Raw genomic sequence first — 68185 nt, 5'->3', positions numbered from 1 at the left:
CTTGTAACTTGCCAAATATCTACAGACCCTTGCACGGGGAGAGGATACAGAAACTGTGAGGATTAAAAGAAGCTTGTAGGATGATCAGACTCTCTGGAATCAGTCAACATTGGCCAGGCAAAACACTTCAGCTTCTCTTGGAGGGATTCCTCTATGTTAGAGTGTTGCAGTTGAAGTCATTATTACTGAATTAAGAAACTGGCCCTAAGAATGTATCCCTCTACTGCAAAGAGACAGTGGCATAATATAGAACCTGAGGCGTGGAGAAAATAATATATATGTGTATATAAAAATTAGATAAGGAAACCATGGGTGGTGGTGAACCCACATCTGTGGCAGGCAAACCCCCAGCTCCACCCTTTCCACCCGAGGCCCTACCCCTTCCATGGAGCCAAGCCAGCCCTCCACCGCAGCAACAGGCCATGCCCCAGACTAGTGCCCCCAGCCCCGAAGAACCCCAACCTCCCCAGCCCCCCCCCCCCCCCAGTGTGCGGCACAGCCCCAGCCTTTCCAGCCCTGGTGCGCGGGGGCTGGGCAGCCACATGGACCCAGCCGCCAGCCCCAGCACCAGACCAAGAGCACCCTGCCTTCCCTTGCCTTCTTACTCTCCGCCCATGAAGGAGACACATTAACAAATAGCTTCAATGCAGGACAGATAAATACAATGACTGTTTTCACTGTGCACTTGCCATGTGTTTACACACATGTCATGGTACAATGGGCCACTCTCCAAAATGGAGGGCCAGAAAGGGTGTCAGTGGAAAGGTCACACCTGTAAAATCACACAGTGCTCAAGTAGGTTGTGGAACTCCCAACCACAAGATATTGTTAGGCAAAAATATTCCCCCCCCACCCCCCCAAGAATCAGGCAAGCACAGACAATACTGAAAGGAGTTTATTCATGGTACTGGGAAGACTCAAAAGCAGCTTCGAAAATATGGTGTCATAGGGGCCAGTTATATACATTTTCTTATTAATTCATTTGCATTTATTTGTACATACCGAGACAGACATTGTTACTAATCAAGAGAGAACCCTGAAGAGAGATAAAAATAGGAACAGTATGTCCATAAAGAGGTTATCCTAATTGCATCAAAAGTTTATGACTACCTTGTGGAAGAAGGAGGCGGGCTGGGGGTGTAGGGATGAGTGCTTACAGATATCCGATGGGCTGTGAAGGGAGGGTTTGTTCTGTTCCAAGAGCTGAGTTATTAAGCGGGCATTGACCATATAAGCTTATCAATTGTTTACAATTGTCAGTGTCCTTGCTACTAAATGCTTCTAAAGCATTTCTGCTTGTTCTGAGTTTTCTATTTTAGCTGTGAGCTACATTTTAACTTTTGCCTAGCAATATCAATGGGCCCAAGAGCTTAACAGGTTTCAAACAGGGACTGGATATTTATATGGGTAAGAGGAAAATCCAGTTAGAGTAGTAAGGACTAAACAAAAAAGCTCTTAGACGGGATCTAAACCTTCCTAATTTATGCTACAATATATGTCTAATGAGTGGGTCTTGGGGAGCAACTTTCCTTGGGAGCAGGTTATCTCAAAGTTGCCTATTTCAGAGCTTCTTTCACCTTCTTCTGAACCATCTGGTACTAGGTATTAGATACAAGGCAAGATGGACTACAGTTCTGACCTAGTCTGGCACTGCCTATGTTCCTATCGATGGTATAAATCCAAGACCATGCTTTAGCTTATCTTCCTTGAGCTCCCGGGAATCTCTAGACTTGCACTGAGATCAGAAAGATGTCTCGTTAAATATCATCTAGTCTCATTTGTTTTTCTTTCTTTCAGGAAGGATATTTCAAAACTCCTTAGACCTGTTCAGTACATTATGTCAGCTGTCAATGACACCGAATTCAGCTCTGCAGTGTTCCTTCTCACCGGGATACCTGGGCAGGAAGACGTCCATCTCTGGATCTCTATCCCCTTCTGCTTAGTGTATATTATTTCAATAGTAGGAAATTCAGTCATTCTGTTCATTATAAAAACAGACTTGAGCCTCCATGAGCCCATGTACATTTTCCTTTCCATGTTGGCCGTCACAGACCTTGCCTTATCAATAACCACCATGCCTACAACACTGGGTATATTCTTGTTTAACTCTAGAGAGATCAGTCTGGATGCTTGTTTTGCCCAGCTCTTCTTCATTCACTCACTTTCATTCATTGAATCATCGGTACTCCTGTTGATGGCCTTTGATCGATTCGTTGCTATCTGTAACCCACTGAGATATGCTTCTATCTTAACCCTGCCGAGAATTGGAAAGATGGGACTGGTGTTTTTGCTAAGAGGGGTGTCTTTAATATTCCCACTCCCCTTTCTTCTGAAACGGTACCAATATTGTCGAGCCAATGTCCTCTCCCATTGCTACTGCCTGCACCAGGACGTTATTAAGACGGCTTGTTCAGACATCACAGTCAACTACATCTATGGCTTCTTTCTTACAGTCACTGTGGTGGGGGTGGATTCACTGTTCATCTTCCTCTCCTATGTGATGATCCTCAAAACAGTGCTGAAAGTTGCATCCCACGGGGAGTGCCTGAGGGCCCTGAACACCTGTGTCTCCCACCTCTGTGCTGTCCTGTTCTTCTACACGCCACGGATTGGCTTGGGTGTGATACACAGATTTGTGAAGGACTCTCCTCCGTTGCTCAACCTTCTCCTGGGCTACATCTCTCTGTTTGTCCCGCCACTTGTGAACCCAATTGTGTACAGTGTAAAAAGCAAACACCTTCGAGCGAGGATAATCAGGGTGTTCTTCAAGTGAAGGGTCAGTTCATCACTTGGCTGCAGCCCCAGTGACATGGGAGATGAAAAACACGGGCCACAACCATCCATTCTATTCAGGACCTTACATCCGAGATGACATGATCTACTGAACTCCACTCTGTAAAGAGAGGTTCAGACCGGGTATAAGGCCTGGAAGAATGGGAGAGGGGCTGGTGAGGGAGGCTAGAACACTCGGGGAAGGAGACCAAGGCAGGTAGCAGCTTTTACAATGTGTTTGTGTTCCTGGAGAGCCAGGGGACCAATGTGATGTTTGCTTATAAAGAGCTGTATCCTTGCCTGCTCCGACCTCAGAATTCCTCTTGAAGGAGTCAATAAGGAGAAAGGAGGTGGACGTTGTTTCCTATTACACCTGGCCTGTCCCTGTTCTGTCTCTGGTTAAACCTCCATGAGCCAGGGGAAAAGCTGAGAGCTGTTCTTCAGTTCCGGTCCTCGCCCTTCCTGAGCGCTCTGGGTACTGCGTGATCCGTGAGCGCTGCAACAGCTGTGCTCAGCATCTATTTCAGTGAGACAGTCACCCCCCTTTCCCTCTGCCTTCAGCCAGGTGCATGTGTCTGAGTCGTGTCAGAGACATGATCAAAGCAGGAGTCCCAGGTGCTGTCACTTAGGCAGCTCCTCCCTCATTGATGACTGCGCACTGCGTACCTGATGAGTCCACCCGTATCTGACTGTAATGTCACCGAGGCAGAGGAGTGCTGCGTGTGTTATTAGGAAATGGGGAAACCTTTGTGAATTAGGGATCCTATACAGAAAGGATGGGCTCCACCTAAGCCAAAATGGAACCAGATTGCTGGCGCTTAACATTAAGAAGGTTTTAGAGGAGTTTTTAAACTAAGGGCTAGGGGAAATGTGACAGGAGTACAGGAGCAGGTAGTTTGGACAGCGACATCCATTAGGGAGGATAGACTAATGGAGATTCTCTATGTCTCAGTAAGGAGAAGAGGATGGAAGATGATAAAATACAGCTAGGCTCTTTTAAGAAACAATCAAATACATCATGTAATTCAGAAAGCTAAATAATAAGATGTGTGTACTAGAGTGCCTCGTATTAATTGAGGATATTGATATAATAGCCATTACAGACACTTGGTGGAATGAGGATAATCAATGGGACACCATGATACCAGGGTACAAAATATATTGAAAGAGCAGAATAGGTCATGCTGGTGACATAGTGTCAAATGAAGTAAAAGTCGTAAAGGAACCAAAATGAATCTCTGTGGGTGGAAATTCCATGCTCTAATAATAAGAATATAGCGGTAGGGATATATTGCCGACCACCTACCCAGGATGGTGATAGTGATTGTGAAATATTTAGGGAGATTAGAGAGGCTATTAAAATAAAAAAAATCAATAATAATAATGGGGGATTTCAACTGTCCCCATAGTGACTGGGTACATGTCACCTCAGGACGGGATGCAGAGATAAAGTTTCTTGACACCTTAAATGACTGTTTCTTGGAGCCACTATTCCTGGAACCCACAAGACGTTGCGAAGACCAAGTGTATAACAGGGTCCAAAAAGAACTAGATACATTCATGGAGGATAGGTCCCTCAATGGCTATTAGCCAGGATGGGCAGGGATGGTGTCCCTAGGTTCTGTTTGCCAGAAGCTGGTGACAGGGGATGGATCACTTGATTATTACATGTTCTGTTCATTCCCTCTGGGGCACCTGGCACTGGCCACTGTCTGAAGACAGGATAATGAGCTAGATGGACCTTTGGTCTGACCCAGTATGGCCTCTGTAGAGGTGGATAATGGCCCTGTCCTGCCTCACAGAGGTGGTGAGAGGATAAATACATTCAAAAAGTTATGTGTGAGTGAGGGTCTGACACACAAGAGTCCTAGCAAGAGACTCAGACCCAGAATCCTTCCCTGTCCCTTCTGTTTCTGCTGCCCTAGCAATGCAAAGGGGTGGAAATGGGACTCATCTCCCACACAGAAGCACAGCTAGCTGCTATCCCAGCCCAACCCGTTTACTGTAAGGTGACCACCTTTTCAAAAGGAAAAAGCGGGACACATGCAGAAGCCCCATCCCCTCTGTGACCCCCAACTATGCCCCTCTTCTTCTCATTTGAAGCCCCTCTCTCTGCCCCATCCCTTCCCTCAATACCCCACTCCCGCTCTTTCTCTTTGCCTGAGACTCCACACTCTCTTCAGGAGAGAAGCTAGAGCCGGGCCATGGTAAGGGCTGCTCAGGGATCCAGAGCCACTGTGAGGAGCCCCAGACCCTCCATCTGTCCTGAGCATTAGCTGGAAGGGCCCCAAATGTGTCCCCAGCCTGTGTCCGCAGCCCCCAGTATGCACCCCTTAGGGAAGGTGGAGAGTCCGGGCTCCCGATAGCAGTCTGGGCTCCCAGAGCACCTCTTACCATGGCCTGGCTCCTGCCTAGCCAGGCGTAGGAGTCTTGGTGGAAGTGGCGGAGTAGGGGGAAGGGCCTGGTGTGAAAAGATGAGGCAGGAGGTGGGGCCTCACAGCTCTAGCAAGAGGATAAATACATTCAAGGTGCTCAGATACTCCGAGACCCTAAGCTCAGGGCTATGTCAGGGTTTCACAGAGCAACACCTCTGACATTGGTCTATAAAAGTCTTCTTATCACAGCCTCCTGTGACAGCCAGCTTCTGGGAAGCCCCAGGAGTCCAGCCCCTTGGTGTCTGTGGCTAATGTGGGGGTACTCAACAGTGGCATTCTTATTGGAACAATGCCCCAAACTGTCTATTACTACAAAGAGCTACCCTTTGATTTTTTTTCAAATTCAGCTTGGGCATATAATTCACTTACAAAATATTTTTACTAGTATGGGATGCTTATGGATTTACATCCTCAGATGGAGCTCCACTTAAATACGGATCACTTTTGCAGAATATTGACAAACTGCCTGTGAAGTATCCACTACAGAGCAGCGACTCATCATTCAGAAGGTGCAAGATCATAGTAAAATAGGGCCCTATGCTCAGGAAAATCATCCTGCTGATTTATTAACCAAAAAAAAAAATAAAAATAAAAAGAGAATCCTGTAGTAGGATTCTATGGAAGAAACCCAGGCAAATAGATCCCCTGGCAAATTCAATCATGACCCCAATAGGAGCAGCACAAGAGCAATTCAGCAGAGGGGTACCTGATCTAAAAACTTTGCAGGCAAAGGATCAGGAAATAGTGAAAATAACCAGACCGTTGTCAAAAGCAGAAAAGGAACAAAAAGCTTGAAGTTCGTTATCACAAAATTCACCGTTTCAAACGTACAAATCCAAGTTGTATAAACACGAGGGGATATTGCTGTACCGTGGAGAACATTTTCCAGTGTGAGCAGTCCCCTCCCAGTTATGCAAGACAATGATCTCCCTGGTACACAGCACACTGTTAGGAGAACATCAAGGGGTAAATAAAACCATGCAGTGCCTGACCTCCGTGGGTTGGTGGCCGTGCATGAAAGCAAATGTGCAAAAGTATTGTAACAATTGTAAGCTTCCTCAGCCACACTGGAACCTACCTGGCACATCATTATAAGCAGGGCCGGCTCTGGCTTTTTGGCCACCTCAAGGGGAAAAAAACGGGGCGGCCAGAACTGCAAAGCAAAAAAACAACAACCTGCGACGCGGCCGGACCGCGGGTGCAGGGGGACCGGCTGGGGTGGTGGGAGGGGGAGAGAGCGGGCGGGAGAGAGAGAGAAGGGGGCAGCCAGGGCTACAGCAGGGGCACTGCCACGTGGCCCCTCCCGCTGCACCGCCTCCTGCTGCCTGCCGCGAGGGCTCCGCTCCGGTCGGTGGGGAGGGAAGGAAGAGGATTGCCCTGCAGGGCACTCTGGTTCTCCGCGCAGCCGCCCCCTACAGGGCGGCCGAAGCGGAACAAGAACAAAAAAACCCAAAACAAATTTAAGAAAAAAGCCTCCGTGCTGCGCTAGGATTGGGCGGAATGCCGCCTCCAACAATCTGCCGCCCCAAGCACCAGCTTGCTCGGCTGGTGCCTGGAGCCGGCCCTGATTATAAGCAAACCTGTTTCCCTGTGCAAACTGCGCGACTGGCATCCGGAGGCTGCAGCTGCACCAGGGGAGGCTTAGCCTGTCCTGGCATTTTATATTCACCACCTCTGGTTCCCAATATTCAGTTAGCTTTTCTTTTGGCTGACTCTGTACATTGAGTGGATGTTTTCAGTGAACTCGCCACAATGACTTCAAGATCTCTTTCTTGAGTGGTAACCGCTAATTTGGAACCATCATTTTGTATGTAAAGTTGGAATTATATTTTTCCAATATGCATCACTTTGCATTTGTCAACAACAAAAATGTGTTCCCCAGTCACCAAGTTTTTTGAGATCCTTTTGTAACTCATCACAGTCTACCTTGGAGTTAATTATATTGAATAATTTTGTCTCATCTGAAAATGTTGCCACCTCATTGTTTACCCCTTTTTCCAGATAATTTATGAATACATGGAACCGCAGTGGTCCCAGTACAGATCCCTGTGGGACATCATTAGCTACTTCTCTTCATTCTGAAAACTGACCATTTATTCCTACTCTTTGTTTCCTATCTTTTAACCAGTTACTGAGCCAGGAGAGAACCTTCCTTCTTACCCTATGATTGCTGATCTTTCTTAACAGCCTTTGTTGTGGGGCCTTGTCAACTGCTTTCTGAAAGTCCAAGTACACTATATGCCCTGGATCATAGAATCATAGAATATCAGGGTTCGAAGGGACCTCAGGAGGTCATCTAGTCCACCCCCCTGCTCAAAGCAGGACCAATTCCCAATTAAATAATCCCACCCAGGGCTTTGTCAAGCCTGACGTTAAAAACCTCTAAGGAAGGAGATTCCACCACCTCCCTAGGTAACCCATTCCAGTGCTTCACCACCCTCCTAGTGAAAAAGTTTTTTCCTAATATCCAACCTAAACCTCCCCAACTGCAATTTGAGACCATTACTCCTTCTTCTGTCATCAGGTACCACTGAGAAGAGTCTAGATCCACCCTCTTTGGAATCCCCTTTCAGGTAGTTGAAAGCAGCTATCAAATCCCCCCTCATTCTTCTCTTCTGCCGACTAAACAATCCCAGTTCCCTCAGCCTCTCCTCATAAGTCATGTGCTCCAGCTCCCTAATCATTTTTGTTACCCTCCACTGGAATCTTTCCAATTTTTCCACATCCTTCTTGAAGTGGGGGACCCAAAATTGGACACAGTACTACAGATGAGGCCTCACCAATGTCGAATAGATGGGAATGATCACGTCCCTCAATCTGCTGGCAATGCCCCTACTTATACAGCCCAAAATGCCGTTAGCCTTCTTAACAACAAGGGCACACTGTTGACTCATATCCAGCTTATCGTCCACTGTAATCCCTAGGTCCTTTTCTGCAGAACTGCTTCCTAGCCATTCGGTCCCTAGTCTGTAACAGTGCATGAGATTCTTCCATCCTAAGTGAAGGACTCTGCACTTGTCCTTGTTGAACCTCATCAGGTTTCTTTTGGCCCAATCCTCTAATTTGACTAGGTCCCTCTGTATCCTAACCCTACCCTCCAGCATTTCTACCATTGCTCCCAGTTTAGTGTCATCTGCAAATTTGCTGAGAATGCAGTCCACGCCATCCTCTGGATCATTAATGAAGATATTGAACAAAACCGGCCCCAGGACTGACCCCTGGGGCACTCCACTTGAAACCGGCTGCCAACTAGATATGGAGCCGTTGATCACTACCCGTTGCGCCCACCTATCAAGCCAGCTTTCTATCCACCTTACAGTCCATTCATCCAGCCCATACTTCTTTAACTTGCTGGCAAGAATACTGTGGGAGACTGTATAAAAACTTTGCTAAAGTCAAGGAATAACACATCCACTGCTTTCCCCTCATTCACAGAGTCAATTATCTCCTCATAGAAGGCAATTAGGTTAGTCAGGCATGACTTGCCCTTGGTGAATCCATGCTGACTGTTCCTGATCACTTTCCTCTCCTCTAAGTGCTTCAGAATTGATTCCTTGAGGACCTGCCCATGATATTTCCAGGGACTGAGGTGAGGCTGACTGGCCTGTAGTTCCCCGGATCCTCCTTCACTTTTTTAAAGATGGGCACTACATTAGCCTTTTTCCAGTTATCCGGGACCTCCCCCGATTGCCATGAGTTTTCAAAGATAATGGCCAATGGCCTTGCAATCACATCCGCCAACCCCTTTAGCACCCGCGGATGCAGTGCATCCGGCCCCATGGACTTGTGCTCATCCAGTTTTTTTAAATAGTCCCAAACTACTTCTTTCTCCACAGAGGGTTGGTCACCTTCTCCCCATACTGTGCTGCCCTGTGCAGTAGTCTGGGAGCTGACCTTGTTTGTGAAGATAGAGGCAAAAAATCATTGAGTACATTAGCTTTTTTCACATCCTCTGTTACTAGGTTGCCTCCCTCATTCAGTAAGGGGCCCACACTTTCCTTGACTTTCTTCTTGTTGCTAACATACCTGAAGAAACCCTTATTGTTACTCTTAACATCTCTTGCTAGCTGCAACTCCAAGTGTGATTTGGCCTGCCTGATTTCACTCCTGCATGCTTGAGAAATATTTTTATACTCCTCCTCTTGTAAACTTCTTTTTTGCGTTTAAAGTCAGCAAGGATTTCACTGTTAAGCCAAGCTGGTCGCCTGCCATATTACCTGTTCTTTCTACACATTAGGATGTTTTTTTCCTGCAACCTCAATAAGGATTCTTTAAAATACAGCCAGCTCTCCTGGACTCCTTTCCCCCTCATGTTATTCTCCCAGGGGATCCTGCCCATCAGTTCCCTGAGGGAGTCAAAGTCTGCTTTTCTGAAGTCCAGTGTCCATATTCTGCTGCTCTCCTTTCGTCCTTGTGTCAGGATCCTGAACTCGACCATTTCATGGTCACTGCCTCCCAGGTTCCCATCCACTTTTGCTTCCCCTACTAATTCTTCCCAGTTTATGAGCAGCAGGTCTAGAAGAGCTCTGCCCCTAGTTGGTTCCTCCAGCACTTGCACCAGGAAATTGTCCCCTACACTTTCCAAAAGCTTCCTAGATTGTCTGTGCACCGTTGTATTGCTCTCCCAACAGATATCAGGGTGATTAAAGTCTCCCATGAGAACCAAGGTCTGCGATCTAGTAACTTGTGCTAGTTGCCGGAAGAAAGCCTCGTCCACCTCATCCCCCTGGTCTGGTGGTCTATAGCAGACTCCCACCACAACATCACCCTTGTTGCTCACAATTCTAAACTTAATCCAGAGACTCTCATTTTTTTCTGCAGTTTCATACCGGAGCTCTGAGCAGTCCTACTCCTCTCTTACATACAATGCAACTCCCCCATCTTTTCTGCCCTGCCTGTCCTTCCTGAACAGTTTATATCCATCCATGACAGTACTCCAGGCATGTATCGGGGGTAGCCGTGTTAGTCTGTATCTACAAAAACAACAAGGAGTTTGGTGGCACCTTAAAGACTTACAGATTTATTTGAGCATAAGCTTTCGTGGGTAAAAACCTCACTTCTTCGGATGCATAGAGTGAAATTTACAGATGCAGGCATTATATACTGACACATGGAGAGCAGGGAGTTACTTTGCAAGTGGAGAACCAGTGTTGACAGGGCCAATTCAATCAGGGTGGATGTAGTCCACTCCCAATAATAGATGAGGAGGTGTCAATTCCAGGAGAGGAAAAGCTGCTTCTGTAATGAGCCAGCCACTCCCAGTCCCTATTCAAGCCCAGATTAATGGTGTTGAATTTGCAAATGAATTTTAGTTCTGCTGTTTCTCTTTGAAGTCTGTTTCTGAAGTTTTTTTTTCCCCAATGATAGTAACTTTTAAATCTGTAATAGAATGACCAGGGAGATTGAAGTGTTCACTTACTGGCTTATGAATGTTACCATTCCTGATGTCCGATTTGTGTCCATTTATTCTTTTGCGGAGGGCCTGTCCAGTTTGGCCAATGTACATGGCAGAGGGGCATTGCTGGCACATATAACATTAGTGGATGTGCAGGTGAATGAGCCCTTGATGGTGTGGCTGATGTGGTTGGGTCCTCTGATGGTGTCGCCAGAGTAGATATGGAGACAGAGTAGGCAACGAGGTTTGCTACAGGGATTGGTTCCTGGGTTGGTGTTTCTGTGGAGTGGTGTGTAGTTGCTGGTGAGTATTTGCTTCAGGTTGGGGGGTTGTCTGTAAGCGAGGACTGGCCTGCCTCTCCATGTGTCAGTACATAATGCCTGCATTTGTAACTTTCACTCTATGCATCCGAAGAAGTGAGGTTTTTGCCCACGAAAGCTTATGCCCAAATAAATCTGTTAGTCTTTAAGGTGCCACCAGACTCCTTGTTGTTTTTACTCCAGTCATGTGATTTATCCCACCAAGTCTCTATTATTCCAATGACATCAGTTCCTTGACTGTGCCAGGACTTCCAGTTCTCCCTGCTTTTTTCCCAGGCTTCTTGCATTTGTGTATAGGCACTTAAGATAAGTCACTGATTCTCCGCTTTCTCAGTCTGAGATAGGAATCCTCCCCTCTTGCACTCTCCTGCTCGTGCACCCTTGGGCACCTTTGTTGACCTGCTCAAAGAATTCTAATAGACTGATGAGGAATAATTTCCATTTGCAAAATCCGTGCTGATTCTTCCAAAACAAATCTTGTTCATCCATGTGTCTGATAATTCTGTTCTTTACTATAGTTTCAATCAGTTTGCCTTGTACTGAAGCTAGGATAAGAGGCCTGTAATTGCTGGGAGCACCTCTGGAGCCTTTTTTAAAAATCAGTATCACATTGGCTATTTGACAGTCATCTGGTACAGAGGCTGATTTAATGATAGGTTCCACACCACAGTTAGTTGTTCTGTAATTTGATATTTGAGTTCTTGCAGAACTCTTGGGTGAATATCAACTAAGTTAACTGAGTGTTTTATTCCTAAGTCACTCAAGGACAAACAGGAGACAACAGCCAATTTCCCAGTTTCCGAGCCTTGAATCCTGGGTGGAGAATGTACCCAGATTTATATCATCTTGCACTGCACATAGATCTATACCATGCAAACTCATTAATATAGGTCACTTTCCACTCAACATGGGTTAGATGGGCAATGGCCTTTGTTTACAGAGCTCAGATTTTCGATCCTCAAGAGAAATTGGAGGCTTTTCATCTGCCTCTCCATCATAACGTAATGAAGGTTTCACTGGCGGGGTCTGTGGCTGCACTCTGGGTATAGAAAGGTCAGTACCTCCTGACCAGTTTATGGCTGGGGTATTGTGCCCATCAGCTACTTTAACCAGACTTCCCATCTCTGTGCAGCCCCCTCCTCCCTGTACAACGCCCCTTCAGCAGATCCTGCGGGCAGTGGCTACTGTGACAGGTCCTGGTAGCACATCACTGATGAACCTGTGCTACTGGGAGCTGGAGCGGGTCCTAGAGCAATTGTGGAGGCAGAGGGATTGTGAGGGGGGGACTAGCTACCAGTGGTCACTGAGATCTGTGTATAACTTCGGGTCCCCCTGGATCCTGGGGCAACCTGTTATGCCTCAGGGAGAATTGCAGGACTGGAAGGGACTTCAAGAGGTCATCAAGTCCAGGCTCCTGTGATCATGGAAGATCTAACTATTATCTAGACCATTCCTGACAGGTGTCTGTTTAACCTGCTCTTAAAAATTACAATGATGGGAGTTTCTATAACCTCCGTGGGCAATTTATTCCAGCACTTAACCACCCTAGCAGAGAAGAAGTTTATATCCTACTGGAATGATCCAAGGAAATTTCCAAGTATGCAACCTTGTAGAATCTCCCTTTCCTAGCTTGCACTCTGGGTGTGTAATGCAGGACAGGGGGCTGTCTGGGAGAAATCTGATCCTCTATTATTGATTATTATTATTATTACTATTATTTATTTCAGCAAGATTACAGCCGTGACAGCATCATCGTTATCGCTCAGCTGCCCTGTGACTAATCAGAACAATACAAAGAGTGATGAGAAGCCCGGATTCCAGGAATAGAGTCTGCAGCAGGGCTGACGCTGCAGTCCAATTCTGTACTATCACCACACATCCCCTGTGATTTGGCCTTCTGCAGTTTGCCATTGGCCGTGACAAGGTTAAAGCTGGTGCACACGAAGCCGAGCAGCTGAGGTTCCCTCATGGCCAAGTGGCCCCCAAGGGAATGTGCAGACATGCTTCATAAAGACACTTGCCTCCATATCTGAACAGATACTGCCTGCTGCCCATGCAAACTCTTCAATGACACCTTGTCCTTCAGGTTGAAGACCTCTGGTGTCAGTGGCTCCCCTTCTAGCAGGAATTTGGTACGTTGGCAAGTTTCACTAGCTTTACAATGCACAGTGAAGGGGAAAGGCTGCAGGCTGTTTCCATTTGCAGTTGTTCTGTGCAGCGGCAGAGGACTCAGCTGGGCTGTCGGGGTGACTCAGTGAAGGGCTGGTGGGCTGGTAGCACTGGGGACCTTGGGAACCCCTCCACTGCACCTGCCCATGGTCCTCAGGGAAGCTGCACACAAATCTGACATTCCAAGAGAGCTTGGAGTGTTAAAAAACTGCAATTTCCTGAATGAGGCTCTCTCAGTGGGTCCCATTTCTGGAAGTGTCGTGTGCACTGGGCCCGATCCTGCCAGGGGCTGAGTGACAGGAGACCCTATGGAATACCAGTTAATAGTTCAAAAATTGGCACAGGTTTATTTGCTGCTGGAAATTTAATCAGCAAATGCATTTTCAAAGGTTTCATTATTTGGGTCGATTTTGAAGGCAGGTATTCAGAGCTGCATTGCTCTGTGGTAACAGGTCAGATAGGGGATATTTCTGTTTCCTGAATGGCTGAGGGCTGTAGCATCTTTGCTCTGTAGATACCATTAAGAGTTACAGGGCTACCTGCATCTCATCCACGTCCCTAGTCTCCAAGTGCCAGATGTCAGGGAAAGTAACCTTCCCTCCCATGGGGTAGAATCTCGCAATCCTCCCACATTCAGACTGTGTCCTGTGGTTCTTCCCTTTGGGAGTCTGTGACTAGTGGTGTGATGAGTGACCAGCCAGCCTTCTGAAAACCAAACTATTCTTTCATCTGAAGAGTGGGAATAAAGCGAAACATGGGAGAATTAAAGGGTTTTCAAAGAACAGTCTGTACACATCTCTGACCCCAAGCCCTCCCACTCTGAAAGGGACCCAGGCAGATCAAGGCCTTCAGGCATCCCTAGAGGTATCTGTGCCTGTCAGTTTGAAGAGCTTCTCACAGCAGCTGACCCACCTCTGGACAGACTCCCAGATCTGGCAAAACAAGCTGTGTGATGTGACTGGAGCCCAGAAATAGGCTCTTTCCAGTAGCTCTGGTGTTGTCTCTCAACTTCCCTTGGGTGGTTACTGAGCGATGGCTTTTCTTGAGTTGTTCCTTCCCATCCTGCTTGTTTTCCAGCAGCCTGATGTTAAACTAAGAAGAGCCATACTGGTTTCACCCAATACAGCCGTAACATCAGCATCCCAATAGTTAACCCAATATAGCTCTACAGCAAACATCCCCAGAACTGGGTTTAACATGTCCATATATTATGGCAGCTCAGCTGCATGTCTGACAGTATGCCATTCCTGGGTGCTAGGGATGTTATGAATACAGGACATAGACAGAGAGAGAGAGAGGGAGAGAGAGAGACAGTGAGAGAGCAATAGATTAGTTTCATGTATGAAATGAAGTTCCATTTCCATGAATACTCATGCATTTGACTTTGAAATCCACTTCCTGCAAGACCTCATCATGGCTGAATAACAGGTGCTGGGGTTACTCTGTACAAGAGAGTGAGAGCTCAGGGAATGTATATTTTCCATGCTGATCCCAATGCCTGTTACCACTCCGGATAGAGGCTGCAGATTGACAGAACAGAACCTGAGGAGAACCAGTCAGCTATTAACCCAGGGACAGAGGAGCTACTAGACTTTTCTTTGCTGTTCAGGTTCTGAAGACATCCAGATGACAGACACTATATTTTAAGTCACTCTCTATCCTGAGAAATCATCTCTGAAAGCAGATCAGAGGGGAAAGAATGGGTTGACGTGTGTGTACTAAAGTACAGATGTGTAAATGTTATGTCAAAACTTCTCATTGTAATACAAATATTACAAATCAAAATTTGATGACATGCAGGTATATCGAAATCCAGCACCGAAATTCTTGCATTCTGTACAGGAAGGAAAAGTGATAAGTTTACTGCTTAATGGTTTTAGCTTTCAAAAGTATTTCAGAAGTACTCAAAATACTGGTTGCAATGGTTTGTGTTATTAACTCTGTGTTCACTGAACAGTTGTATGATACTGTCTCCTGATAATCGACCAAAAGCTGTTTCTAACACTTATATTCAGCGTTGTGCACTCAATCACTCTGCAATACCTTTTAAAAAAGGCCTAAGAGAACCGAACTGCTGGTCAGTGTTTTAGCAAAGAAGCAAAGAGTAAAGCTGAGGTGCAGGAAAGGGGAGTGCAATAAGGGTTGTATGTAATTTACACCTATCATCTTGAACATGAGCATGGCTGATGTCACTTGCACCCTCAACTGGATATTAGTGTAAAGCTAGTGTTTGCACTATTCACCCATTTGTGACACCAAACCCTCCCCTGCCAATCTAACTATGTTAGCGTGTAACTTGCCAAATATCTACAGACCCTTGCACGGGGAGAGGATGCAGATCCTGTGAGGATAAAATGAAGCCTGTAGGATGATCGAACTCCTTGGAATCAGTCACCTTTGGCCAGGCAAAGCACTTTAGCTTCTCTTGGAGGGATTCTTCTAGGTCAGAGTCTATCACTGGGAGTATTTGGTAGAGAAATTTAATAGGGCCTGGTTCTGGTTGAATGTACACGTAAATCTGGAGGGATGCAGTTGAAGTCATTATTCCTGAATTAAGAACCTGGCCCTAAGAATTTATCCCTCTACTGCAAAGAGACAGTGGCATAATATAGAACCTGAGGAGTGGAGAAAATTTATATATATATATATATATATATGTATATATATATATATATAAAGAAAATTAGGCAAGGAAACCATGCATGGCGGTGAACCCCCACCTCCCATGTGCCAGCAGGCAAACCCTCAGCCTCACCCCTTCCACCTGAGGCCCCACCCCTTCCACAACACCTCCCCATGTTGCCAAGCCAGCCCCCCACAGCAGCAATAGACCGTGACCCAGACTAGTGCCGAGGTCAGGAGCACCCCAATCTTCCCAGCCTCCCCCCTCCCTGTGTGTGGCACAGCCCCAGCCTTTCCGGCCATGGAGCGTGGGGGCTGGGCAGCCACGCGGATCCAGCCGCCAGCCCCAGCCCCAGACCAAGAGCAACCTGCTTTCCCTTGCCTTCCTTAGCCTCTGCCCATAAGGGAGACACATTAACAAATAGCTTCAATGCAGGACAGATAAATACAATGACCGTTTTCACTGTGCACTTGCCATGTGTTTACACACATGTCATGGTACAATGGGCCACAGTCCAAAGTGGAGGGCCAGAAAGGTTGTCAGTGGAAAGGTAACAATTGTAAAATCGCACAGTTCTCAAGTAGGCTGCGGAATTCCCCATTACAAGATATCAACGGGACCAAGAGCTTAGCAGGTTTCAAACAGGGACTGGATGTTTATATGGGTAAGCATAAAATCCATTTACAGTAGGGAGGACTTAACAGAAAAGCTCTTAGAAGGGCTCTAAACCTTCCTAATTTATACTACAATATATGTCTAATGAGTGGGTCTTGGGGAGCAACTTTCCTTGGGAGCAGGTTATCTCATAGTTGCCGATTTCAGAGCTTCTTTCACCTACTTCTGAACCATCTGGTACTGGGCATTGGATACGAGCCAAGATGGACTACAGGTCTGATCTAGTCTGGCACTGCCTATGTTCCTATCAATGGTGTAAATCCAAGACCATGCTTTAGCTTATCTTCCTTGAGCTCCCGGGAATCTCTAGACTTGCACTGAGCTCAGGAAAATGTTTCTTAAATATCATCTAGTCTCATTTTTTTCCCTCTCTTTCAGTAAGGATATTTCAAAACTCCTTGGACCTGTCCAGTACATTATGTCAGTTGTCAATGACACCAAATTCAGCTCTGCAGTGTTCCTTCTCACCGGGATACCTGGGCAGGAAGACGTCCATCTCTGGATCTCTATCCCCTTCTGCTTAGTGTATATTATTTCAATAGTAGGAAATTCAGTCATTCTGTTCATTATAAAAACAGATCAAAGCCTCCATGAGCCCATGTACATTTTCCTTTCCATGTTAGCCATCACAGACCTTGCCTTATCGATATCCACCATGCCTACAACACTGGGTATATTCTTGTTTAACTCTAGGGAGATCAGTCTGGATGCTTGTTTTGCCCAGTTGTTCTTCATTCACTCACTTTCATTCATTGAATCATCAATACTCCTGTTGATGGCCTTTGATCGATTCGTTGCTATCTGTAACCCACTGAGATATGCTTCTATCTTAACCCTGCCGAGAATTGGAAAGATGGGACTGGTGTTTGTGCTAAGAGGGGTGGCTGTAATATTTCCACTCCCCTTTCTTCTTAAACGGTTCCGATATTGTCGAGCCAATGTCCTCTCCCATTGCTACTGCCTGCACCAAGAGGTCATGAAGCTGGCTTGTTCAGATACCACAGTCAACTACATCTATGGCTTCTTCCTTACAGTCTCCATGGTGGGATTGGATTCACTGTTCATCTTCCTCTCATATGTGATGATCCTCAAAACAGTGCTGAAAGTTGCGTCCCATGGAGAGTGCCTTAGGGCCCTGAACACATGTGTCTCCCACCTCTGTGCTGTCTTGCTCTTCTACACACCAGAGATTGGCTTGGCTGTGATACACAGATTTGGGACAGGCTCTCCTCCATTGTTCAAGGTTCTCCTGGGCTACATCTCTCTGTTGGTCCCGCCACTTATGAACCCAATTGTGTACAGCGTGAAAAGCAAACACCTTCGTGCGAGGATAATCAGGGTGTTCTTCAAGTGAAGGGTCAGTTCATCGCTTGGCTCCAGCCCCAGTGACATGGGAGATGAAAGACACAGGCCATGACCACCCATTCTATTCAGGACCTTACATCCGAGATGACATGATCTACTGAACTCCACTCTGTAAAGAGAGGTTCAGACCGGGTATAAGGCCTGGAAGAATGTGAGAGGGGCTGGTGAGGGAGGCTAGAACACTGGGGGAAGGAGACCAAGGCAGGTAGTAGCTTTTACAATGTGTCTGTGTTCCTGGAGAGCCAGGGGACCAGTGTGATGTTTGCTTATAAAGAGCTGTATCCTTGCCTGCTCCGACCTCAGAATTCCTCTTGATAGAGTCAATAAAGAGAAGGGATGTGGATGTTGTTTCCCATTACACCTGGCCTGTCACTGTCCCATCTCTCGTTAAACATTCATGAGCCAGGGAAAAAGCTGAGAGCTGTTCTGCAATTCCAGTCCTTGCCCTTCCTGAGCGCTCTGGGTACTGCGTGATCCATGAGCGCTGCAACAGCTGTGCTCAGCATCTATTTCAGTGAGACAGTCACCCCCCTTTCCCTCTGCCTTCAGCCAGGTGCATGTGACTGAGTCGTGTCAGAGATATGATCAAAGCAGGAGCCCCAGGTGCTGTCACTTAGGCAGCTCCTCCCTCATTGATGACTGCGCACTGCGTACCTGATGAGTCCACCCGTATCTGACTGTAATGTCACCGAGGCAGAGGAGTGCTGCGTGTGTTTTTAGGAAATGGGGAAACCTTTGTGAATTAGGGAGCCTATACAGAAAGGATGGGCTCCACCTAAGCCAAAATGGAACCAGCTTGCTGGCGCTTAACATTAAGAAGGTCATTGAGCAGTTTTTAAACTAAGGGCTGGGGGAAAGGTGACAAGAGTAGAGGAGCATGTCGTTTGGACAGCGACATCCATTAGGGAGGATAGACTAATGGAGATTCTCTATGTCCTAGTAAGGAGGAGATGATGGAAGATGATAAAATACAGGTAGGATCTGTTGAGAAACAATCAAATAAAAAAAAAAGTCCCATTCAATTACATCGTGTAATGCAGAAAGCTAAATAATAAGATGTGTGTACTAGGGTGCCTTGTATTAAATGAGGATATTGATATAATAGCTATCACAGACTCTTGGTGGAATGAGGATAATTAATGGGGCACAGTAATACCAGGGTACAAAATATATTGAAAGAACAGAATAGGTCCTGCTGGTGAGGGAGTGGCACTATATGTGGAAGAAAGTATACAATCAAATGAAGAAAAATCGTAAATGAACCAAACTGTACCATAGAATCTCTATGGGTGGAAATTCCATGCTCTAATAATAAAAATATAGTGGTAGGGATATATTACCGACCACCTGCCCAGGATGGTAATAGTGACTGTGAAATGCTCAGGGAGATTAGAGAGGCTGTTAAAATTGAAAAAAAAAACCCACAATAATAATAATGGGGGATTTCAACTGTCCCCATATTGATTGGGTACATGTCACTTCAGGATGGGATGCAGAGATAAAGTTTCTTGACACCTTAAAAGACTGCTTCTTGGAGCAGCTAGTCCTGGAACCCACAAGATGTTGTGAAGGCCAAGTCTATAACAGGGTCCAAAAAAGAACTAGATAAATTCATGGAGGATAGGTCCCTCAATGGCTATTAGCCAGGATGGGCAAGGATGGGTTTTTTTGCAGAAGCTGGGCATGAGCGACAGGGAATGGATCACCTGGTGATTACCTGTTCTGTTCATTCCCTCTGGGGCACCTGACACTGGCCACTGTCTGAAGACAGGATAATGAGCTAGATGGACCTTTGGTCTGACCCAGTATGGCTTCTGTAGAGGTGGATAATAGCCCTGTCCTGCCTCACAGAGGTGGTGAGAAGGTAAATACATTCAAAAAGTTATGTGTGAATGATGGCCTGATACACAAGAGTCCTGGCAAGAGACTAGGGCAAAGTAATGCACACTGGAAAACATCATCCCAACTAAACATACAAAATGGTGGCTCCCCTTAGCTGTTACCACTCAAGAAAGAGATCTGGGAGTCACTGTGGATCGTTCTCTGACAACTTCTGCTCAATGTGCTGCCGCAGTCAAAAAAATGAACAGAATGTTGGGAACCATTAAGAAAGGCATAAATAAAGAGACAGAAAATATATTGCCTCTATATAAATCCATGGTATTCCCACATCTTGAATCCTGTGTGCAGTTCTGGTTGCCCCATCTCAAAAAAGTTTCATTTGAATTAGCAAAAGGACAGAGAGGAGTAACAACAAATATGTAAAGGTATGGAACAGCTAGCAGAAGAAGAGAGATTACAAAGACTGAGACTATCCATCTGGAAAAAGAGATATGATAGAGGTCTACAAAATCATGAGTGATGTGGAGGAAGTAAATAAGGAAGTGTTATTTACCCCTTCACAAGAGCCAGAGATCACCCATTAAGTTAATAGGCTGTAGGTTTAAAACAAATAAAAGAAAGCACTTTTTCACACAATCCACTGCCCGTGGAGCTCATTGCCAAGAGGTGTTGTGAAGGCCAAAACTATAACTGATCCAAAAAGAATTAGGTAAGTTCCTGGAGGTCCATAAATAGCTATTAGCCAAGATTATCAGGGACACAGCCCCATGCTCTAGATGTCTCTAAACCTCTCATTATCAGGTGCTCCCCCTGTCATACAGCTGGAATAGCCCCACCCTAGCAGATATCCAGGGGCTGCTCTGTTTGGGAGGCCGATGGAGGCTAGTGCTGCCACCTACGGGTGTGGTCCTGTAACATGAGTGATAGAGGCCCATGGTTGGAGCTAGAGCTGGGCTGAAAAAAGAGGTATTCTCCCCCATGAAAAGTATTGACCCAAACTAAAATGTTTCCCTTTTTATCCATTGTTGTGGGGTGAGGATGAGTTTTCATAGACAGCAGATATTTTTTCTCTGAGTGCTAAGTTGCCATGAGGATGCCCATCTGTAGCTGCCTGGATCCCAATTATCCCATCTCTGTGCAGCCCCCTCCACCCTGTACAACACCCCCTTCAGCAGATCCTGCAGGCAGTGGGTACTGCGAAAGGCCCTGGTAGAAAATTTCTGATGAACCAGTGCTAACAGGGAGCTGGAGAGGGTCCTAGAACAGTTGTGGAGGGCCAGAGATTGTGGTTGGGTGGTCCTAGCTACCAGGGGATCACTAAGATCTGTGTCTAACTGTGGGGATCCCTGGATCTTGGGTCCCCCTTTTCAGTCCTCAGGGAGAAGGAAAAGGAACCCCCCTCCTTGAATGATGCGAGGGAAATTCCCAGGTAGGGAGCCATGTGGAATCTCCCCTTCCTGGCCTGCAACTTGGGTTTGTAATGCAGGAAAGGGGGCTCCCAGGAAGAAATCTGGTCTTATATTATTATCATTCTATTTTATTACAGCAAGATCACAGCTGTGACAGCATCATTGTTACTAGTCAGCCGTCCACGAGGTAGCCCAGTGAATAATCAGAACCACACATGCAGTGATGACAACCCCGGATTCCAAAAATAGAGCCTGTGGGAGGGCTTCCGCTGCAGTCCAGTTGGGTAGGATCACCTTGCATCCCCTATGATTTGGCCTCCTGCCGTTTCCCTTTGGCTGTGACAGGGTTAAAGCTGGTGCACACTAAGCCAAGCAGCTGAGCTTCCCTAATGGCAAAATGGCCCCCAAGGGAATGTGCAGACATGCTTCATAAAGACAGTTGCCTCCCTATCTGAACTGATACGGCCTGCTGCCTGTGCAACCTGTCTGATGACTCCTTGTCCTTTTGGGTGAAGACCCCTGGTATCAGCAGCTCCCCTTCCATCAGGAATTGGGTACGTTGGCAGGTTTCACTATCTTTAAAATGCAATGTGAAGGGGAAAGGCTGCAAGCTGTTTCCATTTTCAGATATTCTGTGCAGTGGCCGAGGACTCAGCTGGGCTGTCGAGGTGTCTCAGTGATGGGGTTGGAGGGCAGGCAGCGCTAGATAGCTTGGGAAGCCCTCCCCGACATCTGCCCATGCTTCAGGCTGAGTTATTCAAGCTACACAAAAATCTGACATGCAAAGTGAGCTCAGAGTGTTAAAACCCCGATGCCCCGAGTCAGGATTTTTCAAGGGCTCCCATTTCAAGAGGTGTCGTGTGCTCTGGGCCCGATCCTGCCAGGGGCTGTGCAAAAGGAGACCCCACAGAATCTCAAAGGAGACCCCATGGAATTCAGAACCTGGTCCTAAAAATGCTGCCAAGAGGCAGTGGTATAATTTGGACTCTCAGGAGTGGAGAAAATATACAATGAGTCTATGAAACATGTTTATAAATAGTTTCAATTCAGGACAGATAAATACAACGTCCATTTTCACCAGGCACTTGCCATGTGTTTCTACACATGTCATGATACAATGGGCCACATGCAGAAGTGGAGGGCTAGAAAGTGTGTCTATGTGAAAGTCACAATTGTAAAATCACACAGTGCTTAAGTAGATATCAGTAGGGCCAAGAGATTAGCAGGATTCAAAGAGGAACTGGATGTTTATAAGATGTACCAGTGAGATTTTTTTTAAAGTCTTGGAAGGGCTCTAAACCTTCTTGATTTTCACCACAAAATATGGCTAAATAGTGGGTTTCTGGGGAAACTTTCCCTGGGAACAGGTTAACTCAGAGCTGCCTATTGCAGGGCTTCTTCCACCTTCCATTGATCCAGTCTGGCAGTGCCTGTCTTCCTATCAATGTAAATCAAAGACTATATTTTTGCTGATCTTCCCTGAGCTCCTGGGAATCTCTAGACTTGCACTCAGAGCAGAAAGATGTCTCGTTAAATATCAGCTCGTCTCCTGTTCTTTTTCCTTTCAGGAAGGGAAGTTCAAAATTTCTTGGACCTGCCCAGTACATTATGTCAGCTGTCAATGAAACCAAATTCAACTCCGCAGTGTTCCTTGTCACCGGGATACCTGGACTGGATGAGGTCCATCTCTGGATCTCTGTCCCCTTTTGTTTCATGTATGTTATTTCAATAGTAGGAAATTCAGTCATTCTGTTCATTATAAAAACAGATCCAAGCCTTCATGAGCCCATGTACATTTTCCTTTCCATGTTGGCCATTACAAACCTTGGCTTATCAATAGCCACCATACCGACGATACTGGGTGTATTCTGGTTTAACTCTAGGAAAATCAGCCTCAATGCCTGTTTTGCTCAGCTGTTCTTCATCCACTCTCTTTCATTCATTAAATTCTCTGTGCTCCTGTTGATGGCCTTTGACCGTTTTGTTGCGATCTATGAGCCGCTGAGATATGCTTCTATCCTAACCATGCAGAGAATAGCTAAGATGGGACTAGTGTGTGTGCTAAAAGGAGTATCCACAGTGTTCCTGGTCCCCTTTCTCCTAGAACGGTTCCGATACTGTCGAGCCAATCTCCTCTCCCATTCCTACTGCCTGCACCAGGACATGATGAAGATGGCTTGTTCAGACATCACCATCAACAGCATCTATGGCTTGTTCATAATAGTCTCCATGGTGGGTTTGGACTCACTGCTTATCCTGCTATCATATGTGATGATCTTCGAAACAGTGCTAAGCATCGCATCTCATGCGCAGTGTGTCCGGGCCCTGAACACCTGCGTCTCCCACCTCTGTGCCGTCCTGCTCTTCTACACACCAATGATCGGCCTGTCTGTGACACACAGATTCGGGAAGGGCTCTTCTCCCTTACTTCAGATTCTCCTGGGCTACATCTCTATGCTGGTCCCGCCCCTGATTAACCCAATTGTATACAGTGTGAAAAGCAAACACCTTCGGGGGAGGCTAATGAGGACATTCATCAAATGAACGGTTAGTTTATCTCCCAGCTCCAGTGCTAGTGACATGGGAGACAAACACAGGCTACCTGGACCCTAACACCTGAGCCGACATGAGTTACTGATATTCACTTTGTAGAGAGAGGTTCAGACGGGCTTTAAGGCCTGGGGCTAGCTGAGAGGCACTGATGTGGGAGGACAGTGCACTGGGGGAAGGAGGCCAAGGCAGGCAGCAGCATTTACAAAGTGACTGTGTCCGTGGAGAGCCAGGGGACTGGTGGGATTTTGCCCCATTAAGAGCTGTACTGGTCGCTGCTGTGACCTTAACATTTATGTCAATGCAGTCAATAAAGAGAAGGGATGTGGATGTTGTTTCCCATTATACCTGTCCTGTCACTGTCCTGTCTCTGGTTAAACATTCACAGGCCATGAAAAAAGCTGCCGAGCTGTTCTGCAGTCACAGTCCTGGCCCTTCCTGAGCACTCTGGGTTCTTCGTGAACCATGGGTACTGCACCAGGTTTGTACAGGGCCATTCAAGGGGCACGGACACCCACCCTTCCCTTACGCCTTCAGCCAGGTGCTTGTGACTGTGTCTTGTCAGAGACATGATCAACGCAGGAACCCTAGGAGAAGCCATGTAGACAGCCCACCCCTGCCATCAGGAATGGCAATATACAAAAACCTGTAGGAGAACACTTCAACCTCCCTGGCCACACAATAGCAGATGTAAAGGTAGCCATCTTACAGCAAAAAAACTTCAGGACCAGACTCCAAAGAGAAACTGCTGAGCTCCAGTTCATTTGCAAATTTGACACCATCAGATCAGGATTAAACAAAGATTGTGAATGGTTTTCCAACTACAGAAGCAGTTTCTCCTCCCTTGGTGTTCACACCTCAACTGCTAGCAGAGCACCTCACCCTCCCTGATTGAACTAACCTCGTTATCTCCATACTGATTTATACCTGCCTCTGATAATTTCCATTACTTGCATCTGATGAAGTGGGCATTCACCCACGAAAGCTTATGCTTCAATACTTCTGTTAGTCTTAAAGTGCCCTAGGACCCTCTGTTGCTTTTTACAGATTCAGACTAACATGGCTACCCCTCTGATATCTGGAGTATTGTGTCCAGTTTTGGGCCCCCCACTACAGAAAGGAGGTGGACAATGTAGGTCAATAGAAATCATTAGGGAGGTGGGGCACATGACTTCTGAGGAGAGGCTGAGGGAACTGGTCTTATTTAGTCTGCAGAAGAGAAGAGTGGGGAGGGATTTGATAGCAGCCTTCAACCACCCAAAGGGGGGTTCCAAAGAGGATGGAGGTGGCAGAGGGCAGAACAAGGGGCAATGGTCTCAAGTTGCAGTGGGGGAGGCCTAGGTTGGATATTTCACTAGCAGGATAGTGATGTACTGGAATGAGTTACCTAGGGAGGTGGTGGAATCTCCATCTTTAGGGATTTTTAAGGCCTGGCTTGAAAAAGCACTGGCTGTGATGATTTAGTTGGGACTGGTCCTGCTTTGAGCAGGGGGTTGAACCACGTCAGGTTTCCCTCCCCACTCTCAACTCTGGGGTACAGATGTGGGGACCCACATAAAAGATTCCGTAAGTTTATATTTCACCGGCTTAGGTTAAAAACTTCCCCAAGGCACAAATTCCTTTCCTTGTCTTTGGACAGTATTGCTGCCACCACCAAGTGATTTAAACAAACAACAAAGGGCCACTTGGAGCTCCATCCTCCCTGCCCCAATCCCCTTCACCCCCTTTCCTGGGGAGGCTTGAGAATAATATACCAACCAATAGGTTAACAAAGTGAGCGCAGACCAAATCCCTGTTTTTTAGGACACTGAAAATCAATCATGTTCTTAAAAGAAGAACTTTATTAAAAAAAAAGTAAAAGACTCACACCTGCAAAATCAGGATGGAAGGTAACTTTACAGGGTAAATAAAAAGATTTAAAACACAGAGAATTCCTCTTTGACTCTGCTTCCCAGTTACAAAACAGGAATAAAATTACCTCTTAGGCTAGGGAAAATTCACAAGCAAAACAAAAAGATAATCTAACACATTTCCTTGCTTAGTTGATCTTTTTGTAATCTTAGATGCTCATTTCAGGTATGTTTTTAGGAGATGTTTTTTCCTGCCCTGGTCCCTATCTCTGTCCGAGAGGGAACAAACAAAGAGAGCACAAACAAAACCTCCCCCCACCCCACAGATTTGAAAGTATCTTCTTTTCCCATTGGTCCTTCTGGTCAGGTGCCAAGTAGGTTAATTGAACTGATTAACCCCTTACAGGTAAGGGGATTTTGTACCTCTGGATTTTATGTTATTGCATACATAAAGGTTGTTACCCTTCCCTTTATATTTATGACAGACCACATGACCTCTTGAGATTTCTTCAAACTCTAAACTTCTATGATTAGCACAGCACCCTTTGATGAGGGAGTTCTGGGCCCCTCCTGCAGCTCGGCAGTAAGAGGGGGAATCAGGACGTGCTTTCAGAGAGTGAAGGATCTGGAGAGTGTTGGCTGGGCAAACAGAACCCTGCTGGGCAGCCCCTCGGTCTGATCCTGATCTTCCACCTGCTCCATGAGCAGTGAGAGCCGCTCTAGCACTGGATAGACCTCACACCCTGCATCCAAACTTCCAATATCAACAAGTTTGGGGTTAGCTGGATCTGGGCAAGGGGGTTGATTGGGGCCCATAGTGAGCTAGCAGCAGGCATTTGGAACTGGCCTTGGGTCACACTCCATTCTAGTAAAAATGTGTATGTCCTTGTTTACCTGGTATGTTCATATCTCATGCTGGAACAGGTGGAGGAGTCCCTATGAGCTGTATCTGAGGAACCAGTTGGGACGGTGCCTCCCATAAGGCTTTATGGAATATGCTTATGAATGTATATGTGACATTACTGGAATATCTTTTAGGCTACATATTGTCATGTAACATATCTATGTAAAGGTTATGATCTACTTAATGTATTCATCCTATTTGTATGCATGTATCAATTTTGTATTCAAAGTTATGAATATTGGTTGTGTATTGGCTTGATTTTAACTAGCCTCGTAGAGCATTTGGTCAGCTTCTTGAGAAAAGTGCAAATTAAGTGCCCAATCAAAAACCACTTACGCCAACAATGAACTTGAAGATGCCAATCCACATCGGAGCCTTCCCAGGAATGTGGCTTGGCTGCTAAAACTGAGTCATGCATGGACATGTGACTGGCCCAGGCGACTCCAAAACTCCATCTTGGAGCTGGGATTCTACAAAGAGGGAGGGAGGGGTATCCACCCGCAAGAGAAAGTCTATTTAAACTCCTGGGAGACCCTTCCATTTTTTCTTCAGCTGGCTCAAGAGATACCCTCTCCACTCCCACGGATACCTGAAAGAAACTGGATCAAAGGGAGGTCGGGGGGAGAAGGATTGATGGACCCAGACTAGAAAGAGACTAGTCTGTAAAAGGAAGCTTACTGGACCTGGTGAGGTTTTATTTGTATTCAGTTTCTTAGACATAGACTTGAATGTTCTATGTTATTTTACTTGGTGATTCACTTTGTTCTGTCTGTTACTACTTGGAACCACTTAAATCCTACTTTCTGTATTTAATAAAATCACTTTTTACTTATTAATTAACTCAGAGTATGCATTAATACCTGGGGAGGGGGGTGGGGCAAGCAGCTGTGCATATCTCTCTGTCAGTATTATAGAGGGTGAACAATTTATGAGTTTACCCTATATAAGCTTTATACAGGGTAAAACAGATTTATTTGGGGTTTGGACCCCATTGGGAGTTGGGCATCTGAGTGTTAAAGACAGGAACACGTCTGTAAGTTGCTTTCAGTTAAACCTACAGCTGTTAGGGGACGTGGTTTAGACCTGGGTCTGGGTTTGCAGCAGTCTAGCGGGTCTGGCTCAAACCAGGCAGGGCACTGAAGTCCTAAGCTGCCAGGGCAGAAAAGCAGGGGCAGAGGTAGTCTTGGCACATCAGTTGGCAGCCCCAAGGGGGTTTCTGTGATTTAACCTATCACACCAGTGCATCTGCAAGACAGTCACTATTATGTCCAGCTATCTGTGGTGTAACCCTGTTCCTTAAAAGAGGAGACTTTGTAGGCCAGTGCAGAGGGAAACAGCATCTCTGCCACTGATGGACTATGTGACCAGAAACGTCCACTAAGTAACCCTCAGTGCTTTCGTTTGTGGGTGCATTGCTTGAGATTTGGCCAGAAACACTATATATTGGGATTTTACTGCAAGTCTCATACTATTTCCTGTCTTTCTTAAAGCCCTGAAGGGTTAAAATCCATGTGCATGTTATATAACAACCTGGTATATGAATTATGCCAGCTCTTTTCCAGACCCAAAGTCCAGAGTTTGGTCTGGAGACCAGAGGCCTAGCTAATAGTGATCAGCTATGAGAAAGTTGGGGTAAACAAAATAACATTGCCTTTGCTAAGATCTGCTTGGTCAGTAGAAATGCCAGATGTTGAAGCAATAACTGAATAATTATGTTTCATCCAATGTTTCAAATTGAACAAAGGATCCCTGTTCCTATTGTGTTTCTCTTGAAGGGAAAACAGTCTTCCCACAGATCCAACCTTGAGTTTATGAAATATTGGCACATGTCACTATAATAATATGGCATCCTTCCACCTCCCTTCCAAGGGACCAATGCCCTGCCTTAAGACATAAAGGAGACAATCTCTATTTTCATATGCTTTCACTGTTTCTTTGTTTTATCCCCTAGACATGTACCTGTCGGACAATCAAAGGAGTTACTCTGTTCCTATGGACCCCAAATCAGAATTCAACATATATATTTTATACTAATAACATTTTATCAAAGTATTAATCAAATGTTAACTTGCTAACTTGAGACCATGGGCGGAGACATTATGTAACCTGTTAACCATTGGCTATTGTGCTATCTTGTCTTGCTGCAAAACTTAACCTGGGGTGTGGAACTGCCTACCCCGTCACCTTCCCCCCCCCATGGAAAATCTATATATTTCATTGTAATCAATTGATTGACAGTGTCTCTGAGCCTAATGAGCCAGGTGACACTCCGCCAGCGCTGTGTGTAATAAACCCCTATGCTTTGACCTCTACACGGTGTGGATTTATGTCCTTCAGCCCCAACTTCTGGGATCAAGTGACTGTGTGGGAATCTGAAATTTCAGTTTTCTGAAAAAAGTTTCTTTAAAAAAATCAGTTGCAGAAAACTTGAAACAGGTGACCCCAATGGCTCAGAAACCAAAGGAAAACGGAAAAGAAACTCACATAATGATATTTAGAATTATACTTATTTTTAAATCAATCTCATGATTTTTTTAGGTGATTGACTATACTTGCTGACTGGGGCTGGGTGAAACTGTATACCTAGTTCCAAAGCAAAAGTTACAAAAATTAACAATTTTTTTTCAAAGTACATCAGTAAGCCTGCAAAACCATAAGTGGGACCCCTGGACAATTGAGGTGCTAAAGGATCACTCAAGGAAGATGTTGCTGCTTCAGAGAGGCTAAATGAATTCTTTGCATTGGTCTTCACTGCAGAGGATGTCAGGGAGATTCCCACACCTGAGCCATTCTTTTTAGGTGACAGATTTGAGTAACTGTCACACATTGAGGTGTCAATAGAGTTGGTTTTGAAACAAACTGACAAATTAAACAATATTAAATCACAAGGACCAGATGTTATTCACCGAAGAGTTCTGAAGGAACTCAAATACCAAACTGCAGAACTACTAACACTTTCGTATGTAACCTATCACTTATATCAGCTTTTGTACAAGATGATTGGCAGATAGCTAATGTGCTTCTGATTTTTAAACAAGAGGCTTTCCTGGCAATTACAGGCCAGAAAGCCTAACTTAAGTAACAGGCAAATTGGTTGACCATCTAGTAAAGAACAGAATAATTAGACACATAGATGAACATGATTTGTTGGGGTAGAATCAACACAGCTTTTCAAAGGGAAATCATGCTTCACCAATCTATTACAATTCATTGAGGGGGTCAACAAACATGTGGTCAAGGGTGATGCAGGGCAAATAGTGTACTTGGACTTTCAGAAAGCCTTTGACAAGGTCCCTCACCAAAGGCTCTTAAGAAAATTAAGCAGATATGGGGTAAGTTATGGGGAAATGTCACACAACAGGTTCTCTCCTGTATCAGCAACTGGTTAAAAGCTAGGAAACAAAGTGTAGGACTAAATGATCGGTTTTCAGAAGGGAGGGAGAGGTAAATAATGGTGAACCCCAGGGGTCTGTACTGGGACCAGTGTTGTTCAACATATTCATAAATGAGGTTGGTGGCAAAATTTGCAGATGATACAAAATGCAGTGTCTGGGCAAGCAAAATGGCAGATGAAGTTCAGTGTTGATAAGTGCAAAGTAATGCACATGGGAAAACATAATCCCAACTATACATATAAAATGGTGGGGTCTAAATGAATTGTTAGCACTCAAGAAAGAGATCTTGGAGTCATTGTGGATAGTTCTCTGAAAACATCCGTTCAATGTGCAGCTGCAGTGAAAAAAAGCTAACACAATTTTGGAAATCAATAAGAAAGGAATTGGTCATGAGACAGAACATATCATATAGCCCCTGTATAAATCCATGGTATACCCACACCTTAAATATTTATTTTTAAATTTTGGTTGCCTCATCTCAAAAAACCCATATATTTCCATGGGAAAATACAGAGAAGGGCATCACACATTTTGGGGTATGGGACTGCTTCCATATGAAGATAGATTAAAAAGACTGGGACTGTTAAGTTTGGAAAAGAAATGAGTAAGCGGGTATATGATAGAGGCCTAATCCTGAGTGGTGTGAAGAAAGTGAATCAGGAAGTGTTATTTACCCCTTCACATGAATAAGGGGTTACCTAATGAAGTTAATAGGCAGCAGGTTTGAAAGAAACAAAAGAAAGTACTTTTTCACACAACACACAGTCAGCCTGAGGAACACACTGCCAAGGGATGCTATGAAGGCTAAAAGTATAACTGATCCAAAAAGAATTAGGTAAATTGATGGAGGATTCATAGATTCATAGATTCTAGGACTGGAAGGGACCTCGAGAGGTCATCGAGTCCAGTCCCCTGCCCTCATGGCAGGACCAATTACTGTCTAGACCATCCCTGATAGACATTTATCTAACTGACTCTTAAATATCTCCAGAGATGGAGATTCCACAACCTCCCTAGGCAATTTATTCCAGTGTTTAACCACACTGACCGTTAGAAACTTTTTCCTAATGTCCAACTTAAACCTCCCTTCCTGCAGTTTAAGCCCATTGCTTCTTGTTCTATCCTTAGCGGCTAAGATGAACAAAAAGAAGAACAGGAGTACTTGTGGCACCTTAGAGACTAACAAATTTATTAGAGCATAAGCTTTCGAGGACTACAGCCCACTTAATTTGTTGGTCTCTAAGGTGCCACAAATACTCCTGTTCTTCTTTTTGCGGATACAGACTAACACGGCTGCTACTCTGAAACCTGTAAGATGAACAAGTTTTCTCCCTCCTCCTTATGACACCCTTTTAGATACCTGAAAATGATAGGTCCATCAATAGCTGTTAGTCAAGATGGTCAGGGATACAGCCCCATCCTCTGGGTGTCTCTAACCCTCTGACTGCTGGAAACTGGGAGCAGATGACAGCGTATTGATCACTCGATAATTGCCCTGTTTTGTTCGTTTCCTGTGAAGAATGTACAGGCTATCGTCAGAAGACAGGACACTGGGCTAGATGGAACAATGGTCTGACCAAACATGGCCGTTCTTATGTTCCTAAATTGTTCCACTCATGGAGGGACTACTGCAGACCAGCCTTGTCTCAGCTGACATAGCCACCCTAGCAGACCTTCAGGGGCTGCTCTGTGTAAGAAGCTGATGGGGAAGGCGAGTGGTGCCACTTAGGGTCATAGTTCTATAGCACGAGGGACAGAGGCTCATGGGCTGAGCTAGAGCTGGGCTGGAAAACAGAATCATCCCCCCCCCCCTGAAAAATTTTGATCCAAACTAAAATGTTTCCTTTTCATCCTTTTTTGGGGTGAGGTTTCATACAGAATGGATAATTTTTCTCTGTACGCTCAGCTGCCATGATGCTGCCCAGCTGTCAGGATCTCCAAAAGAAATTGGAAGTTTTTCATCTGCCTCTTCCTTATAACATAAATGAAGGTTGCACTGACCGAGTCTATGGCTGCACTCTGGGTATGGAAAAGTCTAAACTTCCCAACCAGTCTATGGCTGGGGTATTGTGCCCATCAACTACTCTAACCAGCCTTCCCATCTCTGTGCAGCCCCCTCCACTCTGTACAACGCCCTCTTTAGCAGATCTTGCAGGCAGTGGCTGCTGTAACAGGCCCTGGTAGCACACCCCTGATGAACCTGTGCTAGCAGGGAGCTAGAGAGGGTCCTAGAGCAGTTGTGGAGGCCCAGAGATTGTAGTTGGGTGGGCCTATCTAAGAGTGGATCACTGAGATCTGTGCCTAACTTTGGGGATCCCTGGATTCTGGGGGTCACTGTTTATTCCCCAGGGAAAAGGGAAGGGATGCTATGAAGGGATCTCTCCTATGAGAACAATCTGAGGGAATTTTCCCTGTAGAGATCCTTGTGGAATCTTTCTTCCTGGCTGCACCTTGGGTTTGCAATGCAGGACAGGGGGCTGCTGGGGAGAAATCTGAATCTATATTTATTTATTTATATATTTATTTCAGCAAGACCACTGCTGTGACAGCATCATTGTTACCACTTGGCTGCACCCAAGGTAGTCATGTGACTAATCAGAACCATATGAACCGTGACGACAAACCCGGATTCCAGGAACAGAGCCGGCAGCAGTGCTGGTGCTGCAGTCTGGCTGGGTAGGATCACCACACGACCCCTGTGATTTGACCTCCTGCATTTTGCCCTTGGCCGTGATGGGGGTTAGAGCTGGTGCACACTAAGCCAAGCAGCCGAGGTTCCCTAATGGCCAGGTGGCCCCCAGGGAATGTGCAGACATGCTTCATAAAGACAGTTCCCTCCCTATCTGAACAGATACTGCTTGCTCCCCATGTAACCTCTTCGATGACTCCTTGTCCTTTAGGGTGAAGACCTCTGGTGTCAGCGGCTCCCCGTCGAGCAGGAATTGGGTATGTTGGCAGGTTTCACCATTTTTGAAATGCAAAGTTTAGGGTAAAGACTGCAAGCTGGTTCCATTTGCAGATGTTCTGTGCAGTGGCAGAGGACTCAACTGGGCTGTCGGGGTGACTCAGTGATGGGGCTGGAGGGCAGCACTAGGTAGCATTGGAACCCCTCCCCTACATGTAGCCAGGATCCTAGGTAGGCTAGTCAAGCTACACAGAAATCTGAGATTCAAAGTGAGCTCAGATTGTTAAAAACCCAAGTCCCATTTCTAGAGGTGCCGTGTGCTCTAGGACCGATCCTGCCAGGACTGAGCGAGACGAAACCCTGCAGAATATCAGTGACTAGTTCCCAAATCGCCTCAGATTTATTTGCTCCTGAAAATTGTATCAGCAAATGCATTTTTAAAGGTTTTATTCTCTGGCTTGATTGTGAATGCAGGAATCCAGAGCTGTGTTGCTGTGTGGTAATAGGGCTGATAAGTCATATTTCTCTTTCCTGATTGGCTGAGGGATCCAGGTTTTCTACCCCGTAGATACCCCTCAGAGTTACAGGATTACTGGCATCTCTGGTCTCCGAGTGCCAGATGTCAAGCCTTGTAGCCTTCCCTGTGATGGGGCCAGATGTCAAGCATGGGGTGGAATCCCACGAACCTGCCATCCTCAGACGGGACCCTTTGTAGCCTTCGCTCTCATGAGGTGGAAATTCAGGATCCTCCACCCTCAGGCTGGGTCCTGGGCTACAGCACACTGCGGGGGGACTGTGCTTGTCCAGCAGGTCCGAGTGGGTTCGGCACCTGTGGTTCTTCCCTTTCAGAGTCTGTGAACAGTCATGAGACAAGTGACCAGCCAGCCTTCTAGACCCAAAATACTGTTTAATCTGAACTGCAGGAATAAAGTATAACATGGGAGAATAAGAAGTTCTCTGACCCCAAGCCCTCCCACTCTGACGGGGTCCCAGGCAGGCCGAGAGCCTTCAGATTTCCCCAGCGGTGTCTGTGCCTGTCAGTTTGAAAATTTTCTCAGCAACAGCTGCCCGACCTCTGGACAGACTCCCAGCGCTGGCAAAACAAGCTGTGTAACATGGCTGGAGCCTGGAAATAGGCTCTTCTCAGCTTGTAGCTCCGGTGTTGTCTCCCAGCTTCTCTGAAGAGCTTACTGAGAGATGGCTTTTCTTGATCTCTTGCTTCCCTTCCTGCTTGTTCTCCACCAGCCTGCTATGAAACTACGAAGAGCCATAATACAGCCATAACATAAATATCCCAATAGTTAACCCTATGTAGCTATACAGCAAAAAACCCCAGAACTGGGTTTAACACACACATTCATTGTAGCAGCTCAGCTCTATGTCAGTCACAATGCTGGTCTCGGGTGCTAAAGATTTTATGAATACAGGAAATAGACAGTCAGAGAGAGAGAGAGAAACTACTTACCTGTGGGAAATGAAGTTGCATTTCCATGAATACTCATGCATATGACTTTCAAATCCATTTCCTGCAAACCCTCATCGTGCCTCAATAACAGGTGCTGGGGTTACTATGTAATAGAAAGTGAGAGCTCAGGGAATAAATATTTTCTATATTGATCCGAATGTCTGTTACCACTCCGGATACAGGCTACAGACTGACAGACGAGAACCAGTCAGCTATTAATCCAGAGACAGAGGAGCTACTAGACTTTTGTTTGCTGACAAGTGACTGGATGAGGGCTGAGACGCTGTGATCTTATCAGGTTCTGAAGAAATCCAAATGACAGATGCTACATTTTAAGTCCCACTCTAACCTGAGAAATCACCTCTGAAAGAAGATCAGAAGCGAAAGAATGGGTTGACGTATAGATGTGTAAATGTTATGCCATTTCATTGTAATACAAAAATTACAAACCAAACATTCATGACATGCCTGTATATCTAAGCAAGAAGCAGAGTTGTTGGAATCTCTATAGGAAGGGGCAGCAGTAACATTACTGCTTAATGGCTTTGGCTTTAGAAAGTATCAGGGGTAGCCGTGTTAGTCTGTATCTACAAAAACAACAGGGAGTCTGGTGGCACCTTAAAGACTAACAGATTTATTTGGGCATAAGCTTTCGTGAGTAAAAACCTCACTTCAGGTTTTTACTCACGAAAGCTTATGCCCAAATAAATCTGTTAGTCTTTAAGGTGCCACCAGACTCCTTGTTGTTTTTGGCTTTAGAAAGTATTTCAGAAGTGCTCCACATACTGTTTGCAATGGGTTTGTGCTATTAACTCTTTGTTTGGTGAACAGTTGTATGATACTGTCTCCTGGTAACTGAACAGAAGCTTTTTCTAATGCTTACATTCAGGGTTGTCCATTCAATCACTCTCCAATACATGTGCAAGGACATAAGAGCATAAGAGTTTCCAAAAAGTCCTGAGAGACCAGAACCACTGGTCTGTGTTTTAGCAAAGAGTAGAGCTGAGGTGCAAGAAAGAGGAGTGTAATAGTTGCAGTGGGGGAGGTCCAGGTTGGATATTAGGAAACACTATTTCACTAGGAGGGTGGTGAAGCACTGGAATGCGTTATCTAGGGAGGTGGTGGAGTCTCCTTCCTTGGAGGTTTTTAAGGCCCGGCTTGACAAAACCCTGGCTGGGATGATTTAGTTGGGAATTGGTCCTGCTTTGAGCAGGGGGTTGGACTAGATGACCTCTTGAGTTCCCTTCCAACCCTGATATTCTATGATTCTATGATTCTAGTGGTTGTAAGCAATTTACGCCCCTTACATTTTACATGAGCATGGCTGACGTAACTTGCACACTCTGCTGGATATTAGAGCAAACATAGTTTTTGGAGGATTTACCCATTCTTGCCACTAACCCCTCCCTCACCCAACTGAAGTAACAGTCTGTGTTAGCTTGTAACTTGCCAGATATCTACTGACCCTTGCATGGGGAGAGGATGCAGTTCCTGAGAGCATGATGAGAGGCCTGTAGGATGATGGAACTCTTTGGATTCAGTCAACCCTGGGCAGGCAAAGCACCTCAGCTTCAGATTCTTGGGGCTCTGAGTATATCACCACGAGCACTTGTTAAGGGAAAGTTAACAGAGCCCAGTTCACACATGTAAATCTGAAGTGCGGTAGTTTAAGTCAATGTTATTGAATGAAAATCCTAGCTCTAAGAATGTATCCTATCTGCTGCAAAGAGGAAGTGGGTTAAGTTGGACTTTCAGGCATGGAGAAAAAATATATAGTGAGGCAATGAAACACATTTATAAATTGCTTTAATGCAGAAGAGATAAATACAATGACCATTTTCCTCATGAATTTCCCATGTGTTTACCCACATATCATGATACAGTAGGCCACACTCAGAAGAGGAGGGCCAGAAAGGTGTCTGTGGTAAGGTCACTATTGTAAAATCATGCAGTGTTCAAGCAGGATGTGGAACTCCCAGCCACAAGACATCATTGGGCCAAGAGCTTAGCCGGATTGAAAGAGGGACTGGATGTTTATGTGGGTTACCAGAAAATCCAATTCCAATATTGAGGGTTGTTTTAAAAAGTCTTGGAAGGGCTCTAAACCTTCCTGATTTACATCACAAAATATGTCTAGCTAGTGGGCGTCAGGGGGAAACTTTCCCTGGGAGCAGATTATCTCAGAGCTGCCTATTACAGGGCTCCTTCCACCTTCCTCTGGAGCTTCAGGAACTGGCCACTGGATACTGGACTAGATGGACAGCAGGTCTGATCCAGTCAGGCAGTGCCTATCTTCCTATCAGTTATGTAAATCCAAGACTGTTCTTGATGATTCTCCTTGAGCTTCTGGGAGTCTTTAGACTTGAACTGAGAGCAGAAAAATGTCTTGTTAAATATCATCTACTCTCCTGTTCTTTTTCCTTTCAGGAAGGAAAGTTCAAAACTCCTTGGACCTGCCCAGTACATTATGTCAGCTGTCAATGACACCAAATTCAAATCTGCAGTGTTCCTGCTCACCGGGATACCTGGGCAGGAAGACGTTCATCTCTGGCTCTCCATCCTCTTTTGTTTCATATATGTTATTTCAATATTAGGAAATTCAGTCATTCTGTTCATTATTAAAACAGATCTAAGCCTCCATGAGCCCATGTACATTTTCCTTTCCATGTTGGCTGTCACGGACCTTGGCTTATCGATAGTCACAATACCAACGATCCTGGGGATATTCTTGTTTAACTCTAGGGAGATAAGCTTTGATGCCTGTTTAGCCCAGCTGTTCTTCATCCACTCGCTTCAATTCATTGAATCCTCCGTGCTCTTGCTCATGGCCTTTGACCGCTTCGTCGCTATATGTAGCCCGCTGAGATATGCTTCCATCTTAACCCTGCAGAAAATAGCCAAGATGGGACTGGTGTGTGTGCTAAGAGGGTTGGCTGTAGTATTCCCAGTCCCCTTTCTTCTAAAACGGTTCCAATATTGTCGAGCCAATATCCTCTCCCATTCCTACTGCCTGCACCAGGACGTTATTAAGATGGCTTGTTCGGACATCACATTCAATAGCATCTATGGCTTGGCTGTTACACTCTTAACAGTGGGTTTGGACTCGCTTCTCATCTTCTTCTCTTATGTGATGATCCTCAAAACAGTGCTGAGCATCGCGTCCTCCGTGGAGTGCCTCAGAGCCTTGAACACTTGTGTCTCCCACCTCTGCGCCGTCCTGCTCTTCTACACTCCAGAAATTGGCTTGTCTGTGTTACACAGATTTGGGAAGGGCTCTTTTCCCTTGCTTCAGATTCTCCTGGGCTACATTTACTTGCTGGTCCCGCCTCTGATTAATCCAATCGTATACAGCGTGAAAAGCAAACACCTTCGTGAGAGGATAATCAGGGCGTTCATCAAGTGAAGGTTCAGTTCATCACCTGGCTCCAGCGCTTGTGACACAGGGGACAAAAAACACAGGCCATCTAATCCAACCTGGACCCTTGCATCTGAGATGACATGATCTCCTAATCTCCTCTCTGTAGAGAAAGGTTCAGGTGGGGTCTAAGGACAGAGGCTGGTGAAGGAGGACAGCTCACTGCGGGATGGAGACCAAGGCAGGCAGCAGCATTTATAGAGTGACTGTGTTCGTGGAGAGCCAGGGGACCGGTGGGATGTTGGCCCATAAAGAGCCATATCAGTGGCTGCTCCCCTTTCAGAACTCCTGTCTATACAGTCAATAAAGAGAAGGGATGTGGATGTTGGTTCCCATTTGTCAAGGCTGTTTCCCCACTTTGAACTTTAGGGTACAAATGTGGGGGCCTGCATGAAAACTTCTAAGCTCAACTACCAGCTTAGATCTGGTCCGCTGCCACCACTCCCAAAATGTTAATTCCCTTCCCTGGGTAGCCTTGAGAAACTCTTCACCAATTCCCTGGTGAATACAGATCCAAACCCCTTGGATCTTAAAACAAGGAGAAATTAACCATCCCCCCTCCTTCCTTCCACCAACTCCTGGTGGATCAAGATCCAACCCCTTGGATCTAAAAACAAGGGAAAAAATCAATCAGGTTCTTAAAAAGAAGGCTTTTAATTAAAGAAAAAGGTAAAAATCATCTCTGTAAAATCAGGAGGGAAAATAACTTTACAGGGTAATCAAACTTAAAGAGCCCAGAGGAATCCCCTCTAGCCTTAGGTTCAAAGTTACAGCAAACAGAGATAAACACTCTAGCAAAAAGGTACATTTACAAGTTGAGAAAACAAAGATAAAAACTAACACGCCTTGCCTGGCTGTTTACTTACAAGTTTGAAATATGAGAGACTTGTTTAGAAAGATGCGGAGAACCTGGATTGATGTCTGGTCCCTCTCAGTCCCAAGAGCCAACCACCCCCAAAACAAAGAGCACAAACAAAATCCTTCCCCCCACCAAGACTTGAAAGTATCTTGTCCCCTTATTGGTTCTTTGGGTCAGATGCCAGCCAGGTTACCTGAGCTTCTTAACCCTTTACAGGGAAAAGGATTTTGGAATCTCTGGCCAGGAGGGATTTTATAGTATTGTACACAGGAGGGCTGTTACCCTTCCCTTTATAGTTATGACACCATTACACCTGGCCTGTCATTGTCCCGTCTCTGGTTAAACATCTATGAGCTATGAAAAACGCTGCAGAGCTGTTCTGCAGTCACAGTGCTGACATTTCCTGAACGCTCTGGGTGCTGTGTGATCCATGGATGCTGCACCAGCTGTACACAGGAGCTATTCAAGGGACAAGGACACTCACCCTTCCCCTATACCTCAGCCAGGGGTTTGTGACTGAGTTGTGTCAGAGACATGATTAATGCAGGAGCCCCAGGAGAAGCCATTCAGGTAACACCCCCTGCACCCCTGTTGATGGCTCTGTACACACCACACGCCTGCTGATCCCAACCCCAGATGGCCATAATGCCACCAAGCCAGAGCAGAGCTGTGGTGTGAGTTGGGGTCTGATACACAGGAGTCCTGGCAAGAGACTAATGCAAAGGGGTGAAAACAGGCCTCAGCTTCCCAAGAGAGGCACGGTTAGCTCCGATCCCATCTCCAATCGGATCGGAGCTAACCGTGCCTCTCTTGGGAAGCCCAGCCCATTCAGTGTAGGGAGACAACCTTTTCCAATGGGAAAAATAGAACACATGTAGGATCTCCATCTCTTCTCTGACCCCACCCTGCCCCTCTTCTTCCCCTCAAATCTCCACACCCTGCCCCATCTCTTTCCCCCAAGCCCTACCCACTGGCTAGGCCAGAAGCCAGACCCAGGCCGAGGTAAGAGCTGCCCAGGGAGAAAGGGCTACAGGGGGTGGGGAGGGACCCTGGAACCTCCACCTGCCCTGGGATGGTGGCAGGGCCTTGGGGGAAAGAGGACCAGGGGAAGGGCCTCATTGTGAAGGGGACCTAAGTACCTACTCAGCCCTCCCCCCGACCAGGAAGAGCTGGCACCGCCCATGAATGCCAGGTAGGCGTAGAGCGATACTGCAAAGAATTCAGACTTGGACAGAGTGAGCTGTGCTCTTGGGAGCCGTTACGAAGGGGTGGTGGTCAGCCCAGCCCCCAGGCTGCTCTAAACTCCCCTGAGGCAGGTGGAGAACAGGCCAGAGAATCAACCCCCTTTAACTGGCTCTGGTGAAGCAGAGAATCCAGCCGTGTCTGTCACTGCTTGGAAGGCTGGTCCTGTGCTCTAGGACTGCTGTGTGACTCAAGAGATTTGAGTTTGATGCTCTTGCAATATGTGACCATGGGCAAGCCATTGGCTGTCTCTGAGCCTATGCTCAGGTGGATAATAGCCCTGCCCTGCCTCACTGCAGTGGCGGGAGAATAAGTACATTCAAGGTGTTCAGATACTGTGAGACCCTAAGAACAGGGCTATGTCAGCATTCCACAGAGCAACAACTTTGTCTATGAAAGGCCTCTTACCACAGCCCCCTATGACAGCTGGTTCTGGGAAGCCCCATGAGTCCATCACCTTGGTGTCTGTGGCAGATGTGGGAGTGCTCAGGGATGACAGTGAGGGGTAGGTAGTGGATTTCATTTGTCTTTGGTGTCTGAGACGTTGCAGTGCACCTGCAGCAGGTTTTTTAGCTTTTCAACAACTCACTTTAGAAAAAAAATAAAGTTTTTTAAAAAACTAAAAGCTGAGATTCCTGTTCAGTTTCTTGATTCCAGAAGTTGGGGCTTTAAGAACGACAGGAAATAGTGTGAGACTCCCAATAAAATCCTAAGAGGGGGGTGCTGCTGGCCTCATCACAAGCAGAACTCCCACAAACAAAGGTTCTGAGGGTTAGTGAGTGGACAGGTCATGCAATTGGTCAGTGGAAGAGACACTGTTTCCCTCTGCACTGGCTTACAGAGCCTCCTGTTGTAAGGAAAAGGGTTATGCCACAGATAGCCGGACATAACAGTGATGGGCTCGCAGAGCCACTGGTACCTGAGGCACAGCGCAGAGGGACTATCCTCATGTTGAATCATGAGACATGCACATGTCAGGTAGGCAAGGCCATGCAAATTATTAATAGAAAGGGGTGTGACCCAAACCCAGCTCCAAATGCCTGTTCCTAGCTTTGATTGGGACCCCAAACAACCCCCTCTCCCAGATTCAGCAACTCCCAGCTGTTGGAAATTTGGATGCAGGGTGGAAGGTCTATTTCTAGCACTAGAGTGGCTCTCATTGCTCATGGAGCAGATGGGGTCAGGATCAGACAGACGTGCATCGCAGCAGGGCTTTGTTCGGCCAGGCAACACTCTCCAGATCCTTCACTCTCTGAAAACACATCCTGATTCCCCCTCTTACTGCCGAGCTGCAGGCGGGGCCCAGAACTCCCTCGTCAAAGGGGGCTGTGCTAATGACAGGCCTCATCCCCAAGGGGTGTTGGGAAGAGTTCAGGTTCTCCACCCAGTGCCCCAAATTACCTGTATGAGGCACACAGAGCTGAAATCTCTCTACGGCACTTAGCTCTGATCCCAGGTATTGTAGAGTCCGAGCAGCTTTCAATCAGTAACGTATTTACCAGCACAACACCCCTTGCGGTAGGACAGAGCTATTAACGCCACTGGGCAGAACTTCCCCTGCTGGTGACACCCATGTTCCGAAAGAGGACACGCCCCCCTGCCCTACACTACAAGGCCCCAGCCCCAGGCCCTTAAATAAACAGTAGCCTGGGGTTTCCCAAAGCTTTAGCTATTACCAAGGACCATCTTCCTTTCTCCCAGTAGCTGCCTCTACTAGGCCTCTGTCAGCTCCAAAAGTCACAGGAAGTTTAAAGGGCCACACCCTGGAGCAAAGGTTGACTGACCCCTCTAATCTCTCCTATCCTTAAAGGGGAGAGTCTCCAACAAACCTCCTCCAATAACCACTGAATTAGGGTGATCACCCATCCCGAACTGGGTGGCAGAGTCCCAAAATGCAGCCTTTGACTCTTGGTCCCAGGCTAAATGACTCCAGGATAACATCTGTCCCAAATTCCTTGTAGTGATGATCCACAACTCCCTTTTCCAGGTAGGGAGGCTGAGATGGTCCTTAGAGCCCTCTCGGTATGAAGCCCCGCCCCCTGCTCCTCTTTCTCCAGAGGCCCTGCTCCGAGCTCAAGGCAGGTGGACGGTCCACGGTTCTCCACAGCGGGCCGGGATCCCTGGGATGTTCTTATCAAGGCCTGGCTCTGTGTTCCGGCCTGGCCAGTGAGTGGGGCTTGGGGGGAAGAAGAGGGGCAGGGGTGGGTCATAGAGGTGGTTGGGCTCCTGCCTGTGTCCTGCTTTTGCCTTTTGAAAAGGTGATCACCCTACAGTTAACGGGCTGTTCTGTGCTAGGAGCTAGTTGTTCCTCTGTTGGGGAGCAGAGGATTGTTTCCACCCCTTTGCAAGCAGCTGGTGTTACCTGGGGTTCTTTCAATCCAAAGCTCTTGGTAACTTTACTCTGTGCGAGGAGGTGTCAGGACATAAATGAGGGGAGACACGGCCGTCCGACCGATAGATGGCTGGCGCAAACAGGACAACACACGAGTGCTTTCACTTAAAGCTAAACTTTACTAGTCTCAAGCACTCACATACCTCCGCAACAAGTTAGTAAAACACCCCCAACCCTTGATAATTACCAACACTGAGTGGGGCTTTCGAGTGGCACAGTGGGAGCCCGACTGCCACTGAGGAACTCAAGATGCATCCAGAGGGAGAGACCAGTCCTGAAGAGTCTCCCCAAAGGAGAGTCCCCCCATCTCAAGCGTTTGCCCCTAATTTATACATTAGTAATAGAATGACATGTCCCTTAAAGAAACCTTATTAAGTAAACAGTTTCAAGCAAGAGGATCCTTCTGATTATTGATTAACCAGGTGTGGGTTTTTCCAGAGTCTGCAGCTCTGAGACCCCAATAGACATTCCTGCTCTTTTAAAAATGCATGTATCAGCAACTTCAACACAATTCTTATCAGGAAGGATGCGGGGTCAAGCTGCCCCTTCTGTGGCACCCCAAAACCCCCTCCCCACCTGCTTTGGTCAAGCTGAGTTTGCTGACTGGCCAATTTACAGCTTGCTGATTAGGCTTTTTAACAATAAGTCATAGTGGTTTCAGGCACTTTACCGTTTTGCCAAAGTCTCCCCGTACACTGGGGCAGCACAAACAGAGGAGACTGGTGGGGGGACCTGGCCTGTGTCTCTTGCCAGGACTCCTATGTGTCAGACCTTCATTCACACTCGCAGCTCTGCCCTGCCTTGGGGGTATTACGGTCAGCTGGGGGTGCACTACATAGGTGTGCATGTGCAGAGCCATCAATGGGGGCAGAGAGGGTGTACTGCCTACATGGCTTTTCCTGGAGCTCCTGTGTTAATCAGGTCTCTGACATGACTCAGTCACCAGCAACTGGCTGAGGGAGTGGGGAAAGGGTGGGTGTCCATGCCCCTTGCATAGGCACCAACTTTCCCTCTGCCCGGTGGGTGCTTAACCCCCCTCCGCCCCTGGCCCCGTCTCTTCCCCATGCCTGCACCACCCTCATCCCGCCCCCCTTCCCACCCCTTCCCCAAAGTCCCCGCCCCCTTCCCGCCTCTTCTCCACCTCTTCCCCCTCCCTCCCAGAATTTCCTAAGTGCCGCCAAACAGCTGTTAGGCAATGGGGAGGTGGAAAGGGCTGTGAAGGAGGGGGAGGAGCAGGGACACTGCGTACTGGGGGGAGAAGGAAGTGAGGAGGGGGAGCTTGGCTGGTGGGTGCAGAGCACCCACTAATTTTTCCCCGTGGGTGCTCCACCCCCGGAGCACTCATGGAGCCAGCGCCTGTGGCCCCTTGAATAGCCCCTGTCCACACCATGGATCACGCAGCACCCAAAGCAATCAGGAAGGACCAGGACTTTGCAGCTTTTCTCATGGCCCGTGGATGTTTAACCAGAGATGGGACAGTGACAGGCCAGGTGTAATGGAAAACAACATCCACATCCCTTCTCTTTATTGACTGTATCGAGAGGAATTCTGAGGTAGGAGCAGCCACCGATATAGATCTTTATGGGCCAACAAACCACCGGTCCCCTGGCTCTCCACTAACACAGTCACTTTGTAAATGCTGCTGCCTGCCTTGGTGTCCTTCCCCCAGTGCACAGTCCTCCCTGGACCAGCCCCTCTCCCATAGCTCCAGGCCTTAGACCTTTTCTGAAACTCTTTCAACAGAATGGAGTTCAGTAGCTCATATAGTCTTGGATCTAAGGGTCCAGGATGGAATTGGTGGCCCATGTTTATCATCTCCCTTGTCAGCAGTGCTGGAGCTAGTTCACGAACTGACACTTCACTTGACAAATGCCCTAATTATTCTCGCAAGAAGGTGTTTGCTTGTTATGCTGTACACGATTGTATTTATCGGGGTGGGACCGGCAGGTAGACATAATCCAGGACCATTTGAAGCAAGTGAGAAGAGCTATTTCCAAATCTATGTATCACAGCCAGGCCAATATCTGGCGTGTAGAAGACCAGGATGGCACAGAGGTGGGAGAAACAAGTGTTCAAGGCCCTGAGGCACTCCGTGTGGGATGTGATGCACAGCACTGTTTTGAGAATCATCACATAAGAAAGGAAGATGAGCAGCGAGTCCAACCCCATTGTTAAGAGTTTAGTAAACAAGCCATAGATGCTGTTCACTCTGATATCCGAACAATCCATCTTCATGACCTCCTGGTGCAGGCAGTAGGAATGGGAGAGGACATTGTCTTGACAGCAGTGGAACCATTTCAATAGTGGGAATATTACAGCCAATCCTCTTATCACAAACATGAGTCTCATCTTGGTTATTTTCTGCAGGGTTAAGATGGAAGCATATCTCATCAGGGTAAAAGATTGCGATGAAGCGGTCAAAGGCCATCAACAAGAGCATGGAGGATTCAATGAATTGAAGCAAGTGGATGAAGAACAGCTGGGCTAAACAGGCATTGAAGCTGATCTCCATAGAGTTAAACAAGGATATGCCCAGTATCGTCGGTATAGTGGATATTGATAAGCCAAGGTTTGTGATGGCCAACATGGAAAGTAAAAGGTACAAGGGCTAATGGAGGCTCGGAACTGTTTCAATAATGAACAGAATGATTGAATTTACTAATATAGAAATAGCATACATTAAGCAAAAAGGGTTAGAGATCCAGAGATGGACATCTTCCTGCCCAGGTATCCTAGTGAACACTGCAGATTTGAATTTGGTGTCATTTACAGCTGGCACAAAGGATTGGACAGGTCCGAGGAATTTCAACTTTCCTTCCTGAAAGGAAAAAGTACAGGAGGCTTGATGATATTTAACAAGACATTTTTCTGCTTTCAGTGCAAGTCTAGAGACTTCCAGGAGCTCAAGGAAAACCATAAAAAAAAATAGTCTTGGATTTACATCACTGATAAAATTATAGGCACTTCCAGACTGGATCAGGCCCACAGTCCATCTAGCCTAGTATCCAGACAATATGGCATCAGCACTGCCTAGCCTGTTTGATGGCCCATTAAGGACCATCAGCTATATACCTGACCCATTGAGAGAAGGCAGATACACCCTGTGACTCAGCAAGGCATGCAGGGACATGCCTATGGAGAGAACTCTAAGGCTTCCAAGCCATGTGCTGGGCAGCTTGTGTCTGGAACAAAGGAAGCACAGGCCACATGGCAAGAGACTATAAAAGGCAGCTCCATCTTCTCCATTTTGTCTTCAATCCTGCTTCTTACCTCTGGAGGAACTTTGCTACAAACAGAAGCTCTGAACAATGGACTGTATGACCCATCCCAGCTGGGGACGTACTCCAGAGACTTAACTTAAGCCAGCAGTTTATTCTTATTATACAAGCCTGAAACAAGAACTTGGCCATTACTGTATATAATTAATTTCATTTAACCAATTTTAACTCTCATCTATATTTCTTTCTTTTAATGAATAAACCTTTAGATTTTAGATTCTAAAGGATTGGCAACAGAGTGATTTATGGATAAGGTCTGACTTGTGTATTGACCTGGGTCTTAGGCCTGGTCCTTTGGGATCAGGAGAACCTTTTTTCTTTTACTGGGGTATTGGTTTTCATAACCAATCATCCCCATAAGGAGTGGTGCTGGTGGTGATACTGGGAAACTGGAGTGTCTGAGGGAATTGCTTGTATGACTTCTGGTTAGCCAATGGGGTGAAACCGAAGTCCTCTCTGTTTGGCTGGTTTGGTGTGCCTTAGACTATGGTAAAGGACCCCTAGCCTTGGGCTGTGACTGCCCGGCTCCAAGCAATTTGTCCTGAATTGATACTCTCAGTTGTGTCCCGCCAAAGGCCGCATTGATAAAAGGTAGCCCATGTTTTTGGTCTCCCATGTCACCAGCATTGGAATCAGGTGATGAACTGACCCCTCACTTGATGAACACCCTGATTATCCTCGCACGAAGATGTTTGCTTTTCACACTGTACACAATTGGGTTAATCAGGGGTGGGGCCAGCAGGTAGATGTAACCCAGAAGAATCTGAATTAAGGGAGAAGAGCCCTTTCCAAATCTGTGTACCACAGACAGGCCGATCATTGGCGTATAGAAGAGCAGGACGGCGCAGAGGTGGGAAACGCAGGTGTTCAGGGCCCTGAGGCACTCAGCATTGGACGCGATGCTCAGCACTGTTTTGAGGATCATAACATAAGATAGGAAGATGAGCAGCAAGTCCAACCCCACCGTTAAGAGTGCAACAGACAAACCATAGATGCTGTTGACTGTGATATCCGAGCAAGCCATCTTCATGACCTCCTGGTGCAGGCAGTAGGAATGGGAGAGGACATTTGTTTGACAGTATTGGAACCGTTTCAGGAGAAAGGGGAGTGGGAATATTATTGCCACCCCTTTCAGCACAAACACCAGTCCCATCTTGTGTATTCTCTGTGGGTTTAAGATGGAAGCATATTTCAGCGGGTCATGGATCGCGATGAAGCGGTCAAAGGCCATCAATAATAGCACAGAGGATTCAGTGCACTGAAGCGAGTGGATGAAGAACAGCTGCACAAAACAGGCATTGAAGCTGATCTCCCTAGAGTTAAACAAGAAAATACCCAGTGTTGTCGACATGGTGGCAATCGATAAACCAAGGTCTGTGATGGCCAACATGGAAAGGAAAATGTACATGGGCTCATGGAGGCTTGGATCTGTTTTTATAATGAACAGGATGACTGAATTTCCTAATATCGAAATAACATATGTTAAGCAGAAGGGGATGGAGATCCAGAGATGGATTTCTTCCTGACCAGGTATCCCGGTGAGAAGGAACACTGCAGAATTGAATTTGGTGTTATTGACAGCTGACATAACGGGCTGGGCAGGTCAAAGGAATTTTGAATTTTCCTTCCTGAAAGAAAAAAGAACAGGAGACTAAATTATATTTAACTAGACATCTTTCTCCTCTCAGTGCAACTCTAGAGACTCCCAGGAGCTCAAGAAAGATAAGCAAAAACATAGTTTTGGATTTACAGCAGTAGGAAGACTGGATCAGACCAGCAGTCCATCTAGCCCAATATCCAGTATCCAGTTCCAGATGCTTCAGAGGAAGGTGGGAAAAGCCCTGCAATAGGCAGCTATGAGATAACCTGCTCCCTGGGATAGTTTCCCCCTTACACCCACTAAACTCATTTTTTTCATATAAATCAAGAAGGTTTAGATCTCTTCCAAGACTTTTTAAAACCACCCTCACCACTGTAATTGTATTTTCCAGTTACCCATATAAACTTACAGTCCCTCTTTGAAACCTGCTAAGCTTTTTGCCCCATTGATATTTTGTTTCTGGGAGTTCTACAGCCTACTTGAGCGCTGTGTAATTTTCAGTTGTGAATTTACCACAGACACCCCTTCTAGCCCACCACTTCTGAGTATGGCCCATTATATGATGATGTATTTATGAACACATGGCAAGTGCATGGTGAAAACGGTCATTGTATTTATCTGTCCATCTGTCCTGAATTGTGTATATATTTATAAAATTTTCTCCACTACAGAGAGTCCAAATTAAGGTACTTCCTCTTTGCAGTACATGAGATAAATTCTTAGGGCCAGGATTTCAATTCAATAATTGTGACTTCAATTGTGTCATTCCAGATTTACATTTGTAAATTCAGTCAGAACCGGGCTATATTCACTTTCCCTTACCAAATACTGTCCTATGATACACTCTGACCCCCAAGCGTCCCTCCAACAGGTGCTGAAGTGCTTTGCCTGGCCAATTTTGACTGAATCCAGAAGGTTTGATCAGACTACAGACTTCCTCACAGGATCTTCATCCACCCCCGTGCAAGCGTCTATAGATATCTGGAACTTACAAGCTAACACAGAGGGCTAGTTCACCTGGGCAGTGGAGAAGTTGTTGTCACAAATGAGTGAATAGTGCAAACACTAGGGTTGCACTACTATCTACTTGAGTGTGCAAGTTACTTTAGCCATGCTCGTGTCACTGTAGATAGGCATAAATTACATACAGCCACTAACATACATTACATACACTCCCCTTTCCTGTACTTCAGCTCTGCTCTGCTGAAACAGAGGCCAGCGGTTCTGTTCTCTCATGACCTTTTGGAAAGTCTTGCACAAGTATTGCAAAGGAATTATGTTCATGACCCTCAATGTAAGTTTAAGATAAAGCTTCTGGTCAGTTACCCGGGGATGGTATGATACAACTGTTCAATGAACAAAGAGTTAATGGCACAAACCCATTGCAAACAGTATGTTCAGAACTACTTTGTAAAGCAAAAGCCATTAAGCAATAAAGCTACCACTCCTCCCTCCTGTAGAGATTCCAACAACTCTGCTTCTGGCTTTCATGCCAAGTCATGAAAGTTTGGTTTGCAATATTTGTATTACAATGAAAAGTTTAGCATAAAATTTACACATCTGTACTTTAGTACACTCATGTCAACAAATTCTTTCCCCTCTGATCCTTTTTCAGAGATGATTTATCAGGTGAGAATGGGACCTTAAATGTAGAGTCTGTCATCTGGATTTCTTCACAGACTGAAAAGATTGCAATGTCTCAGCCCTCATTCAGTCGCTTGTCGGCAAACAAAAATCCACTAGCCCCTCTGTCCCTTGGTTAGTAGCTGACTGGTTCTCCTCAGGTTCTATTCTGTATGTCTGTGACCTGTATCCGGAGTGGTAACAGGCATTAAGATCATTATTGAAAATATTCATTCCCTGAGCTCTCACTGTCTAGTATTTATATGATGGGTTCTCTCATCGGTACCCCCTTGGGACTGCCCCTTGGTTTGCTGAGATACCACTGAGCCTAATCCTTCTGCCGACATGGACACTCCTTAACTCTGTCTTGTTGAGCTAGATCCTCCAGGCCTCCTCCAGCACAGTCCCGGATATAGGCCCAGACTCCTCTGCAAAATATGGACACTGAGATCAGCTCAGTTCTGGGAAGACTCCGTTAAAGGGACTGGCCTCAGCATCCCAGTGACTTTCTGGGAGCCTGAACCCCAGATACATTCGTTCATGTTATTCACCCTCATTCTCAAAGTAAAGAGAGATATAAACAGACTGTTTGCCCCCCCAGGTAACAATTACTTACCCTGTGTTTATTAATAAACCAAAGTGATTTTATGAAGTATAAAAGGTAGGATTTAAGTGGTCATAAGAGATAACAGACAGAACAAAGTAGGTTACTAAGCAAAATAAAGCAAACACGCAAGGCTAAGCTTAATACACTAAGAAACTGTTACAGGTAATTTCACCCTCAAAGATGTTTCAATAAGCTTCTTTCACAGACTAGACTCATTCCTAGTCCAGGCCCAATCCTTTCCCCTGTTCAGCCTCTGTTAGTTCCAGCAGACATCTTGGGTGAAAAGCAGGGATAGCCTCACCACGCTCCCTCAGTCCTACTTCACATCCTTATATACATTTCGCAAAAGGTGGCATAGTGAATGTGTATATTAAACACAGATCTTGGGATGTTTGCTGTATAGCTAGATTGGGTTAACTATTGGGACGTTTATGTTGTGGCATTATTGGGTGAAACCAGTATGGCTCTTCTTAGTTTAACAGCAGGCTGCTGGAAAACATGAAGGAAGGGAAGCAACAGCTTAAGAAAAGCCATTGCACATTAAAAAAATCAAGGAGATTGAGAGACAACACCGAAGCTGGGAAGAACCTATTTCCAGTCTCCAGCCACATTACACAGCTTGTTTTGCCAGCACTGGGAGTCTGTTCAGAGGTGGGGTAGCAGTTACTGAGAAGCTCTTCAGACTGACAAGCACAGAGACCACTGGGGAAGTCTGAAGGCCCTCGGCCTACCTGGGTCCCCATCAGAGTGGGAAGGTTTCGGGTAAGAGAAGTTTACAGACTGTTTTTTTTTAAAAACCACTTATTCTCCCATGTTATGCTTTATTCCTACTTTTCAGATTAAACAATATTTTGGTTCAAGAAGGCTGGCCGGTCACTCATCTCACCACTGCTAACAGACTTACATAGAGAAGAACCGCAGGTGCCGAACCCACTCAGACCTGCTCGATCCACAGTCGAACTGCAGTATGCTGTAGCCCAGGGCTCAGTCTGAGGGTAGGAGGATCACAGGATGCCACCCCATGAGAGGGAAGGCTACAAAGCCTGGCACTCGGAGACCTGAGAGGGAACAAAGATGCAGGTAGTCCTGTAACTCTGAGGGGTATCTACAGGGTAGAAAGGCTGGAGCCCTCATCCAGTCTGGAAACAAAAATGCCTTATCGGACTTGTTACCGCAGAGCAACGCAGCTCTGAATTCCTGCATTCATAATCAAGCCAGAGGATAAAACCTTTGAAAATGGATTTGTTGATTTAATTTCCATTAGTAAATAAACCTGAGATGATTTGGGAACTAGTCACTGATATTCCCTGGGGTCTCTTCTCGCTCAGCCTCTGGCAGGATTGGGCAAAGAGCACATGCATCTCTGGAAATGGGACATCTTGAGAAATTCTTACTTGGGGTATTGGGGTTTTAATACTCTGAGGTTGCTTTGAATCTCAGATTTCTGTGTAGCTTGAATAGCCCACTGTGGAGCATGAGCAGATGTAGGGGAGGGGTTTCTAAGCTCTCTCCACCACCATCACTAAGTCACCCCAACAGCTCAGCTGAGTCCCCTGCAACTGCACAGAACATCTGCAGATGTTAACAACTCGCAGCCCTTATCCTTCACTTCACATTTTAAAGATAGTGAAACCTGCCAACGTACCCAATTCCTGCTAGAAGGGGAGCCGCTGACACCAGAGGTCTTCATTCAAAAGGACAAGGAGTCAGAGGAGAGGTTGCAGGGTAGCAGGCAGTATCTGTTCAGACACAGAGCAGGTGTCTTTATGAAGCATGCTTCACATTCCCTTGGGGGCCACTTGGCCATCAGGGTATCTCAGGAAAGCTCACCCGCTTTAATCCCCATCACGGCCAATGGCAAACTGCAGGAGGCCAAATCACAGGGGCTTTGCGGTGATGCTTCCCAACTAGACTGCAGCAAACACCCTGCAGCAGGCTCCATTCCTGGAATCCTCTGGGGCAGCTGTAATCCTGTTGAAATAATAGTAATAATAATAATAATAATTAATAGCTAACAACAGCAACTCTATTTGTCCCCGGCAGCCTCCTTTCCTGCATTACAAACTCTTGGTTCAGACCAGGGAAGGGAGATTCCACAAGACTCCCCACATGAAAATTTACCTCGGATCATTCCAGAAGGGGAGGTCCCTTCCCTTCTCCCTGAGGAATGAAATGGGGGACCCAGGACTCCTTTATCCCCAAAGTTATATACAGATCTCAGTGATCCACTGGTAGCTAGGCCCACCCACCCACAATCTGTGGGCCTCCACAACTGCTCTAGGCCCCTCTCCAGCTCCCTGCTAGTACAGACTCATCAAAGATGTGCTACCAGGGCCTGTCACAATAGCCACTGCCCGCACGTCTTGCTGTGGGGAGTGTTGCACAGGGTGGAGGAGGCTGCACAGAGATGGGAAGGCTGGTTAGTGTAGCTGATGGGCACAATACCCCAGCCATAGACTGGGCAGGAGGTTTCAACCTTTCCATACCCAGAGTGCAGCCATAGACTCCGTCAGTGCAACCTTCATTTACGTTATGAGCAGAGGCAGATGAAAAACCTCCAATTTCTCTTGGGGATCCAGGCAGCTGCAGCTGGGCAGCATCATGGCAGCTGAGCTTACAGAGAAAAATTATCTGTTTTCTGTGAAAACTCACCCCCAAAAATGGATGAAAATAAAACATTTTAGTTTGAATCATTTTTTTTCATGGGGGAGGGGGGAGGAGGGACTCTGTTTTCCAGCCCAACTCTAGCTCAAACCATGAACCTCTGTCACTTGTACTACAAAACTAAGCCCCTAGGTGGCAGCACTCACCCCCATCAGCTTCTTACACAGAGCAGCACCTGGATGTCTGCTAGGGTGGCTACGCCAGATCTGCAACACAGGGAGCTCCTGGAAAAGGCCTGTCCGCAGCACCCCATCCATTGGTGGCACAATTTAAGAACGGCCATATTGGGTCAGACCAATGGTGCTTCTAGCCGAGTGTCCTGTCTTGTGACATTGGCTAGTGCAGATACTTCCGAGGGAATGAACAGAACAGGCCAATTATCAAGTGATCCATCCCCTGTGTCTCCTCCCAGATTCTGGCAGTCAGAGGTTTAGGGACACCCAGAACATGGGGCTGCATCCTTAACCTTTTTGGCTAATAGCTATTGATGGACCTATCCTCCATTAACTCATCTACATCTTTTTTAGACCCGGTTATACTTTTGGAGTCACCCCATTCCAAGTTAATGAGTTCCTGAGGCTGACTGTAGGTTGTGTGGAAAAGTACTTTCTTTTGTTTGTTTTAAACCTGCTGCCTATGAACTTCATTTGGGTGACCCTTGGTTCTTGTGAACGGGTAAGTAACACGTCAATATTCGCTTTCTCTATCATATCCCTCCTTAGTCATCTCTTTTCCAAGCTGAACAATCCCAGTCTTTTTAACCTCTCTTCATCTGAAAGCTGTTCCATACCCCTAAATATTTTTGCATCTGAAGAAGTGAGGTTCTTACCCACGAAAGCTTATGCTCCCAGTACTTCTGTTAGTCTCAAAGGTGCCACAGGACCCTCTGTTGCTTTTTACTAAATATTTTTGGCACCCTTTTCTGTTTTGTTTTTTTCAGTTCACATATATCTTTTTTGAGATGGGGTGACCAGATCTGCACGCAAAAGTCAAAGTGTCGGTATACCTTGGATCTATATAGAGGCAATATGATACTTTCTCTCTCGTTATCTATCCCTTTCCTAATGGTTCCCAACATGGGCAGTGAGGCAGCCCCCCTTTGGGGAGGCTAATGCCGCCAGCCCCAGCTGCCACATCTCAGAGATCCCCAGAGCCTCCCCAGACCCTGAGGCTGGGATCCCAAAGCCCCGCTCCACAGTGGGAGGAGCCCCGGGCCAGCCAGAGGCACTACCCCCCACCACACCGCGCCTCCTCTGCTGGGACTCTAAGCTGCCCCCTGGGAATAGCCTGTGTCTTCTCATGGAGAAAAGAGAAGACTGAGAGGGGACATGATAACAGTTTGCAGGTACCTAAAAGGTTGTTACAAGGCTGAGGGAAAAAAATTATTCTCCTTAACCTCTGAGGACAGGATAAGAACCAATGGGCTTAAATTGTAGCAAGGGAGATTTAGGTTGGAGCTTAGGAAAAACTGTCTGTATAATGCAAACTCATTAATATAGGTTGCTTTACCCTCAATGTGAGAAAGATATGCAACAGCCTTTGCTTACAGAGCTGAGATTTTCCCAGACACTTCATTCAAAGCACAATGGTTATGATAAAGCATAAAACAAGTTTATTAACTACAGAGAGATCGATTTTACAGGAGGAATCTTGGAGGAATAGATGGGGCAGAGAGTGGGGCCTCAAAGAAAGTTCCGGAACAGGGCATGGGGCTTCAAGTGGAAAGAAGAGTGTCAGGGTCACAGAGGGGACGGGGATCCTGCCTACATCTGTCCTGCTCTTGTCACCCTACACAGACTGGGCTGGGCTGGGCTGGGCTGGGATAGGAGCTAGCTGTGCCTCTGTGGGGGAGTTGAGGACCATCTCAACCCCTATCCAAGCAGATGGGGCAGCACAAACAGAAGGGCTGGGTAGGGAATCTGGGCCTGAGTCTCTTGCCAGGACTCCTCTGTGTCAGACCCTTACACACACGCACATCGGCTCTGCCTCTGTGCAGAGTGGATTCGGCTGGTGTTCTGTCCGCGGAGACATCAATGGAATGGGGGGGGGGGGGGGGGCTGTGTGAATGGCTTCTCCTGGGTCTCCTAGCTGAAGAAGTAGGGGAAGGGTGGGTGTTTGTGCTCATGTATCATGCAGCACCCAGAGCGCGGAGGAAGGACCAGGACTGCAACTACAGAACAGCTCTGCAGCTTTTCTCATGGCCCGTGGATATTTAACCAGAGACGGGATAGTGACAGGTCAGGTGTAATAGGAAACAACATTCAAATCCCTTCTCTTTATTGACTGTATCGAGAGGAATTCTGAGGTCGGAGCAGCCACTGATACAGCTATTTATGGGCCAAACTCCTATTGTTGCCCTGGCTCTCCACGAACACAGTCACTTTGTAAATGCTGTTGCCTGCCTTGTTCTCCTTCCCCAAGTGCATTGTCCTCCATCACCAGCCCCTGACCCATTGCTCCAGGCCTCATACCCCATCAGAACTGCGCTCTACAGAATGAAATCAGTAGCTCATGTCATCTCAGATATAAGGGTCCAGGATGGAATAGGTGGCCCTTGTTTTTATTTCTGGTGTCACCAGCACTGAAGCCAGGTGATGAACTGACCCTTCATTTCACAAACACCTTGATTATCCTCGCACGAAGGTGTTTACTTTTCACGCTGTACACAATTGGGTTCATCAGGGGCGGAACCAGCAGGTAGATGTAGCCCAGGAGAATCTGAAGTAAGGGAGAAGAGCTATTCCCAAATCTATGTACCAGAGACAAGCCGAACTCTGGTATGTAGAAGAGAAGGACAGCGCAGAGGTGAGAGACGCAGGTGTTCAAGGCCCTCAGGCACTCTGTATTGGATGCGATGCTCAGCACTGTTTTGAGGATCATCACATAAGAGAGGAAGATGAGCAGCGAGTCCAACCATGTTGTAAAGAATGCAACAGATAAGCCATAGATGCTGTTGTCTGTGATGTCCGCACAAGCCATTTTCATGACCTCCTGGTGCAGACAGTAGGAATGGGAGAGGACATTGGCTCGACAGTATTGGAACCGTTTCAGGAGAATGGGGAGTGGGAATATTACAGCCACCCCTCTTAGCACACACACCAATCCCATCTTGGATATTCTTGTCAGGGTTAAGATGGAAGCATATCTCAGTGGGTTACAGATTGCAGTGAAGCGGTCAAAGGCCATCAACAAGAGCACGGAGGATTCAATGCACTGAAGTGAGTGGATGAAGAACAGCTGGGCAAAACAGGCATTGAGGCTGATCTCCCTAATATTAAACAAGAATATGCCCAGTATCGTTGGTATGGTGGATATAGATAAGGCAAGGTCTGTGATGGCCAACATGGAAAGAAAAATGTACATGGGCTCATGGAGGCTTGGATCTATTTTTATAATGAACAGAATGACTGAATTTCCTACTATTGAAATAACATACATCATGCAGAAGGGGATAGAGATCCACAGATAGACGTCTTCCTGCCCAGGTATCCCAGTGAGAAGGAACACTGCAAATTTGAAGTTGGTGTCATTGACAGCTGACATAATGTACTGGGTACGTCCAAGGAGTTTTGAAATTTTCTTCCTAAAAGGAAAAAGAACAGGAGACTAGATGATAATTAGTGAGGCATCTTTCTGCTCTCAGTTCAAGTCTATAGACTCCCAGGAGCTCAAGGAAGATCAGCATAAATATAGTCTTGGATTTACACCACTGATAGGAAGATAGGCACTGCCAGACTGGATCAGACCTGCAGGCCATCCAGCCCAGCAACCAGTGACCAGTTCCACATGCTTCAGAGGAAGGTGGAAACAGCCCTGCAGTAAGAAGCTACGGGAAAACCTGCTCCCAAGGAAAGTTTCCCCCGGACACTCACTAGTTTGACATATTTTGTGGTTTAAATCAGGAAGGTTTATCGCCCATCCAAAACGTTTTTTGTAAAAAAAAGTCCTCACTAATGTAATCGGATGTCCTTGTTATGCAGATAAGCACCCAGTCCCTCTTTGAATCCTGCTAAGCTTTTGGCCCCATTGACATCCATAGGCTGGGAGTGACACAGTCCATTTGAACACTGTGTGATTTTACAATTGTGACCTTACCACAGACACCTCCACTTCTGACTGTGGCTTATTGTATCATGATATGTGAGTAAACACATGGCAAATGCATGGGAAATATGATTATTGTAGTTATCGGTCTTGCGTTGAAGCTATATATAAATTTATTTCATTGTCTCGTTATATATATTTTTTTAATTTTCTCCACTCCTGAGAGTCTAAATTATGCCATTGACTCTTTCCAATACATGGGATAAATTCTTAGTGACAGGTGCTTAATTCAATAACAGTGACTTTAACTACATCACTCCACATTTACATGGTAAATTCTATCAGAACCGGACTCTATTAACTTTCCCTTACAAAATGCTCCTGGTGATATTCTGACCCGCAAGCTGAGGTGCTTAGCCTGGCCAATGTTGACTGAATCCAGAGAGCTCAATCATCCTAAAGGCTTCTCTTCATCCGCACAGGACCTGTATCCTCTCCCCACGAAGGGTCTATAGATATTTCGGAAGTTACAAGCTGACATGGACAGTTACTTCAGCTCGGCTGGGGAGGGTTTGGCCCCACACATAGATGAATAGTGCAAACACTAGGTTTCAACTAATATCCAGTTGAGTGGGCAAGTTACCTCAGCCATGTCCGTGTGACAGCTGATGGGCATAAATTATTTAAAAAGACTATAACATGCTCCTTTCCTGCACCCCAGCTCTACTCTTTGCTGAAACACAGACCAGCAGTTTTGTTCTTTCAGGACTTTTTGGAAAGTCTTGCACAGGTACTGCAGTTATTGTGTGCCAGACCCTGAATATAAATGTTTGAAACACCTTCTCATGAGTTTACCAGGAGACAGTATCATACAACTTTTCACTGAAAAAAGAGTTAATAGCAAAACCAATTGTAAACAGTATTTGGAATATTTGGCATAACATTTATAAGAATGTCAACCCATTCTTTTCTCTCTCATCTTCTTTCGGAGCTGATTTCTCAGGTTAGAGTGGGACTTAAAATGTAGCATCTGTCATTTGGATTTCTTCAGAACCTGAAAATTTTGCAGCATCTCAGCCCTCATTCAGTCACTTTTCAGCAAACAAAAGTCTAGTAGCTCCTCTGTCACTGGGTTAATAGCTGACTGGTTCTCCCCAGGTTCTGTTCTGTCAGTCTGTAGCCTGTACCTGGAGTGGTAACAGGCATTGGGATCAGTATAGAAAATATCCATTCCCTGAGCTCCCACACTCTCATACATAGTAACCCCAGCACCGATTATTCAGCTGCAATGAGTGTTTGCAGGAAATGAATTTCAATGTCAAATGCATGAATATTCATGGAAGTGGAAATTCCCACATGAAAGTAGTCTATTGCTCTCTCTTTCTCTGACTCTTTTTTGTCCTGTATTCATAAAATCCATAGCACCCGGGAATGGGATTGGGACAGACGTGGAGCTGAGCTGCCATAATGAATGTGTATGTTAAACCCAGTTGTTGGGATATTTGCTGTAGAGTTATATTGGGTTAACTATTGGGATGTTTATGTTATGACTATATTGGGTTAAACCTGTGGTTCTTCTTAGTTTAACAGCAGGCTGCTGGAAAACATGAAGGAAGGGAAGCAACAACTTAAGAAAAGCCATCTCTTAGGCTAGGTCTACACTACCTGCCTGAATCGGCGGGTAGAAATCGATCTCTCGGGGATCGAATTATTGCGTCTCGTCGGGACGCGACAATCGATCACCAAATCGCCGCTCTTACTCCACCAGCAGAGGTGGGAGTAAGCGTCGTCAACGGGGAGCCGTGGAGGTTGATTTTACCACCGCCCTCACAGCGGGGTAAGTCTGCTCTGATACGTCGAAATTGCATATCTTAAATCGACCGCCCCCTGTAGTGAAGACCTGCCCTTAGTAGCCACCCCAGGGAGGTTGAGAGACAACACCGGAGCTACAAGCTTGGAAGACCCTATTTCCAGGCTCCAGCCACATTACACAGCTTGTTTTGCTAGTGCTGGGAGTCTGTCCAGAGGTCTGGCAACTGTTGCTAAGAAGCTCTTCAGACTGACAGGCACAGAAACCACTGGGCATGTCTGAAGGCTCTTGGCCTGCCTAGGTCCCTGCCAGATTGGGAGGGCTTGGGGTCAGAGACGTGTACAGACTGTTGTTTGAAAACCCTTTTATTCTCCCATGCTACGCTTTATTCCTGCTGTTCAGATTAAACAGTATTTTGGTTCAAAAAGGCTGGCTGGTCACTCATCTCAGACTCCCAAAGGGATGAACCAAAGATGCTGAACCCACTCAGACCCTCTCAGCAAGCTGTCGATCTGCCATGTGATCTATTCTAGGGCGCAGTCTGAGGGTGGGAGGATTGTGGATTCCATCCCATGATAGGGCAGGGACCAAGGCCTGACATGTGGCACTCAGAGACCAGAGAGGGGCAGAGATGCCAGTAATCCTGGAACTCTGAGGATTATCAACAGGGTAGAAGTGGTGGAGCCCTCAGCCAGTCAGGAAACACAAATAAGCCCTATCAGACCTGTTACCACAGAGCAACACAGCTCTGAATTCCTATGTTCACAATCAAGCTAGAGAATGAACCCTTTGAAAATGCATTTGCTGATTAAATTTCCAGAAGCAAATAAACCTGAGGTGATTTGAGAACTAGTCACTGAGATTCCGTGGGGTCTTATTTTGCTCAGCCCCTGATAGGATCTGGCCTAGAGCTCACGGATCCTCTAGAAATGGGACCCCTTGAGAAATCCTGACTCGGGGCATCGGGGTTTTAATACTTTGAGCTTGCTTTGAATCTCAGATTTCTCTGTAGCTTGAAGAGTCCACCATGGAGCATGGGGAGATGCAGGGGAGGGGTTCTTAAGCTAGGTAGTTTCTTCCTGCCCCCCAGCCCCTGTCACTGAGTCACCCCAACAGCCCAGCTGAGTCCTCTGCTGCTGCACAGAACATCTGCAAATGGAAAGAGCTCGCAGCCTTTCCCCTTCACTGTGCATTGTAAAAATAGTGAAACCTGCCAACGTACCCAATTCCTGCTAGAAGGGGAGCCGCTGACACCAGAGATCTTCACCTTAAAGGACAAGGAGTCATCGGAGAGGCTGAATGGACAGCAGGCAGTATCTGTTCAGACAGGGAGGCAGCTGTCTTTATGAAGCATGTCTGCATATTCCCTTGGGGGCCACTTGGCCATCAGGGAACCTCAGCTGCTTGGCTTTGTGTGCACCAGCTTTAACCCTCTCATGACCAATGGCAAACTGCAGGAGGCCAAATCACAGGGGTCGTGGGATGATGCTTCCTAATTGGACTGCAGCTCCAGCCCAGCTGCAAGCTCTATTCCTGGAATCTGGGCTTGTCATCACTGTTCGTATGGTTCCAATTAGTCACAGGGCTACTTCCAGGGCGGCCGAGTGGTAACCATGATGCCATCACAGCTGTGATCTTGCTGAAATAAAATATTATAATAATAGCAATAATAATTAATTAATGATAACGTAGGACCAAATTTCTCCCTGACAGCCCCCTGTCCTGCATTACAAATCCAGAGTGGAGGCCAAGAAGGGCGATTCCACAAATCTCCCTAAATGGAAATTTCCCTTGGATCGTTCTGTGATGCGAGGTCCCTTGCTGTCTCTCTGAGGAATAAAAAGGGGGACCCAGGACCCAGGGATCCCCATAGCTAGACTCAGATCTCAGTGATCCACTGGGAGCTAGGCCCCCCACCCACAATCTCTGGGCCGCCACAACTGCTCTAGGATACTCTCCAACTCCCTGCTAGCACAGGTTCATCAGAGATGTGCTTCCAGTGCCTGTCACAGCAGCCACTGCCCGCAGGACCTGCTGAAGGGTGAGTTGTACAGGGAGGAAGGGGCTGCACAGAGCTGGAAGGCTGGTTAGAGTAGCTGATGGGCACAATGCCCCAGCCATAGACTGGGAAGGAAGCTTTGACCTTTCCATACCCAGAGTGCAGCCATAGACTCCGTTAGTGCAAAGTTCATTTACGTTATGAGGAAGCGACAGATGAAAAGGCTCCAGTTTCTCTTGGGGATCCAGGCAGCTGCAGCTGGGCAGCATCATGGCAGCTGAGCTTTCAGAGAAAAATGATTGATTTTCTATGAAAATTCACCTAAAAAAATGGGTGAAAAGGAAACATTTTTGTTTGGGTCAACATTTTTCGTGGGGGGAAATATCTCTGTTATCCAGCCTAACTCTAGCTCAAATCATGAGGATCTGTCCCTCATGCTACAGGAACACACCCCTAGGTGGCAGCACTAGCCCTCCATCAGCCTCCCACACTCAGCAGGCCCTGGACTACGATGACCATATTTTCCAAAGAGAAAACAGGAGACCCCCAGCTGCTTGTCCAGGAAGCCTCCTCAGATGTGGATTAGAGTCTTCCAAGGTCCATTGTCAGTTAAGTGTGTCTCCTTTCTCAAGAAGCTGACCAAATGCTTCACTGATGCCACTTAGAATCAAGCACATTGAGATACAAGTACATAGCCAATATTCATAACTTCAAATACAAAAATGATACAGTGCAACTATAGGACATTGGTTGCAACATTGATCTGTACGGTCACAGTTCATTTCTGGTTCCCACCACCAGTTTACTGGCCACACCTACCAGCCTCATTAACAGGGTCTAAAAGCTTGGGAGGAAGTGAGTCTTGGGGGGTGGAGACCAGGAGGGGAGAGTAGGCTCAGAAGGGGCTGGGAACCTGTTACTATGTTGCCACTAAGGCCAGACCTAAACATAGTCTGTAAATAGTGGGAGTCTGGTGGTGGGAACCAGACACATGAATAAAGAAAACAGGGCACTGCAAGCTATTTATGTGCCAGATATGATAAAATTCACATGTGCCTTCATGCTGCAACTATCATTACAGAGGACATGAGTCCATGCTGATGATGAGTTCTGCTCGATAATGATCCAAAGAAGAGCAGATTGACACATGTTTATGTTCATCATCTGAGTCAGATGCTACCAGCATAAGGTTGATTTCTTTGTTTTGGTGGTTTGGGTTCTGTAGTTTCTGCATTGGAGTCTTGCTCTTTTAAGTGTTCTGAAAGCATGCTCTACACCTCATCTCTCTCAGATTTTGGAAGGCACTTCAGATTCTTAAACCTTGGGTTGGGTGCTATAACTATTTTTAGAAATCTCACATTGGTACCTTCTTTGTGTTTTGTCAAATCTGCTGTGAAAGTATTCTTAAAGCAAATGTAGTGGATCATCACCCAAGAGTGCTAGAACATGAAATATATGGCAGAATGTGGGTAAAACAGAATAGGAGACATATAATTCTTCCCCACAGAGTTCAGTCACAATTTAATTAATGCTTTTTCTTTCTTTAATGAGCACCATCAGCATGGAAGCATGTCCTCTGGAATGGTGCCTGAAGCTTGAAGGGGAATATTAATGTTTAGCATACCTGCCATGTAAATAACCTGCAATGACAGTGACAACACTGGCATGTGAACACTTTCAGGTGACATTGTAAATAAGAAGCAGACAGCAGTATCTTCTGTAAATGTAAACACACTTTTTTGTCTTAGTGATTGACTGAATAAGAAGTAGGACTAAGTGGACTTTGTTTTATTTTTGAGAGACTGCACTACAGTACTTGTATGAAATGAATTGAAAAATACTATTGTTTATTGTTTTAGTGCAAATATTTTTAATTAAAAGAATATAAAGTGAGCATTGTACACTTTGTTTTCTGTGTTATAATAGAAATCAATATATTTGAAAATGTAGAAAAACATCCAAAATATTTAATAAATTTCAAATGGAATTCTATTGTTTAATAGTGTGATTAATCATGATTATTTTTTTAAGTTGTGATTTTTTTTGTTAATCATGTGTGTTAACTGTGATTAATCAACAGCGCTACTTGTTACTGTTTATTTTGTCCATTTGTTCCAAAATCTCCTCTACTGACACTTCAATTAGGGACAGTTCCTCAGATTTGTCACCTAGAAAGATTGGTTTAGGTGCAGGAATCTCCCTCACATCCTCTGCAGTGAAGACAGATGCAAAGAATCCATTTATCCTCCCTGCAACAGCTTCATCTTCCCTGAGGGCTCCTTTAACTCTTCAATTTTTCCAGTGGCCCCACTCATTATTTGGCAGGCTTATTTCTGATGTACTTTAAAATATTTGCTCTTAGTTTTTTTATCATTTGCTAGTTGCTTTCCAGATGTTTTGAACTAGGTACACAAGCCGGCTTTAGCAAGTATGAGTCACACCTCTACAAAATCAGGGGATTGCTTTAAAAATAATGAGATTTAAAAATATACTAATGTGGGGTACATTTTCTTGTGTCTTTAGAGTCTGGGTCTTTGAGATACACATGCTACAGGTTTTCTAACTTTTCTGCAACTCACTTTTTAAAATATTTTTTTTTAAGAAAACTGAAAGCTGAGATTCCTGTGCAGTGTCTTGATTCCAGAAGTTGGGGCTTTAAGAAAGACAGGAAATAGTGCAAGACTCCTGATGAAATCCCAGGAGGTGGTGGTGTTGGCCATATCTCAAGCAGAGCACCCACAACCGAAGACACGGGCGGTTGGTTAGGGAACATTTCTAGTCACACAGTTCATTAGTGGCAGACATGCTGTTTCCCTCTGCACTAGGCTATAGTGCCCCCAGTTGTAAGTAAGAGGGTTACGCCACAGACAGCAAGACATAACAGCGACTGTCTCGCAGATTCACTGTTTTCTGAGGAACTGTTCAGAGTGTCTCCTCCTCATGTTCAGGCATGAGACATGCACACACCCAGGAAGCAAGCAAGCTAGCTCCCTATTGGAACCAAACAACCCCCTCTCCCAGATCCAGCTGTCCCCAAACTTGGTGATGTTGGAAATTTGTATGCAGGGTGTGAGAGCTAGAGCAGCTCTCATTGCTCAGGGAGAGGGTGGGGTCAGGATCAGCCAGACATGCATCGCAGCAGGGCTCTATTCGGCCAGGCAACGCTCTCCAAATCCTTCGCTCTCTGAAACCACATCCTGATTCCCCCTCTTACTGCCGAGCTGCGGGAGGAGTCCAGAACTCTCTCATCAAATGTGCTGTGCTAATGACAGGCCTCATCAGCAAGGGGTATTGGGAGGAATTCAGGTTCTCCACCCACTGCCCCAAACTATCCTTATGAGGCACACAGAGCTGAAATCTCTCTAAGGCACTTAGCTCTGGCTCCAATTATTGTAGTGTCTGAGCACCTCACAATGTGTAGCATATTTTTTGTACAACACCCGTGCAGTTGGGTAGTGCTACTAACACCACTGGGCAGATCTCAAGACTAGAAGGGACCATTGTGATCACCTAGTCTGACTGGCTGTATAGCACAGGCCAGAGACCTGCCCTTAAATAATTCTTTCAGTGTTACCTGTAGATTTCAGAACCCCTAACAGGGGCAATTTAAGAATTTTACTTCATGTGGAGTTAGGAATAAATCAATAGGAACTCAGCAGTTCGGTCTGATTAAAGATTAAATGCATGCTCTTGTCTAACACTTCAGTTGACTAGATTTAAGCACACATAAACATAAGCCATAGGTTTAGAACATCCCAGGTTCTGAGATGGTATTGAGTAATCTATGACGGGGCAGAGCTGGCCAAACACCTCCCTCCCAGGGAGTAAAGATGTCAGGAAAAACGTTTCTCCCAGGATATCTCCAGAGGACTGCTCCAAAGTACATTATACTGTAGTAGCTAATCTTTTATAACTAACTTCTGCAAAACACATAGGTCATAATGACCCCAACTGGATCATCACTTTTCTAACTTTCAGTAAACTTTTAATATCAGAGGCATCTAGAATCAAGGTTTTCCAACCACCAAGGTTTTCAGTCTCATTTGTTTACTTGTGTGTCCCCTCCTCCCATTCTGATTAGCAGAACCTGCTAGCTAGATATGACCTTGCTTCTGAAAGCCTGTCTCCAAATTAACCCTTAACTATGTGGTGTTCTATTTCATTAATTCATGGTAGCTGAATGCATATAATGTGGTTGCAATTGGCTTGATCATGTTCTGGGGTATACACACCCCACAAATCCAGGGCAACATGCCCCTCCATTTATCTTTAATATTAAGGCCTTTATCTATATATAACAAGTTTAGTGAGTTACTTTTGAAGTTCCCACATTAGGCTTAAGGGTCTCAGCTAAGACCAAGCTAGAATCTTCTTGCTGCCACTCTCTGGTTTCATCCCTGACTTTGCCTCATTAAAGACCAGGAATCATATACTTATTTTGGGGAGTACCCATAATATGTAAAACTTCTGGCTTTGGATTCAATTTTCCTTTGAATCCAGTATATCAGAACTAGGAGCACAACAACCACCACCACCTGAAACATTAGAATCACTATAATTTAATGTCTGGTGAAATTAAATCTCCAATGCCATAGGGAGCCATCTCAACAATGTTTCCCACCAATTTTGTTCTGAATCTCTGATAAGTCTCTTAATCACTTTTAATCTAATTAAAAGCATGGTGGATGGTAACCAGGACTCTGTGTGCCTTCTGCCTAACAACTTGCAAATAATTCCTTAAATGGGAGTATTCAAATAACATTACAACAATCAAATTAATTTCAATAAATATAGACGTTTTCTCTCTATTACTTCTAAACACACATCTTGTGACTACAAAGTATTTGTATTGCATTCATATCCAATCCAAAATTCTTCTAAATAGGCTCCCAATTCTACTGTCTTTCACCCCTGGGCCTCTTTTATTACTCATACTCTGTAATCCAGGGGTTCCATCACTGTTTAGTTAATATTAAGGCCCAAGGCTACAAATGGGAAAACCCACCTTATTTCTATTTCCAGCATTAATAAAACTAATAAACGGATTTCTCCAAATCCTTTATCATAGGTAAAATTTACCATTTTCCACCAGGATTGTAAAATTTCTGTCTGGGGGGAATTTTTCCAAATAATGCTCCTGATTTCCAATGGAAGTGTCCCAGTCATACCCTCTCAAATCATGTTCTTTACCATATCACTAATCCACATCTACATTTGCATGCATGCTAGGGCCAAGAAAACATTACTTGGGAGGGCACCAACAGCCTGCAAGAGGCAGAGATGATCCTTTTCTTGGGATTGCTCCTATTTCTCTAAAATCTCTGCCACCCCATCCTGTATGCACTTTAGCTGATCAAAAAATACATCCAGGGCACTGCTAAATCCTTTAGGTGTTGACCCACTGCATTTATTTTATTTGCAACCGCCGCCACATTTATGTTATTAAGAACTCCTACTCCAGCACCAATTGTTCCTAAAATATCCCTTTTCTTTCAATACTTATGCAGTCTGGGAATATCGTGAAGATTTATCCAATTCGTCCAGCCCTTATACAAGGGTTGAACAAAGTTTCCACATTGGGGTTCTATTGCTGAAATGTTTGCTAAGGTGAGGTCCACAATTACCATCTTCTGGGTGTGGGTTGGATTAATCACAATTTGCTTCTTCACATTGGTTTGAACCACATATGCTCCATTTAAATTACTTACAGATGGCTCCAAAATCCATACCTCCGTGCCTTTTACTCCATGGGGTCCCTGAAGGAACCATTTCCCTGCCATATTGGGCTACATGTTAATAACTATTTAACCAAGACACGCCTTAAACATCCTTTCTTCCAAACATCCTTTATCCCTATTGTAAACCTCCTGAAAACCTGGTGCTTTCCAAGTGTAAGGCAAAGGAATTTTACATTCTGTTCCTGGTGTCACTATTTACAATTTTGCTTCTTTCAAATTTTCTCTTTCAGCATTTGGGAACGAGAGGAAATATTCAGTATAAAAAGAATTGTCTTTCCCCCAGATGTTCTACTTAGGGATATCATTCCACAAGTGAGTGCACTTAGAATCAAAGAATATTAGGGTTGGAAGGGACCTTAGGAGATCATCTAGTCCAACCCCCTGCTCAAAGCAGGACCAATCCACAACTAAATCATCCCAGCCAGGGCTTTGTCAAGCCTGACCTTAAAAACCTCTAAGGAAGGAGATTCCACCACCTCCCTAGGAAACCCATTCCAGTGCTTCACCATCCTCCTAGTGAAAAAGTTTTTCCTAATATCCAATCTAAACCTCCCCAACTGCAACTTGAGACCATTACTCCTTGTTCTGTCATCTGGTACCACTGAGAACAGTCTAGATCCATCCTCATTGGAACCCCATTTCAGGTAGTTGAAAGCAGCTATCAAATCCCCCCGCATTCTTCTCTTCTGCAGACTGAACAATCTCAGTTCCCTCAACCTCTCCTCATAACTCATGTGCTCCAGCCCCCTAATCATTTTTGTTGCCCTCTGCTGAACTCTTTCCAATTTTTCCACATCCTTCTTGAAGTGTGGGGCCCAAAACTGGACACAGTACTCCAGATGAGGCCTCACCAATGTCGAATAAAGGGGAATGATCACGTTCCTCGATCTGCTGGCAATGCCCCTACTTATACAGCCCAAAATGTCGTTAGCCTTCTTGGCAATGATGGCACACTGTTGACTCATATCCAGCTTCTCATCCACTGTGACCCCTAGGTCCTTTTCAGCAGAACTGCTTCCTAGCCATTCGGTCCCTAGTCTGTAGCAGTTCATGGGATTCTTCCGCCCTAAGTGCAGGACTCTGCACTTGTCCTTGTTGAACCTCATCAGGTTTATTTTGGCCCAATCCTCTAATTTGATTAGGTCCCTCTGTATCCTATCCCTACCCTCCAGCGTATCTACTACTACTCCCAGTTTAGTGTCATCTGCAAACTTGCTGAGAGTGCAGTCCACGCCATCCTCCAGATCGTTAATGAAGATACTGAACAAAGCAGGCCCCAGGACCGACCCTTGGGGCACTCCGCTTAATACCAGCTGCAACTGGAAATGGAGCCGTTGATCACTACCCATTGAGCCCGATGATCTAGCCAGGTTTCTATCCACCTTATAGTCCAGTCATCCAGCCATTCTTCTTTAACTTGCTGGCAAGAATACTGTGGGAGACTGTATCAAAACTTTGCTAAAGTCAAGGAATAACACATCCACTGCTTTCCCCTCATTCACAGAGTCAATTATCTCCACATAGAAGGCAATTAGGTTAGTCAGGCATGACTTCCCCTTGGTGAATCCATGCTGACTGTTCCTGATCACTTTCCTCTCCTCTAAGTGCTTCAGAATTGATTCCTTGAGGACCTGCTCCATGATTTTTCCAGGGACTGAGGTGCGGCTGACTGGCCTGTAGTTCCCCAGATCCTCCTTCTTCCCTTTTTTAAGATGGGCACTACATTAGCCTTCTTCCTGTTATCCGGGACCTCCCCCAGTCACCATGAGTTTTCAAAAATAATGGCTAATGGCTCTGCAATCTCATCCTCCAATTCCTTTAGTACCCTCAGATGCAGCGCATCCGGCCCCATGGACTTGTGCTCGTCCAGCTTTTCTAAATAGTCACGAACCACTTCTTTCTCCACAGAGGGCTGGTCACCTTCTCCCCATACTATGCAGTTGTCTGGGAGCTGATCTTGTTCGTGAAGACAGAGGCAAAAAAGCATTGAGTACATTAGCTTTTTCCACATCCTCTGTCACTAGGTTGCCTCCCCCATTCAGTAAGGGGCCCAATCTTTGCTTGACTTTCTTCTTGTTGTTAACATACCTGAAGAAACCCTCTGCTGATCAGGAGAACTTCCTTCCTCTCCCAAAGTCACTCCAAGATAATTAACTTGTTGGGAGCACAACTGAGCTTTCTTTGGGCTTACTTTGAACCCAGTTTCCTGAATATCTTGTAATACCCTATCCAGTACTTCCAAATTATCTTCCTTGGTCTGTGTGCAAATCAGGATGTCATCCACATAAGAAGTCTCACAGGCTCTTTCAGGTTTCCCATCCCACATATTAACGACATGGCCATGGCAAACAATAGGGTGTGCATCTACCTCATGGGAATTCTGGCAAAACATAGCTGTTTCTCTTGAAAAGTAAAAGCAACTTTGTAATAGCTGTCCCTATGTAAATGGATATAAAAAAAAATTGCTTAAATCCAGAACTGAAAACCACTGAGCCCCTGCCCACAATGGAGGCCATCACCTCCTTATACTTTGCCACTATGGGCGCCATTGGGGGTGTCACCCGATTAAGGGGGCAAAAATCAATTACCAGCCTCTAGGTCTTGACATGACTTTTCAGGACCGGCCAGAGAGCAGCATTATTGGGGCTTGACTGTTCCCTTGGCTTAAACCCATCAATTCTTCCTTTCAGGCTGGCTTCTGCCTCTCTTGGATATCCGTACTGCTTCTGTGGGTGGGGGGAGACCAGGGCCTATAACTAGGTTTTCTGTTTCAGTTTTACCACATTCTATTTTATTCTTGGCCCACAATTCCCAGTGTTTCAATGCAATTGCCAGAATTT

The 68185-nt window shown here is 45.9% G+C and overlaps 6 protein-coding genes across 6 annotated transcripts; 4 read left to right on the top strand and 2 right to left on the bottom strand.

The window, feature by feature from the left end:
• The first annotated feature begins 1837 nt into the window (after positions 1-1837).
• On the top strand, positions 1838-2773 carry LOC101950943 (olfactory receptor 51G2-like). The gene has a single exon (XM_008175894.1). The coding sequence runs from the start codon at positions 1838-1840 to the stop codon at positions 2771-2773; it is 936 nt and encodes a 311-aa protein (XP_008174116.1).
• Positions 2774-16720: 13947 nt separating this feature from the next.
• Positions 16721-17991, top strand: LOC101948552 (olfactory receptor 51G2-like). The gene has a single exon (XM_005311793.4). It carries the CDS (start codon positions 16721-16723, stop codon positions 17741-17743), a length of 1023 nt encoding a protein of 340 aa, XP_005311850.2. The 3' UTR covers positions 17744-17991.
• Positions 17992-21382: 3391 nt separating this feature from the next.
• LOC135984302 (olfactory receptor 51G2-like) lies at positions 21383-23846 on the top strand. The gene is made up of 2 exons (XM_065599221.1): positions 21383-21559; positions 22574-23846. Exon 2 carries the CDS (start codon positions 22614-22616, stop codon positions 23547-23549), a length of 936 nt encoding a protein of 311 aa, XP_065455293.1. The 5' UTR covers positions 21383-21559; positions 22574-22613; the 3' UTR covers positions 23550-23846.
• A 12695-nt stretch (positions 23847-36541) lies between these two features.
• Positions 36542-37477, top strand: LOC101930805 (olfactory receptor 51G2-like). The gene has a single exon (XM_005312754.2). The coding sequence runs from the start codon at positions 36542-36544 to the stop codon at positions 37475-37477; it is 936 nt and encodes a 311-aa protein (XP_005312811.2).
• An 8435-nt stretch (positions 37478-45912) lies between these two features.
• Positions 45913-46848, bottom strand: LOC101953689 (olfactory receptor 51G2-like). The gene has a single exon (XM_005312753.2). It carries the CDS (start codon positions 46846-46848, stop codon positions 45913-45915), a length of 936 nt encoding a protein of 311 aa, XP_005312810.2.
• Positions 46849-54361: 7513 nt separating this feature from the next.
• LOC112060903 (olfactory receptor 51G2-like) lies at positions 54362-55297 on the bottom strand. The gene has a single exon (XM_024113026.2). It carries the CDS (start codon positions 55295-55297, stop codon positions 54362-54364), a length of 936 nt encoding a protein of 311 aa, XP_023968794.2.
• Between the last annotated feature and the right edge of the window lie 12888 nt (positions 55298-68185).

This window comes from Chrysemys picta, chromosome 1 (genome assembly GCF_011386835.1).
Source record: "Chrysemys picta bellii isolate R12L10 chromosome 1, ASM1138683v2, whole genome shotgun sequence".
NCBI classification, from domain to species: domain Eukaryota; kingdom Metazoa; phylum Chordata; order Testudines; family Emydidae; genus Chrysemys; species Chrysemys picta.
This window is presented reverse-complemented; position numbering and strand designations above follow the sequence as displayed.

Bases quoted from the DNA above. Each gene is read 5' to 3' on its own strand.
- LOC112060903 (XM_024113026.2), bottom strand. From the start codon at position 55,297: ATGTCAGCTGTCAATGACACCAACTTCAAATTTGCAGTGTTCCTTCTC.
- LOC101948552 (XM_005311793.4), top strand. From the start codon at position 16,721: ATGTTTCTTAAATATCATCTAGTCTCATTTTTTTCCCTCTCTTTCAGT.
- LOC101953689 (XM_005312753.2), bottom strand. From the start codon at position 46,848: ATGTCAGCTGTCAATAACACCAAATTCAATTCTGCAGTGTTCCTTCTC.
- LOC101950943 (XM_008175894.1), top strand. From the start codon at position 1,838: ATGTCAGCTGTCAATGACACCGAATTCAGCTCTGCAGTGTTCCTTCTC.
- LOC135984302 (XM_065599221.1), top strand. From the start codon at position 22,614: ATGTCAGCTGTCAATGAAACCAAATTCAACTCCGCAGTGTTCCTTGTC.
- LOC101930805 (XM_005312754.2), top strand. From the start codon at position 36,542: ATGTCAGCTGTCAATGACACCAAATTCAAATCTGCAGTGTTCCTGCTC.